Source organism: Dipteris shenzhenensis, chromosome 3, assembly GCF_047967505.1.
Source record: "Dipteris shenzhenensis isolate YYH24624 ecotype China chromosome 3, Dip_SZ_1.0, whole genome shotgun sequence".
Taxonomy (NCBI): domain Eukaryota; kingdom Viridiplantae; phylum Streptophyta; class Polypodiopsida; order Gleicheniales; family Dipteridaceae; genus Dipteris; species Dipteris shenzhenensis.
In genome coordinates, this window is record NC_141598.1 from 45351285 (window position 1) to 45423373 (window position 72089).

A 72089-nucleotide genomic window follows, 5' to 3' on the forward strand; every position below is an offset into this window, starting at 1 on the left:
TGACCAAGCAGTTACTGGAGCATCATCATCAACATGTTTGCATTGGGCCTGGATGTGTCGGTGAGAGGGGGTGTTGGAAAGGTCACCTCCCCATCTGTAAGCCCCCAATGAGGAGAGCATGGGGGAGGTAGATCAAGGCATGATTAGGCTGCTACATGGGCAGCACAAAGGAGACCTTGTCCAGGAGAGATGGTGGGGGCATGTACCCTTGGATCTGGCTTGGCGAGACGGAACTTCAGAGCAGGCGTACGGCCTGCAACAGGGCTCTGTGAAGGGTGCGATGACATCAGCAGAGTACGGCCCCACTGTACGGGGCAGTACGGAGGCTTACTGGATGGAGGACAGGGCTGTTGGTGTCCTGGCTGAAGGTGGGATCTGCAGTGGCCAAAGGCGTCTGCATGGCAGGGTCTTGTGGTCTTGTATGGAGCCTGCAACATGGCCTAACAACAGGCGGGATCAGCAGGGCCAATAGGCGCCTGCGTAGGAGACTTGGAGCGGCAGGTACAAGGCCTGCCACAGGCCGGGAACAGGGCCAGCAGGTGGGCAGAGTGCCTGGGACCATGTTGGGCTGCCATGTGGCCAGGCGGGTCTGAAGAACAGCCCCCAACCAGGTCGGTATACAGATGGGGGGGGGGGGGCAGTTGGTCGGCCCAAATCCCCCTCCTGGTCGGTCCATTTCAGGGCCCCTTGGGCCTATAAAAGAGGAGGCATTTGGCCTCATAACATATCTTCTGGAGCAGCAACAGACAAGCAGTCAGGAGCAGCAGGAGACCTACTCTTGGAGCCTATTCGCGGAGGACCAGGAGAGAAGGAAGAGCTGCAGACTGAGCTTGGAGGGCTGCCTATCTAAGGTTGAGAAGAACACTCTAGACACAGAGTCTACTTTGCTCGAGGTGGAGCACGCGGGCTCAGAGATCTAGAAGTGCTTGACATCTAGTAGGAGAACCTTTTGGTATTGTATCCTGTCCTACTTTCTGGATGGACGGAAATATAAAGTGTCGCTTCTATATTTGTCTTTGAGCTTTGTCTATTTACTGGCTTGCACATCTACGCACATAAGTTTAAGAAGTTTGTTATTCCACACCCCACACCACACTGTGTGAGCTCCTGGGCAATACTATCAGTCTTCCGCTGTGCATACCCTCTGTTGGGTAATTTCTAACACTCTTTGCTCATTGGTTTGACAAAGATTGAAGTCTATCAATTGGCAGATCGTGTTCTCACACAGGTCTATTTTAATATATATACATCATGGATTGTAGACATATTAGCCAATAGACAACTCTTGCCTTTTTTCCAACATGTCAGTTACTTTGCCTTGCAGTCCTTTTGTTGCTGGACGCTATCATAGTTTGGTGATTGATAAGGAAACATTTCCTCATGAGGAGCTTGAAGTCACTGCTTGGACAGAAGACGGTCTGATTATGGGTGTTCGACACTTGAAATACCGTCACATGCAGGTGAATTTGTTTTCTCTTCATTTCTTAAATGAAATTGTTTGTGGTATTCTGTCACTTAGATTATGCTGAGTTATATCACCTACATAGGGACATGATTGCTAATTACTATTATGTTTTTTTGCATAGCAGGGTGTGCAATTTCATCCAGAGAGTATCATAACAGAAAATGGAATGATCATAGTGGAGAATTTTTTAAAGCTCCTATCGAAAAAACCTCTGGTCAGTACAATGGCATAAAATTGCTGACCATCAGCTCAGACCACTGGTCTTGTAGAACCCATTATGGGGGGAACTAACATTTTGGTCGTTCATATCCTCATGGTCGACATGTGGCATCCCTGGTTTGCCTTTGGATGTGCTTATCCTTTCCTTTCCCTCTATACTTCTTGCCATCAGGGAAAGCATTTTGTTCAACTCCATCCTTGGGATTTGCCACATCTATTCCATTCTGAAGCACAGAAGCGTTTGGCCGAAGATTTTGAGGTGGGCCCCATTTTTTACGACCTTTTGTGCCTCCTTCATGTCTGCTTGAGAAATTTTGTACAGTTCTAATACCTCTGTTGCCATTCACAAATGCTTTCTCACTTTCTGTGTTAATGCTCCTTCTTAATATGTCAGTTTCTCCACTTGAATCTGTCGTTGCACTAGATAATGACATGTGGTTACTTGGGCGTGTTTGCAACTCGTTGCATCTTTTTTTGGAGGTTTTGTGTCGGTTTTGAAATGTATTTCGGGCCTTCTTGCCGTTCAGACTGGTTGATGTAGTGCAGGATTGTTTTCTTGGATTTGGAGCGTCGCTTTATGTCCGGAAGCTGTATTAGTGCTGCCGCATTTGAAGTCTGTCGCCTGCTGCCTGCTTTATTTTGTTAGTGGAAATAAGTCCAATTAGTTTGTGCCGTCAATGCATGTTTGCTTACAATGTCTGTCTTGTCTTCCAAAATTGTTGGAAGACACTTTCTGGAAGGCCCAACATTCAGATTATCCACCAGTATCTCGAGTTTATGGGTGTGTCACGATATTAGCCAATTGCAAGAGTGTCTATTGGCTGCAGGTATTGGTTCTGCAGGAGACACTACGAAAAACATTAGTTTGATAGGGTAGCTCATATCTAGATCGGCCAGCGTGAAGATGCGATCATATGGCCTTATGTTTTCTATTACCAAAGAGTTACAATTGTATATTATATATATTCCAAACTTGGCTTGATGATTAAATTCTTGGCCATGTCCAACTCTTTCATGTTATGCCGCTGAAATGCCGAAATTAATTTGCAAGAAGTTATGATGAATATAAAATTAGTTGTTTAATATTAATTTCAGAAGAGTTTTGAATTATGATTAATTAAAAATTAGATGTTTAATATTAATTTTAGCAGAGTTTTGATAATGATGTGGCTCTCATTCGTGCAATGTACACTTCTGGAGACTGTCTCTTTTCTAGAGGTAGGATTTTTTTAAGTTAGAGCTATTTTTGTGTATTGCAAATTCCCCTTGAAGGGTCTTTACATATGGATGTGTACACATTTCGGGGCCTCATGTGTATGCAAATTGGGGCCTTAATCGAGAGCCAATTCCCTTTGAACAGTCTTAGGTGTGCCTTTTTATGTATGGATGTGTATGTAATTCGCAGCCTCGTGTGCATCCAATTCGAGGCCTTAATTCAGAGCCTTTTTTGTGTATTACAAATTCCTCTTGAAGACTCTTACATATGGATGCGTACGCATTTCGGGGCCCCATGCATATGCAATTTGAGGCAATGGCTTTTTGTGGTTTCAGACTTATGGACAGATTAAGTAGAGCGTACGTTTTGGGAATGTCTTTTGAGAGTTGTAGGGAAAGTTGTGAGAAAATGCTTGCAATGCTGTGGATTAAGTTCCTCCTTGGAGCCATTGCTCATTTGAGAAGGGCAATTCGACACATATCTTCATGGATTTGTTTACTGGGCTGCCGTCTACACCAAGACATCATATACAGCATCTCAGGTTGCATCGCAGTTCATATATCATGTGATATTTGGATATGTTATAGGATATAGATGCATCAGATTTCTAGATAGAGATATTGCAATAAGAGAGCTTGTAATTAAAAGTCTTCTGAAAGGCAGCACCACTTTAATGAAAATTAGTTTCTCTGCTAGCATACATGCTAAACTAGCCCCTTTTATCTTGAGGTAAAGGTGGGTAGGTCAGAGCTCAAACTAGTTTGTAAAATGTGCTAATTAGTGGATATCCAGGCATCACGAGTGTAGCAGCCTGTTTGAGCAAACATAAAAAATGGTGGGATCTTACGTGCAGGAAGGCTGGAGACACTGCAATCAGATCCCTAGCCTGGCGCACTGCTTAGTGTTATGTCACTCAGGAGCATGTACAGACTGCTTTTCAATCCCAGAAGAAACCTCACCTTCAGTTCATAAAAGCATATGATAAAACAACATATAGGGAATCCAAGGGTTCCTCTTCCTGAAATGGCCAATGTTTTGTGTTGTATCTAGGCACCATGAAATATTTAAATGATGCCCAGTTTTTTGTCTTCATCCAAGGCAACATCTGACTGAGGGAGAGCTCCAGTTTTACCAATGAGTTGACTATTGTTATCTGCTAACTCCTTTCCAGTTTTGGCAGAGAGTTGTGTACTGTTATCTGGCAGTCTCTTTGCTGGATAGCTTCTACTCAGTTTCAGCTCTGTTTGATCTGCTGTTTCATGGAACAATTTATTGAGAGCTCCTACTTTCTTTCTGTATTCCATTTTCTCTTGGTAGTCAGGATTGAGATGTTCAATATGGAGATGATACAGTTTTAGCAGAGAGTTTTCTACTCTTATGTTGCAGCCCCTTTCCTGAATAGTTTGTCGTCAGTTTGTGCTGTGTTTTGCACACTGTTTAGTTCAATAATAATCTTTATGAAGACATTGCTCCATATTTGGCAGCCATCTACTGCTGCTACATCCAACCGTGTGAGAGCCATGTGTCAGGCCATTTGCTGTTAAAATGCCAGCCTTCTGCTACACTTTCTTGTGTTGAACTTCCTTGTCTTCGCTACAGTTTTTCTTTGCCCATTTTTATTCCATGCATGGCTGTTGGCAACATGTACAAACACTCGTGTTAACATTGCAGCTTGCATGCCAGCTTTGCAGGCAGGAAGGGGAAAACTAGGATAGCTTTGAACAAGACACGTTTTCTTCATTCGGGTCCTCATTTTCGAACGTAACTGTTGCTGCTTTGGAATCACCTTTCTGTTTTAGCATCATCACGCACCCTCAACCACCCTCATATGTTGTAAGCAGGTCAACTGCAACTAAATGGCAGTCCACATTTTTGTTGCCTTGCACGTTGGAAATGTGGTACTCATCGGAGAGACCCTGTTTCTGAGAACACAAGGCCTGCAAGTTGTGCAGTGCAAGCCTGCATGAAAGGGGAGACGTGTAGAAGGCATAGGGTGTAGAGGAGAAGACTGCTTGTGTGTCCTACTGGCCTCTATAAGGTCAGCAACCCATTTCAGAAGTGCCAGTGCAGATTGTCGTTGCCTTGCACATTGGGTATGTATCACCCATCGGAGAGATCCTGTTTTTGAGAAAGCCTGCGTGAGAGGGACACATGTAGTTTTTTAGAAGAAGACAACATGTGCATTGTACAGCCGTACATAGAATCCCACAAGTCCCAGTGCTGTTGTCTATTATCCATCGGAGAGACTGTTTTGAGAACCCAAGGCGGGCAAATTCTTCACTGCAAGCCTGCATGAAAGCGCAGCTTTGTAAATTTCAGAAGAGAAGCATACTTATGTGTCCTATAGGTGTATCTAGAGATGCGCTATAAGGAGAGTCCTGTAAATTTGGAGGAGGAGAAGCCAACAAGGTGCAGAGAAGGTTACTTATGCTCTCACACATACACAGATCGAACTTCTGTATGGTCGATATCAAAGATCATGTAGACTGTGAAGAGCTTGCTGAAGTAGCAACGGAGCCAAGAAAATGTTGGATACTATCCACGTTGTGTGTTTGGCTCGTATCTTGTCTTCATATGGTTTCGCAGGCCAGGATATTTCGTGGCCAAACAGCTGATCTGGCCAAGTACAGACTTTAGCTATAAATGCCAATAGCACTGCCAGTCTATACCCACATTCTGAGCCCATTTCTATTTCATCCATGCCCCTCCTTTGCACTCTGCTGGCCCTTGTAGAACACTGTAGTAAACCTAGCGTATGTCCAGCAGGTTAAGCCTTCACCGCTGCAAATTTACCGCCCTATCTTCATGAAGACATTGCTGCCTATGTGGCAGCCATCTGCTATTGCATCCAATGCTATACGAGAGTACAACTCATAGAACTCTCATTTTATATTGTCACCAATATAAAATGAGTATTGGTCATGCATACCCTCCTCAAGCAAGCAATCATAAAGGTCAACTTCTATCTTATTCTGCTGTGTAAAAGTATGAGGTACAGGTGTATTTCACGTTTTCCACAGTAGTTGCTATTATCAGTATCCATTCTACATATACAAGAACAAGTCCTTGCATTAGACAGGCTTTTTCTTTCTTGTGCGACCCTTGTGGATTAATGAAATGTAAAGGCTTAGATGCAAGTTGTTGATTTAACCCCATGAACGTATGGCCATTTACTTATAATTATCTTACAGAAATTCTATGTTAGGCTCTTACATCCTTGAAATTTTTATAGCCCAACCGTATGTGAATGTAGAGAGTGGCATTCAGAATAGAGGTATACAAAGTAGCATTCACAACTTAGATGTAAAGAGTGTCTTTCAGAATAATATAAAGGATATTTGTTCCAATTGGGTTTTCCTGTTTTTGGGGTGGCTTTAGCAGCGAGCAGCCGCTGGTGTACATGCTTGTACCCTTTTTTCTTACCTGAAGCAGTTGCAAGATGTACCGAAGATAGCAGACATAATTTATCAGCAGGTTTTTTTCCAAAGAATGTTTTTGCAGCACTAGATTATAACACAAGTGTTTTATATTTCAAATTCATCAGTTGTTGGTTCATATATTACGAATGCATACATACAGTTTTGTTCATCCCAATGTTAAATTGATTGCACGTTGCTCATCGGTACTCCTTCTAAACGGTAATTCATGCTTTCACGTTCTCAAATTTCGTATAATAAATGAAATCAGCATAGGATGGCTTCTTCGCTTGGACTACGAGGGGTATTTCACGTATGATTTAATAATATTTTGTATTGTCATGCAGTTATTTTTTTCAAGCTTTATGGTTGCGTTGAGAAACCACTGCACCGTCCATACACCATCTTAAGAACTTAGAAGCCGGAACACAAAGCGTCAAGTTTTAGCAGTCACTTCCAACAATGTCTCCAGAGACTGCATCTTCCGGTGGATCTTTGAACTTGAGATCCATCAACACTAGGAAGAAGGCACATAAGAGAAAGGTTGTCAAGTATAAGAAAACCAAGAACAAAAGTACGATGAAGCCCTGGTACTATGAAACCGCAAGGGCATTAGGTTTTTTGGAGTTTATAAGTACACACATGCACTTGTACGGTTAGCACTTTCAAGCTAAGTAGTACACTGTATACATACTTTTGTACGTATCGCTTTTAAGATAAATGGTGTAGTTCATACATATTACTTTCGAGGTAAGTGGTACACATTCACATCTTGTACATAGCACTGAAAGTAATGAAATCCAAGCTCCAAAGGATGAGAGATCTCCCAATATCTTATTCTTAGAATCATCGGATCAAGGAAGTACAGACATTGAGTATTCTCCGATTGATAGGTCTCTCTCAATTGATGAAATAGACTTGTCTATTAGAAATGGAATATTTGAAGGGAGAGTTCTTAACAAGTATGGCACATGGACTTTACAGAACGTCGGCTACCCCAAAAGCTTAAAGCTAGACCTTACTGACAGAGAGGGAAATGGCTGGATTACCCTCGCAATAGGCGAGGTCTACTATGCGGATTTCGTCAAAACCCTTATAATTGGTGATTGTATCAAGATAACCAACTATTCTGTATGCAACAGAAATACTCGGAATGACGGAGGGACGGTTGACTTCACATTGGTTTTTGATCCTTTCACCAGGATCGAACGGTGTGAGCCATTCACAGTTAATCCAATGTTCGTTTTGACAACGACTATTTGCAAGTACAAGGAAGAATGCAAGGAGTTCATCAATAAAGGCCAGGTAAATTATCTCCCCTTGGCAATAGTTGGAGTTACGGTTATCAAGCTTGGTAGTTCTGTCTAGCAGATGGATGAGCTGATTGTTGGCGACTGCGAAAATGCAGAGGACTTGATAACGGTATTTGCTTATTGCAATTACCTCTTCTTCAACCATTATGCATAATGTACATCTTAGCCTCTCTTTTATTCTTACAGAACATATTTTGATTTTTCCTTGTTTGAAGCAGCTGACATTTTGGAGCAATAGACGTTCTGACTATGTGAAGATCATTGAAAGATTTAAAGCTACCGATTTCTGTCACTTTATATTGAGAAATGTTGGCGTCAAGAAAAATAGCCATCCCATCGCACTAAACATGTTAGAGCAGACCATTCTAGTCGCAGCTCGAATTCCATCTATCTCTGCAAGGCTGGCTCGTGTGTTCCACCGGCATATTCAACAAATAGGTTACGACAATCAAATACACTCCATTGCTCCATAGCGTTTGCGGTAATAAGTGGATTTATCTGATTCTATTGATAATTTGCTTCGCAAACATTTTGTATGAAGGTGAGTGACATTCTCAGTGTCGTTGGAATCAACTCGACACTCTATGAACCCATATGTAGTATTTGTAAAGAAGGAAAAATTTCAAAAGACAACACTGTAGCACGTTGCCTGACACGCAACCGAGTTACGGTCTTGGAGAAAATTCCAAATGTGAAAGGCATTAAATGACCAATCTAGATGGTGGAACTGTAGATATCATGTTGAAAGACATCTGGGTTGATAAGGTCTTGGACTTGCCGCGCCCTTTTATTGAGATGCTGGAGGATGATACGCAAAACTTGAAGTCCGAACCGTTTGACGAGAAAATTGAGGGCAGGTTCTTAGTCAACATGCATGGTGCAGTTTTGCAGGGTTTATTCCATTGCGCAATGTTCTTGCCTAGCTCTTTCGATCATGATGCTTCTACCATAGTCCATTTTAGTGCCGTGTGGTTTTCTAGTTTGTGATTTTCCTTTCGCTTTGTACAGCGAACGTTTTCGCACTCAGTACGTACTTCTCTATTGTGCAGAGCTATTTCACCATGTTTATTTCTTTGTAAAAACCACAGAGACTTAGTGGTTCAATAGCATAGTGCTTTCCTTTGATACGATACACCTTTGTAAATATACCTTATTTTTATACAGAGGAAAAAAAATTGTACATAAAAAAGGCTTGTACATTCTTATTGTTTCATTTCTTGTTAATAAAATGTAATATAAAGTTCATTTTTGAATGATTTATCAAAGGTTTATGTTGTTTCACATTTCAAGAACGATGGTTCACTCTCATAATACTTAGTTATACACTTTTAAAAAATTTAATATGAATTTATTGCCCTATAAATTTAACACCCATGCGACTTCCTTGGTTTATCCTTTCTTTTGCTTTGAATGTAGAATGATTCATTTTTTATAAAAGAACATGATATACCCTCGTACATATGGCTTGTTTTCATTAGAATTGAAAAAAAGTTTGACGTTTCTTCTTACTTTGTGCGTTGTTAGCAATACGTAAAGTTTACTCTTAAATTGCTTCTCGAAATTTTTACTCCCGCGTGGTTTTCTAGTTTGTGATTTTACTTTTGCCTTTTACAACAAACGGTTTCACACTTAGTACACACTTCTCTGTTATACAACACAATTCCACCACGTTCATTTCTTTGTAAAAAGCAAAGAGACTTACTGCTTCAATATCAGAGTGCTTCGCCTTGAGAAGGATATGATACACCTTTGTAAATATGCCCTATTTTTATACAAAGGGGGGCAAAAAACCATATGTAGAAAAGGCTTCTACATTCTTGTTGTTTCATTTCTTATTAATAATATATAATGTAAAGTTCTTTTCTGAATGGTTTATCAAAGTTTCATGCTGCTTCACATTTCTAGTACAATGGTTTTTTCTCATAATACTTACTTATACACTTACAAGAATTTCATATAAATGTATTGCCCTACAAATTTAACACCCATGCGACTTCCTCTCTTAATAAAAGGACATGGTAAACCCTTGTATATATGGCTTATTTCCACTCAATCAGAAAAAAGTACAACGTTTCTTCTTGCTTTAAGTGTTATTACCAATATCTAAAGTTCACTCTTAAATGGCTTCTCGATATGTCGACGTATTTAAAATTTCAACTACAATACTTCATTTCAACATTACAAAATCATGTGTCCATCGAAATTTCATGCTCATAATGGTCGAATTTTAATAAGTAGAACATTCGAATAAGTACTTATTAATTTGTAAAAGTACAAGTAATTACTTTAAGCACATAAAAGTTTTTACTCATTCTTTTTCATGGATTATCAAAGTTTTATGCTTCATGATATTTTAATTATGATGGTTTATTCTCATAATTCTTACTTATGCACGTACAAAAATACCATACGTCTTCCTTATTTTTTACTTTATTTTCCTCCAAAAGAGAGTGACTTACTTTTGAAAGAAGAACATGAAACACCCTCACAAATATCACTTGTTTTTATTGTAAGCAACTATGTCATTGGCGTCCTCATTTCAGTAACAAAAACTCATATCTATTGGGAAATTTAATACTTTTTCTAGACAGATAACTCTTATCCTATGTACCTCTACTGCATACGACTTTATGTTTTGGCAATAACTTCATGTTTGCACCCAAAAAACAGTTTGCTATTTTTCTAAGACAAAAAACACAAGATTTACAATAAATACCTTCTATATTAATAATATATCTTGATTTTTTTAACGCTGCCATGTTACCTTCGAGTAGCATGTGATAATACAATTCAACACTTCATTTTACTGCTTCTAAATACTTTTTGAAAATTTCGTACACACATTCACCGAGCGATTGCTGAAGGCATCTTAGCATATCTACAACCAAGTTCAAGACAACATCATTCTATGTACGAACTTTCCTTGCATCTCTCGCTATGGAAAGTGGATACTCACAAGGAAGCAACTACATTTCCTTGAACGAAATTCACATTGACGACTCTTTCTACAACCTTTATCTACAAAACAAAAGTGTATTTACATCCATATCTTATATATTGCAATTTCACATGATGGCCATATGGCTGAAAAAAATAGTTTACTCCGAAGGATACAAAGTGGTACAAACATTTGCATCTGCGCACGAGGAATGGGGGCTACAAATTTTTAAATCAAACCTCTTTAAATAGCTTTACTTACACATCAACAAAATTGAAGAATACTTTCTAGGATTGCTACATGATCATTATTACTACTATGCTGACGACCTATTCTTGCAGCATGTTCTATTCACCACTTTTGGTTTCGAACTAAAAAAGTATCATACATTAGGGGAGAATAGGGGTCTCAAAAGGGCCCCCAATTAGTGTTCCCTAATTTCAAGGGATTAGTGAGGTATTTGAGGTGTACCAATGGGAGTGCTCCTTTTTGTGGGGCAATGCCATGTTGAGGTAGAGGGTGGGCAGACCTGCAAATAGCCCCTATTGGCTACTCCTCTTACACCGGGGACCACTCAAACCATCCCCCCCCCTCAACCCATGCCTGACCCTTCTCCCATATGCACCTCCCCCAAACAAACCTACAAGTAATTCAAGAGGCCGTGGGCCCTTCTAGGCGAATTTTCCCCCCCTCTCAGCTTGTTATAGGCCTGCCCCCTCTTCTTCTCTGGTCTAGCTCCATTCTCCCTCCATTTTTCAAATGTGGGAATGCATTTGGCATCTTCTTTGCCCCCTCCTCCTCTGGTCTATTGTGTTTCTCCCTCTCTAGCACCTCCTGTAGCAGCTGCTCATTCTCTCTCCACTCCTAGCTACATCACCTCCTACAGCAGCAGCTGCTCATCCCCCTCTGCTCTTTATTCCTCCATTCCTAGCTACGGTACCTCCTGTAGTGGCTGCTCATCCTACTCTTTCTCCCTCCATTCCTAGCTACAACACCTCCTGGAGCAGCTGCTCATCCCTGTCTACTCTTTCTCCCTCCATTCCTAGCTACAGCACCTCTTGGAGCTTCTCTCAAGCTTCAGTTGTACCCTCTATACCTTCTCCCTCTCTCTCCCTCTATTGGAGCTGCTCTCTCCCTCCAAGCTGCACTTTCTAGTCGACTATTGTTGTTGTGACCTCTGTACAAGAATGGTGAGGAGACCATACATGTACTCTGTGTCCCACAGGAGCAAAAATGCACTGGGTGAATGGGTGCCTTGCACCTACAGCTTGAATGATTAGATAGTCATGAGAGGATCTGCAAAGGGTCCACATAAGCTTCCCAAGAGCAAAAGAGGTGATCTTTTGCATGAATGGAAGGGCCGCATCATGAAGTTCAAGCTTGGGAAGAAAGGATTGCTTGCAAAGGTGCAACACATCTACATGGGGAAGGACATGTGCCTTCCTCTATCAAGCAATCAATCGACAATACCATCGCATTGTAAGTCTGCATTTTGTGTAAGATTTTGAAGTGTAATGAGTCAGCTTGAAATTGTATTTTGAAATAGAACCAATGTAACGAGTCAGTTTGAAATTGTATTTTGAAATAGCACTTGTGCATAGCAGATTGAATTTCCTTCAGACTTTGAGGAGTGGGAACTAGTTGAGTGCTTCTTAGGTAAGTTTACTGCCATTCATGAGGATTTAGGAAGGCAAGTGCATGCTGGAGAGAAGTCCTCTGCTTTGGTATAATGCCAAGTACATTACTCCAAGGACGGCATCAGGATATGGCCATCTTCAATGCATTGCAACACCACAACTTGAAGACATGGATTGCAGTATGGTGGACACAAGAACAATGCAATCATACAAGGAAAAGATTGCAAAGGATGTGGGCATGGCCATGAAGTTTACATTTGGCTCTAAATGGGTAAGGTTGTCTTGGTTTATGCCTCTGCACATTTTTGCTTCTTGTTTTCATAATATCCAGATGCACAGAACAAAAACCATGTGGTCATGCAAGTGCCTACATGAGAATGCCCTTGAGGAATTGCTTGGGGTGAATTGGGGAAGTAGGTCAGGTGAACAAAAGGGTGATCTGTTTCAATGCCATGTATGTAAGGACAATGTGGTTGTCAAGTACCACATCTCCCACCAAATGTTATATTTTGCTTTCCAATATAGGCGCTAGAAGAAAACAGGTGACAATTGGCTCCCCCCTTGACTCTAACGATGATGATAATACAAGGGTAAGTTTATGTATTGGTTCTCTTTAGGAGATGTTAAGAATGTGACTGTCACGTCACAGTGGACTCTAAGGGACGTGCGGGAACACCTATTGGTCATGGAGGATGGCATGTCTGAGTACTTTCACTTTACCTTAAATGGTGAAAAGGTAGGAAAGCGTGCAGAGAAGCTCGTGCATAGTGCCACTTTTATCCCTCGTGCAATATTGAAGATTGTCTAGAAAATGTGGGGTGGAACAATTGTGGATTTTGACATTTTCCAATTAATGGTGGTGCAATTAATTTTGATGTTTTGAATGGTTTTGTTTCATGTCAATGTCAAGTTTTTCCCAAAAATTTTATAATTCTTTTTATTTTTTATATTTAGAACATTTGGGTATATATAGGTTATTAAGTTACTTTAGTTTCAAAGTTTCACTCTCATAGCCATAGTTCTCCTAGCTACCAAACTACCATGGATTCTGTTAGGTCTGCCTTCCACGATTTCATCTCCCATACTCCATCAATTGATAGAGAGGAGGAGTTATTTTCAATCATTGATAAGAGCATAGATGTCCTAGGCACCTACTTGGGAGCCTGAGATGATTTTGAAGACCTCATCAAGTACATGCAAGACTACATCGCGAGTTTTGCATATCAACTTGATGAGTCTACAAAAAGATGGGTCCCAATTGATTATTTGAAGTACTTCTTCAACCAAGAACCCAGGCTCGTGAAGCGTTTAGATCGCTTTCGAGGCAGCTCACACCCCTAGGGTTTAGGGAGGTGGACACTGATGACCTCGTAGCATGTGGAGTCATTGGAAACACAGGAAATAGGTTCCTATCCTTAGAAATGACCTTTATTTTCCTTCTCTAGGAGGGACAAATGGAAGAGGAGGCCTCGACCTCAAGCCCTGACCCTGCCCCTGCCCTTTTCGATCCTCTTATTTTTGTAGATGAGCCCAACATCTACAATGAAGAGCCCATAGATGAAGAAGTTGAGGAGCGGGAAGCTGCATTGGCCCTGGAAGTGCTCTAGCGACCTCCTGAACCCATTCTACTTCTCAAATTCCATCCACCTTGGGCAACACCTCTGTTGACCCTGCAACAATGATATGGTTTCTTGCTCCCCTTCTTGTTGATGGAGAACAATACCTCTTTCTCCATGACATAGAAGTTATGTTTGGTCTCCGAGGGGATGAAGCTCTTGGTATCCTATGTGGATACGAGGTGGACAGGACTATGCAAGAATCTGGGTTTTTGGGAGCAGATGATTCAATAGAAGAGGTTCTTGCTTTAACACTGGCCCAAATCAAAGATGTAGAGACATCAATCTACTCTGACCTACTTGATGTTCCAGAAAAAGCCTCCACATCTCACTCCAGACAGCAGGAGGCCTCTGGATCAATCCTCTTTGACAAAGAGGAAGGATTGAGCATGATGACTCCATAGTGGTAAGAAACTATGAGCTTTGAATTTCTTCTCTCTTGGTATACTTTTGCTTTAATGGAATTCTAATGTAATGTTGGATTGTTGCAGGAGGCATTTGAGGTTGACCTATTCTCATCTCGGCAACGCCTTGTTTGCAGTAGCTTCAGCCGAGATCACTTACTGGCACATTACCTTGGCCAAGCAAAAGGGCACTTTGTGGTTATCCACAAAAAGTTTTCTCCACATGGCACTGATGACCTCCTAAAGTGCAAGGCCTTGTCAAGAGTGATTGGTCATGCTGACATCAATCGCAATGCTGACAAGGTCATTTTGGTGAACCGCATGGGTGCCCTCAATGCCTTTGGAACCAATTTTCAAGGTATGGCATTGACGGCAGTAGCCATGTCCCTGGCTAGCAACGACAATAGAAATGACTCTCTATCGACTAGGTTTAGAGCTAGGAGTGTATTTGGGAATTCAAAGCCCAATGTTCTTAGTGTTTTAGAGAAGAGAGAAAGGCTCTAAAGCCTTATTGTATAGAAAATTTATTTTATATGAATACAGCTATACTTTTTATACAGTGCCCCATGTGTTCTTTTACAAAATTTATTTTATACTGTCATTGTATTTTGTAACTTTAATTGTTGTTGGCATTGATATTTTCATTCACTATTCTGTTTAAAAGCATGTGATTAGATAAATATTTGCGCTATAATGGTCATTTCTAAGCAATCCAGTAAGAATCTCACTGCCAAGTCAAATAGGCCCCATATGCACCATAGCAGGTTTTGCCATTTTTGGGCTCCCCGCATGATGCTGAACACATTTGCCTTCTGCCGTGTGGTGAAAAAACATCATTTGACCACTCACATTCACACTGAACTTGCATAAACTGATGGAAAGCATCACGTAACATGGGAATAGTAATAGAACATAAAAATTTCTTTTATTCATTGGCCTCACAGTGCAGAGATTTACAAAATGATTCAACTTACACCAAATAAACCTAAACAACATCTAGGGCCTAAGGGAGGGATTGGAGCAAATGCGCTTGGCAAGTGCAAGGTCCTTGTCCATCACTGTTACTCTTTTGGCATGGATAGCACATAAGTTCGCGTCTTCAAAAAGACCTATTGTCATATGCTCCATTGCCTCCTGAAATGCTCCCATAGCACCTGAAGTGAAACACACATCACTCTTGTAATGCTCTGCTATTTCACGTACAACATGTTGGAAGGGTGCATAGGGAATGAGAATGTCCACATTGGTTTGGAACTTGCAGATCTCCTAAAGTGCCTTGACTCCTGATTTTTTGTGCCTCTTAATCTTTGGGGGACCCTGCACTGGCCTTTGGACATGGCTCCGTGGCCGCTTGTCCACTTTGAACTTCTTTTGCCTCTCCTCCCTTGCAACCACCTCTTCAGACTCCTCTTCCTGTGTCTGCTGGGTCATTCGAGGTGGCCTCTCACGCCTAGGGGTCTGCTTTGTCCTTGGTCTCTTTTCCTTTTCATGAGGCTGTGAGACAGCAGGCTGAGGCTCTTGCTTAGCTCGTACTAGAGGCTCCTCATATCTGATCATCTCGAGGCATAGAGGGTTGATGATGCTCTTCCATGCGGTCTGCTTAGTTGGAGGATTGTGGGGCCAAGGTTTATTATGTATGTGAGCCCGCCAAATACTTCCTCTTGTTGTGGCCCCCTGTAATCTCTCCATCTCCTCTCTTTGCCTTTCTTGCTCCCCTTGTTGGTCTAGATGCTCCACGCTAGGACCCCACGGAGGAGGGAGGGGCAGTTGATCAGGATTGACTGGACTATTTTGCCCCTCTCGGGAGACCTCTCTACTTCCAGGATTACTTGTGTGGAAGGACTGAGAGGACCCCTCATCGTGCTTGGATCCTTCATCGTGCTGGGATTCCTCATGGTGCTGAGATCCCTGGGATCTCCCATGAGAGTCAGATGGTGGGGACTCACGTTGCTTGGACTCCTGATGATGAGAACCGCCTTCAGATCCTTGGTGATCATTGCCCTCTTGGCCACTGGGGCTTGCAGTGTGTTTGGAGGTCATGGCGTTGTGAGGAGGACAACGGGTAGCATCTAAATGGCATCTAATAGGTCTAACAGTTTGTTTGACTCATGCCATAGAAATGAGGGATTTTAGGGTTTTGAAGTGCTTTATATAGTCTTTTTTAAAGCACTTTAGGGTTTTTCTTTTAAATTAGGGTTTTTTGAGTGCACCTCCTTCCCCCCAGTCTTTTGTCGCGCCAGTTTGGTAATACTTAATCTTTACCACCCTCCCTCCCAACCCACTCACCCCTCCGCCCTGCCATGTCGCACATGCAATTCTATAATTTCCAAACAAATTTGTGAATTTTGGAATCTATAATTGACTCAAAATAGTGTTAACTTTATTGATCAAACATTTTACATTTGGGGCTCTCTTAGGACCCAACGCCTCCTGTGACTCTACGTTGCAACCAAAGTGCAACCCCTTGGCTCCCTATTGAGGACTTCCAAGCAGCACATCTCCTTATCTTCTTGACATGTTGAACCGCTTTTGCGAGACTTGAGACCTCTACCTTATTGCGCTTGAGAGTCCTGGCCTCTAGACATCTATAAAACAATCGAACATTTCGTGCGATGCATTGCTTCGTGCGATACCCACCCCATGCCTTGTATTCTTGAAGTATGCTGCCTTTGCTCTGTGGTGTGATTTCTCCATTCCTTGAGTATTCTAAATAGACAGAGGGCCCCATTGCTCTACAAACCATGGTGCATGTGTGTAAAGAATATGCTGTAAAGAAAAACATTGTATTAGAAACATAAAATGACTCAAGTTTAAAGCACAAAATTTCAATCTAAGGAGGATTACCATGTAATGTGTAGTATGTGACTCCCCCCATGCTTCTACCATCAATGATACGAATTCTCCCAATGCTATCATGAATCTCTCATAATAAAGCTCATCTGTTTGACCTTGTCTAAGAAACTTTATAAATGCATCAAGCTTTGTCCACAGTTTTGCTCTCAAAGTAGCAATTCGTAGATGTGAAGCTTGATTTGTGGTGCACTCACACAAATCTTTCGAGTACTCCCAACCTAGGGTGCTTTGAGCCAATGTATGCTTTTCTTTATCAGCATTGTGGTTGGACAAGAACCTCCTTGCCTTTCCTCCACCCATGGACATTTTAGCAGGAAGATTTTATGTCTTTCTTGATTGTTTCTTGTCCTGCTTAAGATTCACATTGCCTCCGTGAAGTCCCATTAGTGAGAGTAGTTCTTCAGCTTTTGCAATGCATTGTGCAAATACTTGCTGTGGCGTAAAATTCCAAGCATAAACTAGATGGAAATAGAGTAACTTATCAAGTATACGTAGTTCAACATGCAAAGTACACTCGTGTACCCGCTCCAATGGAATTGGTAGAATGGGTTCCCACTTAGAATCCTTTTAGTGACAATCAGGGGCTGCACTTTGGTTGCAAGAAAGGATGCCATTTTCCCACTGTAGGCTTCCCTTTTGCATCTTCTGAGAGTGGCTGCAATACAAGCATGTCCATTTTGCATCTGCACCTGTATCACAACCATACAAGCACTTGAGGGTCTTCAAATCACTAGCTAGATGCCATTCAACTTGAAACGTTACATGCCCATCCACAATTAATGTTTGCCCTACCTCTTGTCTTCGAATAATCGACGGGATGTCAGTTCTCTCCAAAACCCACTTCAATGTCTTGTGGCACTCCTTTGGGGTTTCAAAGGCTGCAAACCATGATATGTCCTTCTTAGATTGGATTGAGAAACCTTGCTCAACTTCCTCATCCCCTTGAGCAAAACGCAAGGCGTCGTTCATAATATAAATGCTCACCCTCTCTAGCTTGTGCTCTTTTACCAATTGAGCTTCATCCATTTTTATAACAAATACTAGCTTGGCATCTGTACAATGAAAGAGAAATTCAATAAGGATATAGAAATCTGAAGAAATAAAGTTGAATGTGAAGAGGGAATTCCTCTTATCTTCTTCTCTCATCCCATAGAATTTGACCATGGCTCTCTGCAAATTCTCTACATCCACGTAAACATTATTGAAAGCATTCATCTCAAACATTTGGATGCCAGATTTCTTTTTACTCTTCCAAGTCATTGTGCCACTTACACAATGGTATCCTCCAAGCTTTTCTCTAGCACATTGGTTTGTTTCTTAACATGCAAGTCTTACAAACCATGGTGTTGGCAATGGCATTGCAGATATCTTATACTTTTCCTCCATAGCAGACTTCAAAATTTTAAAAACAGAGTTGTAAGCTTCACGACTTACACCAGTGGCATCACAAACTCCAAGCACCTCCTTTGCTTGGATGAGGCCCTTGAAATCCTTCATTACCTCTCTAGCAACTTGTTTACGTAGCCCTTTTTGTCTAGGGTCCTTCAACACTTCCATGACATCAGTTGGCTTTATTAAACTTCTTAGAACATATGAAGGATAACTATCATCCATTTCAATTGTTCCCATCACATCCTCCATAAAATTACTAAAGTAGAGTACAAATGCAACACCACAAATATTTTGGGGTAAGAAATTTCATTGAAAATTTGGGGAGCTAACCTTGCAGCCCGTATTCTTCTCTTTCGGGCACCACTATTGGTTGACAATGCATCCATATATTGCAATTGTCTTTTCCTCTCCTTCAGTCTTAAAGGTGTTCCCTTCAACTTTTGTACTCGTTCTATCTTCTCTTGTTCTTTCTCCACAGCACGTTGAACTTGGCCATAGATAGACCTTTTCAAATCTTGTTTGCTTTCAGCAAGCTTCTGGATTGATTTTCCAATTCATGTCACTCCAAGTCCAATGCATGTGCTTTGTCACTGAGTTCTTTGTTTTGCAATTGGAGATCCTACATACTATTATGCATTGCCCACAATAGTAATATTTCCCAAATGTGCAAGTTCTTCTGCTTGGGCTCTCTACACCTCGCTTGCTTGCATAGCCAATGTCTGAGAATGGTTCAATCGATTGCAATAACCAAGTAATCTAGCATGTCCCTTGCCAACAAACCGAACAACATCATGCACTGTATGAAAAGGAGGACTCTTTTGGGTGGCAAGGTCTAAAGGATACAAGTTTCCATCCACCCAAAGGTCAAGATGCTTCTTCCCTTGCAATGGAAGACAGTGAAGCACACTTTGAGGAGTTCCACTATATCTCAAAGAACGTGTGCTTGCATATTCTGCCTCCAGTTGTAGGTTCACATGGTACTTGTTGGATATGTCCTCGAATGGTGCCATGAGGACTTCAAGAGAGGTATCAGTGATGCAGGCTAAAATGTAGGGGAGAGCTAGCAAGGATGGAGCAGTGAGAGGGAGAGAGTAGCAAGGAAGAGGGAGGAGGAGAAGAAGATGAGGGCAAGAGGAAGAGGAGGAGAAGAGTAGGGCGATAGGTGTAGAAGGGAGGAAAGGAGCTGCTGTAGAAGGGAGGAGGAGGGGAGAGATGCTACAAGAGGGAGGAGGGGGGGAGAGATTCTGCAGGAGGGAGGAGCAGAGGAGAGGGATCTTGGGCAGATGGAGAAGGAGGGGAGAGGAAGGAGGGAGGAGGAGCCAGAAGGAGGAGGAGGGGAGAGGGATGAGGGAGGAGGAGGAGTAAGACGGAGGAGGGGAGAGGAGGAGGGAGGGGGAGGGAGGGAGAGGGAGAGGGAGAGAGAGGAGGAGTAGGGAGGGAGGTAGGGAGGGAGGGAGAGAGAGGGAGGGAGGGAGAGAGAGAGAGAGGGAGGGAGGGAGATTCAAAATTTGAAATTCAAATTTCAAAAAGTGGCCCCCTCCCCTCATTGATGGGGGGAGAGGTGGGCTCAAATGTGGGCTTAACCCACCTAGGTTGGGATGGTTAGTCCTCTTTGGGACCCTCCAAGCCCCTTGCATTAGCCCACTAAGCATTCCCTAATCCATTCCTTATGAGGCCCTTTTGAGACCCCAATTCTCCCCTAATGCTAATGACGAAATTAAATATGATAATTTAGTCCTGCGAAGCTCCCAAGACAAACAAAAGAAGTGCAAGTTATAATAAAACATCCTGAAATGTTTACATACATAGGCACGATGTGGCCAAACAAAAAGAAGAACACTCACTAGACAAAAGCCATGCTCCTTCGTTTGGAAGAGATTATTAAAACAAACAACTACAACTCAATAAATGACATATTGCACACCTTACGCAAAATGTATCTATCCTTGGCATACACATCTTCTTCTATCACATCGCTTGGTTTAAAGTTTGACATATTATATATAAGACCCCACCGATAGCTTCAGCATAAGACCCTAGTGGTAGCTCTCATACAATGTTCTCATGGGTAGACACTCTCGTTGGTACAAGGGTAAGCATTTAGGACAGAGTAGTAGACCATCTCTAGCATGGAGTTATCCACACCACACAGTTAATGATACACTATTCATGACTCCGGATGAAATCCGTGAGTGGAAAGAGAACCTACTTCAACCATTCATTGCCATATGTATCACATGCTAGCATGGATCGGCCCATAATTTTTGATCTTGCACATTTGAGTGTAAGCCCTCAACATGACGCACATTTGATAGTTTTCCCTCAGCACAAGGCAATCCCATTGACATCAACATAGTTTGATTCCTTCCTCCCTCATCCTAAGGCTGCGGATGTTCTCCTTCATCTCCCCTCTTTCGATCAGCAGATCATTCCTCAGCATGAGGATATTTGTGCTTCAATGCAGTCCTGCTCCAGTGTAGTGGACATCATCAAGTTTAGCCATAGCGCAACCTGGGGAACCTCAGTGTTTCAACTTGTACTTATGGTTGTAGTATACAATCAATACGTGATGTCGATTAGTGGTTGGATCCAGGATTACATATCTATACTGACATCATCATTCAACACCTCATATGCCTCAGGGATATCTTATGCATCTTAGTTGTATTTCAATCTTCTAGGGTGCCTTCTTACTATTGGTTTCTTCTTGATGAGCCTATGAGAAATGCACCCTCCCATGCCGATGGATGTTTAGCCATGCACATAGCAAATGACCTTCAGCTCATGATAGTTGAGCATATAGGTCTGACAGGCCACCATACCTTGTCAGTTTATGGGCCTCTTCTTCGACAGAGCAAAGTCTTATACTTGCATCTTCGTCCACAGATTTCTAAGATCCCCATCCTCATAGAGCTATTCATCTCATTTCAACATCATCAGTTTCTTATATATATCTCTACAAGTCTAGCCTGTTTAAGAATGAATAGATTAAAAGAGAAATTGAAGAGTTGATCTCATCAATTTGTATTAAGCTCCAGCTTATGTTGTGCTACTATAGCCCATTGAAATTTCTAATAGGCAAAACAAATTTTGGCACACATAGCATTTAATGAACCCGTCAATAGTTTACTATTTTCATCAATAAACTAGGGCATTGGACCATGTTTGCCCATGATAACGATATGTAACTGAAGATAATGGCAAACCATAAAAGAGAGAACATAGTCCAATGTCAAGCCAAAGGAAAAGTAAACAATCAATGGAAGGGTGTGATGAAAATGCCTTGCGAGAGAAGACCTATCACCTATCTTGCACTTTAGAATTTAACAAAGCCCCTCGAAGCCAAAAACTACAAAAGGCATATTTTTGGTCTTCAAAATCTAACCTATCATAACCCCAAAACCCTAGAGTTCTAACCCCAAAACATGGAAAATCATGATACGTGTGGAGATTGTCTTTGCATATGTATCCCATTTATCAAGTTGATCGCTTTTACTATGTATAAATTGATGGTGGAATCCAAACAAGGGGCACACGAGTGCCTACAGCATTGCCCCAAGTGGCTGAATAGAACTCGAGTTGATCCGCTTTCAAAGGGTCTTTAAAAAAAAACTTATGATAGCACCTAGAGCTCTAAGGATGCATTGCTAACAAAAAGTGGGTTTAATCTAATATGAATTGCAAAATCTCGGAGCCAATAGGTGGTGACAAGCTGTTACACAACATTTACGTGAATTTAAAAAGGGTAAAAAAAAGTTTTTCGGAAATTGCGCCCATACGACAATTTATGAAGAATCAAGAATTAGATGCCCAGTCCTTGAGGGTCAGAGTCCAGCCCAGTGCTGGCGTCAATGGGTTGTCAACAAGTCTTTTCATGAATTTGTGACTAGAAGAAGAAAGGATTTCAATTTTCAAATTCCAAGTTTCAACTCCAAAACTCGCTGATCCGTGTTAAAAAGAAGATTACACTGAGTTTGGTCGAAGCAGCTATTGTCTAGCTGGACTGAGAAGAGCGTCGGAAATCGTGCACCATCTAATATTTTTGCAACGGACAGCTAAGAAGATTAGATGGCATCATGGCAATGTCACAATGACATGCGCACCAGTCTCCTGCTTGCAGCTTTGTTAAACGTACTAGTAAGGTGGCTGCTGGGTGACGGGAACTTGAAAGCATAGCGAATCATTATAGATTTGTCAACGATCCCCGTCATTTGGAACTTCGAACTTTGGAACTTGGAAGGTGCAAACTGCACAGCCAGCGTCGCTCTCCTGCTTTGATGATGACGAATTGACGATGGAGAGTCGTCAGAGTACCCATAGGCCATACGCCATAGCCAAGGTGCTGCTTTTTTGAAAATGAAGGCAGAGTACCATCGCCCCCGTGAAGAAACCAGGACACTTCCTGCACCCTAAGCTGGCATTAACTTGCAGCATGGGCAATCGTCCATCGTGTAACGCCGTTGCAAGTCCCAGCTCTTCGCTTTATAATGCCTTGCAGCTGCAGGCCATGATCATCACCATCACTTCCACCCACCGCCACCACCACCTCCCTCCACTTCTTCACGCTCGATTTAAGCTGTGCGTGTCACTTGCTCCACGTTGTTGCTCCACTTCTCAAGCTCCGTCTGCAGCATGGCTGTTCTCACCTCAGCTCTCTGGATGCTGGCATATGCCTTCGTTCTCGGTGCTTTCATCGTCCAAGTACGTGCCCCTGCATGAACCTCTTCCTTTGCTGCATTTTGCCTCAAGAGTCAAGCCTCTTGACCCAAGCTAACACTTTTGCTTGATTATCTCAGCACCAAGCTGAAGCGGACGTGACATACTTAGACGGCACCTACGTCCCTGTAAGAGAACTTCCAAGTGCATGGTTTTTCTGAGGTGTGTCGGTTTCAATTTATTCGACACAAGGGCTAGGAATCGCACATGTTTGTCACCATGTCACCTCTTTCCAGCTTTGTATGTGTTGATGCAATGTAGCTATGGTTGTTCCAGAGCTTGGTAGGTTCCGTCCCTCTCAAGCCTATCAAAGGGCCGCCTCTCTCGCCTGCAGCACCATTAAGTACGTTTTCCGCTCATGTTTTTGAGGAGAGATGAGAAAAGCGGCAATTTCAGCAAACATCTGACTGAATGTTTCCTGCGATATCGTTGCAGATTGCACGTCAGCCTGTGCTACCAGGTGCAGCAAGTCGAAGCGAGGGTTTTACTGTCAGAGAGCATGTGGCACTTGCTGTGCTAGGTGCGCATGTGTTCCTCCTGGCACATATGGTAACAAGGAATTGTGCGGTGATTGCTACGCAAACATGACAACGCATGGAGGAAGGCCCAAGTGCCCCTAGTTCATACTGAACTGGAAAATCTCATATACATTTAATATCCTAATACGCCGTGTTTGAAGCCGTGCCTTATCAGTGCATTCTTAGCAGCCAAGATAGCTTAGTGGGTTCATTCTTGGTATCTAAGATACACACTTTTAGAGTTGATCCCATCCAATAAACATAGTGGGTTCATTCTTGGAGCTAAGATGTACAAGGTATTAGACTTTTAGAGTTAATCCCCATATGCAACTTAGGTGAGTCCTATCTATGTAAGGAGAATTGGTCCTCTCCTTTCCTTGTCATTCTTCAAAGTCTTATAGATGTCTTGAATATATATGCTGAGTGCTAGAGGTTCACTTTCCATGGTTAGCACATGTGATGCCTTTTACCATCATGTGTTTGTTTTGTTCTTGTAGTTATGCATTTGTATGTGAATATATGCCACTGTTATTGACTTACTATATCCTTGCACATTTGTTTATTGCGTTTGCTTTGCTATAGTTTGCATATGTAACATTGTTAAGGTATGGATATTGTTTATGGAATAGAGCTTGCATTATTTCATGTCTTATATGTAGACTCACAAGCAAGTATCTGCATGTGCACACTTGTTGCACATGCATGTGCATGTGTGTGAATAACATCTAGCTACATGCATTCATGTTTGTATTTTTGTGTGGTTACATAGATGCATGCATATAATTTTTTAAATATGGTTTCTCAAAGTCGTTGAAAAGTCGATGATCTTACTTAGATAAATGCAACTTGCAAAGCATTTACTCAATCATGATAGGTGTATTTGCCTAGGATCAATATGGTGCAAAATGTTTATTGCCTTAACCACCTTATGGTTTATTAAAAAAGAGATGTTTGTGAAGTGCTTGATGCTCCTTAATGCAAGCATGCAAGATGATTTGTTTATTGTTAAGAGCTGTTTTGATAGTAATTTTAAAATGAGACCTTCAAGTGAAAAGTCATATGTTTCTTATTTTGTTTGTCATTTAGTAAAAGGGTCAAAGCATGATTAGGTGGAGATTTTTGTGAAATTCAGGGAATATATTGTACAAGGGTAACTTGACTAATTTATAACCTATATGCTACGTAAGGGTATTTGATAGTCTTGATATTGAAACTAATCTACACATTCCAAACTTTGATTATGAGGCTGAAATATTCTAAAATTGTTTGCTTGAATGACACCATTAAACCATTGTAAGTGGCTTTTGTATACCATGCATGTGCCTCAAGCTATATAGGATACCACTATATATTCAAAATATTAAAAAAGCAAGTGTTTGTTGAAAGAAAAGTATTGCTCTACTTGATCTCACAAACCAAAAGAGACAAACAGACCTTTGCTATTGTTTAGGGGGTGTGTGCAATGTGTCTTGCAATTATAATCACCAACATTGAGAACCCAAGCTTTGCACGGGCAAACTTGCATGGCCATCCTCAATCACGCCCCATCTAAAGGTGGATCTTCCCTCAGCCAGCCCAATAGAATGATCAATTCTTAAATTGCTAATCCAATCACCTTGTAGACTTGGATTGGCTTTTGAAATTTTGGCTTAGTCTTAACCCATGGCTCTGGGACCTTCCATCTCCTCCTTTCATTCCATTAACCTTCCATCTCGTCCTTCCTCCCAAAGATGAACTTCCATCTCCTCCATTCCATTGACCTTTTGTCTCCTCCTTCCCCCTAAAGTTGCCTCTTGTCTTTCCAGCTCCTCCCCACTCAAATCTTGACTCTTGTCTTTCCATCTCCTCTCCTCTCCAAGCCTCCATCCAAGAGCTCCTTCTTTGTGACACGTGGTAGGCTCTTCTCCTTCAAGCTGTCATGTGTCCTCTCTTTTTTTCTCTCTTTTCTGTGGGGTTAATAGGTTAAAGATACATTTCAAGACACTCTTCATAACTTTTTCTAGTTTTGTTTAAAATGCCTTTAAAAAAAATGGACTCCAACTTATGGAGCTACTACATGTAATCTTAAAATATTGATCTTAGGTAATATTAAAAGCTTAGTTTACCTTAAAAATGGATGTACTAGAAAATATTTAATTCATAGATGTGCAATGTTTGTCTAGTATGTCAATATCAAATCTACCAATGTGTGAAGTTTTCCTTTAAACATTTTAGTATCTTTGAATTTGTTTAAGTGAAATCATGAAATTAACTTTGGTGAAGTGTATGGTTGAAGCATGCCAACAATGACCCTTACCTTTTAAAAAAGTTTTCACCTCCTAAGTAGGATTTTAAAACTTTATAGTTCACACTCTAGTAAATTTTGATTATATGACATAGTCCTATCATGTTGCGATTGTTCCTTTCTAATTTATATACACTTCTTTTCTAGAATCCTTTTCCCTCTCCACTCATGCCCCCTATCCATCTCCATGATGTTTTGCTCCTTGCTCCTTTTGCAAAATGCCCCCTATCCATCTCCATGCTTTTTCTTTTCTTCTTCTTGGTCCTTTCACTGTAGTGAACTTGCCTATGAATGATTCAACTGGTTCCACTCCTCGAGGTCTGAAGGGAAAACATCTGCCACCATGAATAAGAACTCTTAGAAACCAAACACAAAATTTCCAAATGGACTCATTACACTTACAGGTGAAAAAGGTACATAGATAGAAAGGCTCACAGTGTGATGGTATCCTAGATTGATTGAATGATGGAGAAAGCCACATATCTTTTCCCATGTAAACATGTTGCACTTTTGCGAGCCATCCTTTCTTCCCAAACTTGAACTTTAAGATGCGCCCCTTCCACTCATGCAAGATGTCATCTCTCTTGCTCTTGGGAAACTTATGTGGACCTTTGGCTGATCCTTTCATCACTATCCAGTCATTTAAGCTGTAGGTGCAAGGGATCCACTCATCCAATGCATTTCTGGTGTTGTGGAAGACACAAGAGGTCACAGCATTGTGTGATCTTGTAGCCTTTCTCCTTACCATGCTTGCACAGATTGCAATAGCAAGAATGGGACTCCTATACAAGGCAATGCAACTCCAACAGAGGCACAAAAGAGGGAGAAGGAGAGGGACCAGAGCAGCAGCAGTAGAGGCACAGGAGAGGGACAGAGCAGCAGATACAAAGGCACAGGAGAGGGATAGAGCAACAGCAATAGAGGCATAGGAGAGGGAGAAGAAGAGGGACAAAGCAGCTCCAACAGAGGCACAGGAGAGGGAGAGGGGAGAGAGAGAGAGAGAGAGGAACTGTAGCAAGCAAGCCAGAGAAGGAGGGAGCAGAGAAAGAGGGGGGAGAGGGAAAATGCATGGGATTTGGTTCAAATCTGAGTGATTTGGCAGGCTGGACCAGAACAGTGGGGGGCAGAGGTCCTAGAAAGAGGGAGGGGAGAAGAAAAATTCACCACAAGGGCCCTACCATCCCATTGAAGGCAATTTTGGGCTCATGTGGGGGAGGTGGACCTAGTAGGAGGGTCAAACATGGGTTAAGAGGGGGGGGGATGGTTTGGGTGGTCCCTAGTGTAAGGGGAGCAACCAGTAGGGTCTCTCTGTAGGCGTGCCCACCCTCCACCTCAACATACCATTGCCCCACACCTTCTAGCACTCTCATTGGTACACCTCAAATCACTCTCTAATCCCTTGAAATTAGGAAACACTAATTGGAGGCCCTTTTGGGACCCTAATTCTCCCCTAATGTATAGAGTAGATCTCAAAACTTTGGATGTGCCTCATAAGATTCTATGACATTTTCCCATAATCCCTCACATCCAACATATGTTCAAGTGCAAATCCATTGTAGAGCTCATGTCATGGCATTCCTCCCATCGATCAACTGATGGCAAGTGGAGAACTCTTGCACACACTCGTGCATGGAAACATATTGAAGACACATGGCCAAGCTTCAAGTAAGAACCTAGGAACTTGATACTTGGATTGGCCGGTATGGATGGTGTGAACCCATTTGGTCTCAAAAGCACCTCTTATAGTGTATGGCCAGTGATATTGGTGAATTATAATCTTCCACCTTCTATGGCAATTAAGAAAGGACATGTTATGTTATCCCTTCTAATTCCAAGGAAACATAAAGTTAAAAATCTTGATGTTTGTTTGGAGCCTTTGATTGATGAGCTAGAGGTACTTTGGAGAGGTATCGAGGTGCATGACGTGAGCATGCCTCCCTTGTCTCATGAGACTTCAACTGCAAAGTAGTCTTGATGTGGATGATGCATGACTTCCCAGGCTATGGCGAGTGTTCAGGTAAGCATTGAACTTTTAGTTATAAGTAGGAAATCAATGTGGCACCCTAAACCCACCTTTCTCTCTTAATTGCATCTATTGTTCAGGTCTCACTACTTCGGGTTACCATGCATGTCCTATTTGTGGTCCTTCGCTATTTGCCTCATGGGCAGATGCATTGAATAAGGCCATCTATGAGATTGGATGAGAATTTAGGATAGTTCCACGACTCCTCCACCACTTGGCATGATCCGGTAAGGGTTTGCAAAACTATTGTGTGCTATATTGAATGGAAATAAAGATTTCACACTAACACCATCTTTTGTATAGATACTCCATCTTTTATCGACTACCATATTGGTTCCACCTCAAAATCAATCACCTACTTGATCCCATGCATATCTTCAAGAATGTGGCATCTACCATTTGGAACATTTGAATGGGACACGAGATTCTGCAGGCATAAGAGAGGATCTACACACCCGAGGGAGGATGTGTGAAGCTTGACCACAAGAGAGGCCAAATGGGCATGTATTTCTACCCCGTGCACCATGGAGGTTATCAAAGCTAGAGATGGTGGCGGTGAAGCAAGCTATCACTACAATTCATACTCCCACTAGATGCATGAGGTGTTTGAAGGGGGCCTTCACAAAGAACAAGAAAAGAGGTATAGAGTAATTATATGGCTTGAAATCTCATGATTGGAACAAGATGCTCCAAGTAAGTATTTTATTAACATAATCTCTTTTTCCTTACAAATTTGTGAGTGAATTAGAAGCAACTAATCAACCATTCCTCGTGTGTTCAATTCATACTACCTACTAGCATTTCTCGTAGTGCATTAAAGGATGTGAAGGATTGTATTTATAAGATGGGCGAGCTTGTGAGGTACTTTATAGGATAAAAAATGTGAAGCATATCAATGCTCCATGCAAGGTTTTCATATTGCTAATATGGTGTTCTTTTTCCTTTCTAGGTATGTGAGCTCAATGGAAATAGATCCCACCATGCTTGCGAATACTCGAGTTATGTCACTGGAGATGGTTTGTTTAGTGGAGGAGAACTTTCCACATTCCAACTACATTTCATAGTGCATTTGGTGGATGAGATTGCTATATGCGGCACTGTACATGCACCATGGTTGTTCTTTCTCGAGTGCTTCATGAAGACCTTGAAGGGTTTCGTGTGGGAAAATGCAAGCCTCGAGGGTAGCATGCCGAGGGTTGGTTGGTACAAGAGTCACTTGTATATATTTTTGAGTTTCTTAATGATGTGGATAGCTCTGTCCCACAACTATGGAGAGATGATCAAGACCTAAGGACAACCTTTATTATGCCTGAAGGGAAAGGACGAAGCAAAGTAATAGACATGGAGTTGCTTAATAATATCAACCTCTATTGTATGCTTAATAGTGATGTGATGAAAAGATGGGTGACAAGATACAAGGATGCAAAAGCAAGAAGACAAGGAGAAAGGGGCCTTTTTCGTACACACCACAGATCTCGTGTGCCATACCCTCAGCATCTAAGAGCACTTCCAAAGGGGATATTCATGTGGATTGGCTACTTGATGAAATGGAGAGAGCAGAGAGAGACGAGGGGATGCATATCACAATGGAAGAATGGAAGTATGCTAGAGGATGCACGAGCAAGGTTAGTATATAGAATATTATGCATAAGTTAGGAGCTTTCAACAATTTAGATTGCTTATTTAATTGATTTTGTCTTGGTGTAGTGTACTATGTTCAATGCTATATGGTGTGAGGGCAAGCATTTTCGAACACAACGGATTGATGATAAGAGAAACACATAAGATTGCAGCATCATTGCTAGCTTTGAGGGAGCCAATGGAGCCATGGATGATTATTGTCGCATAATCCAAAATATTATTAAGCTTGACTTTCGATGCTTCTTTGTGTATGTTTTGGATGTCAAGTGGTTTAAGGGCGTTATGGAAAGAGGCCCTAATGCAACAATAAAATGCCATGAAGTGGCTTTGTAACTATTGGATGCACAAATTTTTGGCAAAGCAAGAAGGACACACTAGCACACTAGCACACTAGCACAAACTTTTGGCAAAGCAAGAAGGACACACTAGTACTACACAATGTGAACAAGTACTGTACACATATAAAAATACTCACTTTTAAATATTTGGTACCTTCGATGCAAGGAAAATAACATGATTGTATTTGTGTTTGAATTAGGTTGTCTATCAACCAATGGTGGGATAATAATAGGTGGTGGCATGTCATACCTATTACGCCACGTTCCAAAGTGGTGTATAGTACATTTACTAATATGGAGCATATGGAGGATCATCATGGCCATGGAGGTGATGATGATCATGATACGAGAGAGGAGGATGATCATGAGATAGGAGATATAGATATTGAGACCATTGCCCGTGATTGGATTTTGAAGTAGATAGTTTGGCAAGGGTTAATCTCATTGAGGATGAGATCGCGAACCGTAGCCCATCATTGATATTGGCAAAACTATTTTATATATTGTCTCATTCTCCTCACCTCAATTAATTTTTGTATATGTGGGTTTGCCAAAAAACATTGATTTTTTAATTAAAATTATGTGCTTTGGCAATCATGGGCAATGTTTGGAAAGCAGTGATGCACATTTATCAGCCTGCTTTGGCAATCATGGGCAATGTTTGGAAAGCAGTGATGCACATTTATCAGCCTGTAGCAAAATATCACTCTCTATATTCTCTATTCCATGTTTATAAAGGTGTATAAATCTGCATCTAAAGCACAGTGCAGATGCATTGATAACCGCACTGATAACCGTGCTATTAGATGCGCTAATAGACGCGCTTATAGACGCACTTGTATTTTCACTATTCTAGTTGCACCTATAGATGCACCCGCTATTTTGCACGTTTATCAAGCGCGTCTATAGTTGCTTTGTCTTGTTGTGCTTGTCACAAAGCACCTACCTTTACATCCAACAAACACTCAATTACATGGCTCCACATGGCTATCCAAGTAATTAGGTGAACTCTTGTGCCACCCTTTTAGAATCTTCCCCCTTCCTAAGAATCCATTGTAACAAAATCAAGGGCAAATACCATCTAAGTCCAAGAAATCCTAAACCCAAGAATCCATTGTAGCAAAATCAAGGGCAAATTCAACTAACATACGTTTAAAAGGTAAATTGAAAAAATGGATGAATCTAAAGAAAACACCTTTCAATATCCCTTGAAAAAAAGGTACATTGACAACGTGTATGATGAAGAGTGAGAAGAGAAAGGTAGAGAAGAGGAGGGAGAGGGAGAAATATGGAGGGAGGAGGCAAGGGTTTAAAACTAAACATAGGTATCCTCCTCCATTACCAAGTCTCTCCCTTGCAAGATACAAAATGCAGTCAATTTTGATGCTATATATATGCTTCTTACTTACAAAGTATAAAATGTTACAATAATTTATCAGTTTGACAAGCACCAAAATAAGCATTGATATTTTAGGCAGCATAAGCATAGGGAAAAAAATTGAAAAAAATGTCCAAATAAAGGCTAGAACAAAGATTTAATGGCTTAAAAAGACAATTTAGCCCACATAGGGGCAAGAAGTGATATAGATGCTTCATTCAAAGATAAATTATGACTCATGTGTATAACGTGGGTCACTTGGAAATGTTTGGATGTAATTCATCATTTAATTTGAAGAAGAATCTAATGATTCTCCATCATCCATACCCAAGTCCCATACATCTTCTAAATTCAAATGCACATCTTCCAAGTCGTAACATTTTAGAAACCCTCAAAAGAGCTCAAAGTACCCTCATTCTTAAAAACGCGTGTAGGAGATTCATTAGAATGACAAGCTTCAACGTGCTCCCTTGCATTGGAGTGCTCCACTTCCACATCTTTGAATAAATGGCACAAAAAGAATCACATACCACCACTTATCATTGATGCGATTGGGTTGAAAAATAAATGGAGATATGAAGGCCAATGCACACTTGGGTGTAGCTATAGTACAAAACTATTTTGGGGAATTTTTGGGCCCACATTGCGATGTGCTCATTGGTGAGATTTCAAATCCCTAGCAGGCTCACTCTCTTACTAGGATTTTCTTGATGTATTGATTACCACACTAGCATAATGTGATGAGATGTAATCTGTTAGAATTTACTGGTGTAATCAATTTGAACACCATGCAAAACTTGGCACGTGGTACTTCAAAACTTTACTCCACTGTCATATAGTCATAAAACGAATCTTCCCTATATCTTTCCATCCCCATGTCCAAACCCCATCATGGTACATATCATTGGATACGTTTGAAAAGTTTGAGCTAATTTGCAAAACCATTTCCATGCCCCCCTTTTTGAGCGAATATTCTCAATTGATAAGGCGAAAAGGCCCCAAAATGAGCTCCCTTTTTTCCTAATGAACACTATGAAGAGCTCTACATATAGTGTATGGAAGTGAGAAAACTATATTGAATACAATATCTACATATATAAAGTCTAGATGTTGTGGAACATGTGGTATACAAGCAATCTTTAACACTTATAAATCTAGTATAAAATCATAGTCTAGCTCACCATGCAATCCTTTGAAGGAGGTCACACATAAACAAGGCCACTACTAGAGCTCCACTTGTAAAGGAATACTGCCCTACCATGCATCATGTGAACATAATAGAACATGGCCACTAACAAGCAAAAGGGGCAAAACAAGTAAACTCTTGGATATAAAAATGCCAACTCCTAGCTCTATGTCTAAATGGGCTCCATGGAAAACAACTAAATAGAGGCCAACTTCATGCATCTAGGACAAGTCGACAATCTTAAGACCTCTCGAGAACCACTAGAGAACACAAAGTCTAAGCACAATACAAGGAATTATAATATGCATGTAATCCAATGTGATCACCTTGTAGGAAGAGGAAGATAGAAGAGGGATGATGTGGGTAATAATTATAGGCATATTTCTAAAAGCAAGCATGCTGGTAACAATGAGTAATAGAATGTTGTCAATAATAGGGATAGCAAATAAGAGAGCATAGGAGATATAGGCAATGAGCATTGAAGAAATAGAATTTCTATATGGTGAACAGGGGAGCCAATGAGAAGTGGGAAATACACTACAAGGCATAGGCCGTTTTTCGACAAAAATACCGACCTTTTTTACACTAAAAAGTTTTTTTTTGACAAGTGTAAAGGTCGGTATTTACGTCGCTATTAGCATCAAAATAGAAATGTTGCTATATAAACGTTGCTATATAGCGACTCTGGTAAACGTTGCTATATAGCAACACTGGTAAAGCATCGCTATATAGTGATGCTTAACAGAAACTTAAAAAAAACATTAGTGGGGGTAAACAACACCACAGCAAGCCTTGTTTTGCCCCACTAATGTTCTTTTTTTAGTAATTACAAAAGAATGTTGTTTGTTACAAAATTTCCCTTGTGAAAGGGGTGATACAAAATTGCTCAAACGAGCTGAGAGACAAGCATATACATGCCAAAGATATACAATAATTTTTGTTACAAAATTACCCTTTCGAAACGGGTGATACAAAATCGCTCAAATGAGCTGACATACAAAAGCATATACATGCCGAAGTATATACAAACTACTACTACTACTATTGCTCATCCGAATCGTCATCATCATGGTCGTGCTGGCCTGATCCCTAGCCCTCGTGAACTATGCCTGATCCCTGGCCTGCTGTGTAAGCCAAATCCCTCGTCATCACCGCTCACCTCCACTGATGGGACATTCGAGCTTGTACCCTAAGAGTGAAACCATATTAATTGGAAATTAGATTGGAACTTAAAGAATAAAACAATTTAAAAAGTGAGATTACAAGTAGGAGTAGACTTATACTATGTGAGCAGCCACCTCAGCCCAATCGACTATCGCTCCCAATGGCTCCTGCTCAATAAACCACGGCTTCGCTCCTATGCGAAACGCGCATCTCGCCTCTTTGTCTATGGAAAGGCGACCTATCGCATCTTGCTACGGGCCCAATTTATGAGAGTTAGATAAAGTGCATGCAATATGTAATAAAACAAATAGAACAATAAATTAAATGAGAAGAAGTAGACTTACCACCCATGCCTCGAATTCCAACCATCCCCCTGCACCAAAGTGCAAAGTACCTATGAATTCCAACCATCTTTTTATAGCCCTCCTCTGACTTTTGAACTTTTTGGGATGGTCCTTGTACTCCTTCTTGAAAAACTTCCACACAGCTTTGTCTGTCCAGCTAGTTTTAGCCTTCCCCTTTGCCATCGAAGTATGCAAGGTTGACCTACGATGCTTCAAGACCCGACCCATGTGCTCTTTCATGTAAGAGTTACTGAACTCCCAATTTGGGGGGTTAGGGTATTGTCTTTTCAATTCATCGATGACTGCATTCTTCTTTTCATCATCTTGGTACCGCCAGTCAGTAGCTATGCCGCTCTTGACATGGTGGCTCATCAACTGCCTCATGGTGGCTAGCACTTTTGAGCCCTTTTTATTTTCTATTATCTCTCCAACCCTAGTGATTTCATAGGACAGGTCCTCGGGCAGGAAAGGAGGAGTCATGGGAGTGGTAGATCTAGAGTGAGGGGTGTTACTGTGAGTGCTTACGGAGCAAGGAGTAGTAGAGGGAGTGGGAGAGTGCAATGGACCTGACTGGTACTAGGTCTCATGACCAATTGGAGACCTGTAGGGATGTGAGTGTGCTAACTCATCTACATCTCCCGAGTCAATATAGCAACATCGACCCTTCCTACTCTTCCTTCCCTTACGGTGGGTACGCCCAGGTGATGACCCCTCAAGCGAAGGGGCTAGAGGGGATGGCTGTCGAGTAGGTCCAGCTGTCAGTGTAGGAGAGGGAAGAGCTGAGGTCCTCTAGGATAGTAGAGAGAAGAATCTTATTGCCTCTGCATCGCTCATCTATGCGACAAACTCATCGAGACTCCCAATGAAGCCATGGGCTACTAGTAGAGGAGTTCCTTGAGGGGTGGTCCTAGTGCTAGGTCTAAGAGGAATCTAGTCGCAAGGGTAGGCCCCTGAGGAGTCACCTGAGTGGAATCAAAGTCCTCTAGAGAGCAGAGATCATGATGTCTCCTCCTACGATGGTTTTTGTACTCATCAGATTTGCAACATGATCCCATGTTTAAGTTGGGGGGATTGGACAAACATAGACACAAACACGAAGACAAAAAACAAACACGAGCAGGTAAGAAGCAGAAAGACAATTAATTACTTAAGACAATTATGAAATTCAAACTCAAGAAATTATGAAAAGACAATTAATCAATTGTAAAAATTATGAAATGACATCAATGTAGAAATGATAAATATGAAAGGACAATTATTTACTTAATACAATTATGAAAAGCCAGTTTTGAAATGACAAATATTTATGAAAGACAAGTGGAATCCAAGAAGGTTTTCATATATAAAAAATATTGCCAAAAATACTATTGTTAAACAAGAGTTCTCATGTACAAAAAGAGAGTGCAATGTCTCCAAAAGTATGCTTAAGCAAAATTTGTCTCCAAAAGAGACATTCTCCAAAAATGCCAAAATAGTGGAGGAGGTGTACTGCTCTGCATTATTGTTCGAGGTACTTTCCTCCTCTGAGCCGCTAGGCAGGTCACTAGGGACCTCATCCTCTACTTCTTCTAATATGTGGTCATCCTCTTCAAGGATTATGTACTCGCAATGAGGTTGTGTCGTGCATTCCTTAGTCATCCCTGCTCCACTACCCTTTGGCTTAGACCCCACCCATGTGCACGCACCTGGACGTTGTACTTCACACAGTGGTTATCTTGTGCAATCTTCTCTTTTACATAATCCATGCAACGTGGGGAACTGGGTTGGGGTTTAGGGAGGACACCCATGGGTGAGGGCTTGGTTGTTTCATTTAGAATTTGTTTGGAAAAAAAAAGAACCAAATATGGCTAAGGAGAAAAAGAAAAAAGAACCAAATGAGGCTAAGTAGAAGGAAATAAGCATAAGAATACGTATAAGCATAAGCATAAGAAGAGGGGAAAATAAGAAAAGAGTGGAAAAAAGAGAGAAGAAAAGAAAAAAAAGAGAGAAAGAGAGGGGAAAAGAGAAGGAAAAAGAAGACAGGGAAGCGATTAAAAGAGAGGAAGAGAGAAGAGAAGATGAAAGAATAAAAGGAAAAGAGGGGAAGACAGAAAGCATATGCTTGTGCTTATGCATCGGCATATGACTATATGCTCATGCATGGAAAGAGAAGAAAAAAGAGAGGGGAAAAGAAGAAAAGCATAAGCATATGTAAATGCAAGAGAGGGAAAAGAGGAGAAAAAAAGCAAATGCATATGCATATGAAAAGAGAGAAAAAGAGATGAAAGAGAGGGGAAAAGAGAGGGCAAAAATAGAGAAAGCATGTGCTTATGCTTACGCATGAGCATATGAGCATATGCTCATGCATCTACTTCAGCATATGAGCATAAGCATATGCTTATGAAAAGAGAGAAAAGAGGATGAAAGAGGGGAAAAGAGAGGGGAAAAGAAGAAAAGAGAGGAAAAAAGAGAGGGAAAAAGAGAAGGAAGAGGGGAAAAGAGAAGGAAAAAAAAGAGGGTAAAATAAGAATAAACATATGCAAATGCATATACTTATGAAAAGAGATGAAAGACAATGAAAGGGGAAAAGAGAGGGAAAAAGAGAGGGGAAAAGAAGAGAAGGACACGATTGAAAGAGAGGAAGAGAGAAGAGAGGATGAAAGAGTAGAAGGAAAAGAGAGGAAGAGATGAAAGAGACGGGAAAAGAGAGGGAAAAAGAAGAGAAAGCAAATGAATATGCTTTTGAAAAGAGAGAAGGAAGAGGGGAAAAGACAAGGAAAAAAGAGAGGGGAAAAGAAGAAAAGAGAGGGGAAAAAGAGAAAAAGAGAGAAAGCATATGTGTATGCTTATGCATGAGCATATGAGCATATGCTCATGTATAAGCATAAGCATATGCAAATGCATATGCTTATGAAAAGAGAGAAAAGAGAATGAAAGAGAGGAAATAAGAGAGGGGAAAAGAAGAGAAGGAAGAGGAAGGAAGAGGGGAAAAGAAGAGAAGGAAGAGGAAGGAAGAGGTGAAAAGAGAAGGAAAAAAGAGAGGGGAAAAGAAGAAAAGAGAGGAAAAGAGAGAGGGGAATAAGAGAAAAAAAGAGAAAAAGAGAGAAAGCATATGCTTATGCTTATGCATGAGCATATGAGCATATGCTCATGCATAAGCATAAGCATATGAGCATAAGCATAGGCAAATGCATATGCTTATGAAAAGAAGAGAAAAGGGGATGAAAGAGAGGAAATAAGAGAGGGGAAAAGAAGAGAAGGAAGAGAAAGAAAGAGGGGAAAAGAGAAGGAAAAGAGAAGGGAAAAGAGAAGGAAAAAAGAGAGGGGAAAAGAAGAAAAGAGAGGAAAAGAGAGAGAGGAATAAGAGAAAAGAGGGAAAGCATATGCTTATCCTTATACATGAGCATATGAGCATATGCTCATGCATAAGCATAAGCATATGAGCATAAGCATAGGCAAATGCATATGCTTATGAAAAGAAGAGAAAAGAGGATGAAAGAGAGGAAATAAGAGAGGGGAAAAGAAGAGAAGGAAGAGAAAGAAAGAGGGGAAAAGAGAAGGAAAAAAGAGGGGGGAAAAGAAAAAAAGAGAGGAAAAGAGAGAGGGGAATAAGAGAAAAAAAGAGAAAAAGAGAGGGAGAAAAGAGAAGCAAGAAAGCATAAGCATACATAAAACAGAGGAAGCATAAGCATAAGCGAGAGCATAAGCATAAGCATATAAGCATATAAGCATAAGCATATGCAAAAGAGAGGAAAAGAAAGGGGAGGAAGAAGAGGAAATAAGAGAGGGAGAGAAAGAGCGGGGAAAGAGGGAGGAAAAGAGGGGAAGAAGAGGGAATAAGAGAAGAGAGGGGAAGAGAGGGTTCCTACGCCCATCACTACAGCTAGCGCCTTAACACTAGTTGTAGGCCAATGCAAATAACAAATATAAAAATAGGAAAAAAGAGGAAGCATTTTCTTACGTAGAAAAGTCCTGCTCGGTGTTTCGTGGACTAGCCCTACAAAAGATAGGAAACATAGCATTTTGCAGATAACTAGTTAGAGGAAGGAGGAGTTTAGAGAAGCAATTTTCCAAAGGGATTGGATTGAGGGGACAAGCATAAGCCTACAAACAAGGAGAAAGCACAAAAGGAAGGGAAAGAGGAGGAAGAGAAATACCAAAAAGAGAAGAGGTGAGTCTTCTTTCTTTCACCAAATCTCATTTTTTGTCCTTAACCTTTGAAGTCAAGCATGAAAATTAGCACATAGGCTTAGCAATGCAAGGAGAAACATGCTTCAACACTCACAAAATGAAATCTCACAAAAAATGAACCTACATTGCTTAAAGAGGCACACCTTCTTGAAAAACTTCCTTTCACACGAGCAGAGAGGGAGTGTTGAGATATCGAGCTCCACTCGCGATATGCCAGGGTGACCGTTGTGTATTTATGTCACCGACTTGTTAGCTGGAGATGCGGTTGGTACACCGCCCACGAATAATAGCTGGATGACAGCTATCCTTATCTACTCTAGTTTGTGGCTCAGTTAGTAAGCCACCTTAGTTAGTTGAGTTTGGTTTGAGACCCACATATAGGGTTCTTCTATTTTCTTTGTACTAGAGTTCTTTTGGCTTTCACAACTAAGAAGAGGAAAACTGTTTTCAGCCTCCACCTTTGTGTGTATTCCCCCATTGTGCTTGTGAGAAAGCTACAAGTGAGACTCCTTCCCTCTCTCCCACTATCTTCACATGGTATCAGAGCCTTGTTCGTGGTAAGGAGCTCAAGAAAGCAAACCAAGTTCGCAGTGTCCTGGTAAGAGGACCAGTGTTGCTTTCCTTTTTCGAGTTTGGGAGCAAATCTCTGCAGGTAGCACAGCCGAAAGTGCGAGAGTGCACTGTCTCAGATTGAGACGCCCTGCACGGTGTGGCGAGAGGGCATTATATGCTGCAAGCAAGGCAAAGCCCTTGGTGACTTTATTTTTTCGATCCGAGGTCATTTCGGGCCCCATTTTGGAGGCGGAAGTTCTCCGCAGGCACTCAGAAAAAGGCCCTATTTTTGCTGTGCGACCACTATTCTGCAGGTCAGTGAAAAGTTGCCGTAGAAATTGCATCGTCTGCCTATGCGCAGAGACATTGGGAGTTGCAGATTCATGCTTGTTGCCTGTTGATGCAAAATCGTCACTAGGAAGTGACTGTGTGGTGAAATACCACTTTCGTCAGTTTTGAAGATCTGCCCGTGTGAGGCAAAAGCTGTGTTTTTTGCAGTGACAGAATATTTTGCAGGTAATGGCATCTGATTCTCTTTCACAGATTGTCACTGAAAAGCTTGACAAGAACAACTTCCAGGCATGGAAGTTTAGAATGATGAATTTCTTGATGGGAAAAGGCTATTGGGAGTTCATTACAGGAAATGAAGAAGAACCTGTTCTTCCTAATGTTCCCAATCAACAGGAAATGCAGGCATTCAAAGGATGGCGTGAGAGAGCTAGGAAAGTTATGTACTGGCTGTCTATCAGTATTTCAGACTCCATGATTGTGCATATTCAGGATGCAAGTACGCCAAAGGTGGCATGGGATATGTTGGCTAAAATGTACAGCACAAATACGCAGGCCAGGAAAATGCAGCTCAAGCAGGAGCTACACAATGTGCAGAGAGAAAATATGAGCATCAATGACTACCACATGAAAGTGAAGAAAATTGCGGATGCACTTGCTTCCATTGGGTCGCCAGTGGATGATGACGATTTAGTTTCTGTGACCTTGAATGGTCTAGGAAAGGATTATGCACAGTTCTGGACATCCATTGCCGTCCGTGAAAAATTTCCTAATTTTGAGGAGTTGATTGCTCTTCTAATTTCTGAAGAGCAGAGAAATGGTGGTGCATCTTCTTCAGCAGGAACTTCAAAAGAAGCTGTCTTCTACTCAAATGCTGGCAGAGGTAGAGGCAGAGGTAGAGGAGGCCGATCTACAGGCCATGGTAGAAATCAGAATATGCAGCAAATGCAAGAAAACCAGTCCTATGCAGGAGGACGTGGTAACTCTAGAGGCAGGGGGAGCCAAAGAGGCTGTGGTGGATGGCAGAGAGGCCAAAATGCAAACAGCAATGTTGAATGCTACTATTGTGGCAAAATGGTTCATATGGCTAAAGACTGCTACAAAAAGCAGAATGACATTATGAATGGAAAATTGCAACAAGGCAATTATGCATCCTCTAGTAGACAGGGTGATGACAGAAATGAGCATTTGTTTATGGTACAGCATATGACAAATTCTGTGACAAGTGCAGAAGAAAGCAATGATGTGTGGTATGTTGACTCAGGTGCGTCAAACCACATGACAGGTCATGCTGAATGGATGCAGGATGCAAGGAAAATGGAAAAACCAAGATTTGTGGAGGCTGGTGATGATACTGCACATCCTATTGTGCAGATTGGCGAAATTCCTTTATCTATGCAGGATGGGAAGAAGAAATACTTGTCTGATGTATTTCATGTCCCGAACATCACCAAGAACCTAGTTTCTGTTGGTCAGATGGTTGAGCAGGGCTTGCAGGTCAGATTTATTCCTCATGGATGCTTTGTTGAGGATATGAAAAAAAATGGTTGCTTGATAGCAAAAGGAAAGAAGAAGGGCAGGATGTTTACGTTGGATGCGGACATGCCTGAATTGAGTGCAGCAATGTTTGCACATGGGACCGGTGTAGTTGCAGATATTGATATCTAGCACAAACGCATTGGTCATGTTAATATACAGCGACTTAAATCAATGCAAGCCCAAAATATTGTTGTAGGATTGCCTAAATTCAAGGTTGCATAAATGCACAAGGTTTGTGAAGCCTGTCAATTTGGGAAACAGGCAAGGAAACCTTTTCCTAGGCATGTTCAAGGGAGTAAAAAGCCATTGGAATTAATCCACTCTGATGTGTGGACTACTAAAGCTGCATCTATTGGTGGCTATCACTATTTTGTCACATTTATTGATGACTTCAGCAGAAAACTTTGGGTGTATTTTATGAAAAAGAAAAGTGAAGTGTTTGGGCACTTCAAAGCTTTCAAAGCTATGGTTGAAAAAGAAACAGGCCTGCAAATAAAATGCCTAAGGTCAGATGGAGGGGGAGAGTACCTCTCAAATGAGTTTGCAAGGTTCTTGCAGGAGCATGGTATAAAGCAACAATATTCATGCAGTCATACCCCACAGCAAAATGGAATTGCAGAAAGGAAAAACAGGCATATTGGAGAGGTATCTCGGGCTATGCTAAATGAAAAAGGTCTACCAGATTATTATTGGGCTGAAGCAGTTGCTACAGCAGTTTATATAATGAACAGGACTCCCACTGCAGCAATACATGGCATGATGCCAGAGGAGATGTATACTGGTAGGAAACCAGATATTTTTCATTTGAAAATTTTTGGTTGCATTGCCTATGTCCATGTGCCAGATGAGTTGAGGTCCAAGTTGGATCCAAAAGCTGAGAAGTGCATCTTTATTGGTTATTCTCTGCAGCAGAAAGGGTATAGATGCTATAACCCTTCTATTCGTAAGTTTACAGTGAGCAGAGATGTTGTTTTTGATGAGATGAGCAGCTGGTATAAACCAGTAAATGTGATGATTGATGTAGATGAACAAAATGGTAATGCTGCACAGAATTCACAGCAGCAATCACAAAATATTAGTGGACCTGGAGTGTCCTCTAGCAGTGGTTCACATACTTCACCATGGACAGGCAGATTGAGATCAGGAGAATCTCCTCAAAGCAATGCAGAGAGTGGTATGCAAGTATCACGAAAAGGAAAAGAGAAGGTAGATCAGCCCATGTTTGATGTGAATGCAGGTCACTCTTATGTGGATGGTGAATCCAGTGGCTCAGAGCAGAGCATTGATGATGAGTTGGGTATTCCTTCTGTTGTTACACCTGGAGTAAGAAAGACCAGGGATGTTTTGAGAGCACCTGGAAGTGAGCCTATTTTGTGCAGGTCTACCAGGGTTAGGTATCCTGTGGATAGGCTGAAATATGATGGATTTACAGCCATTCACTATGCCTATATGGTCAAAGTGATACAGGAACCAGAACCCACTTCTTTTGAGCAAGCCATGGGAAATGAAAAATGGGAGAAAGCCATGGATGAAGAAATGGATGCCTTGGATGCAAATGCTACATGGGAATTGGTGCCTTTGCCTAGAGACAAGAATGCAATTGGCTGTAAGTGGGTTTATAAGATCAAGCACAATGCAGATGGTTCTGTGAATAGATACAAGGCAAGATTAGTTGTCAAGGGGTATGCACAGACATATGGCATTGATTATGAAGAAACTTTCAGCCTGGTTGCAAGGATGGCAACCGTAAGAGCAGCCATTGCTATGGCTACATCAAAGGGATGGTCTTTACATCAGATGGATGTAAAGAATGCCTTCTTGCATGGTGATTTGCAAGAAGAGGTCTTTATGGAGCGCTAGCAGGTTATGTTCATGCTATTCATCCTGAGTTTGTTTGCAAGTTGAAGAAAGCCTTGTATGGCTTGAAGCAAGCACCTAGAGCATGGTCTGACAAGATAGGACAGTATCTTGTCACTATTGGCTTTCAGATTTCCAAGGCAGATTTCTCACTCTATGTGAGAAAAACAGAGAAAGGGATTATGCTGCTTGTCAATTATGTTGATGATTTGATCATCACAGGTGATAGTGATGAAGATATCCTTCATGTGAAAATGCTATTGAGGCAGAAGTTTGAGATGAAGGATTTGGGAGAGCTACGTTATTTCTTGGGCATTGAGGTGATTAGATCACCAAGTGGGATACAACTCTTGCAGAGGCAGTATGGATTGGACATGCTGTCTAAATATGGGATGACAGGCTGTAAGCCTATTTCAGTTCCTTTGGAGCAGAATGTGAAGCTGAGCGCAGATGCAGGTGAGCTTCTGGAAGATCCTACTATGTACAGACGTATAGTAGGAAGTTTGATTTACATGACTATTACCAGGCCAGATTTGAGCTATGCTGTTGGGTTGGTAAGTCAGTTTATGCAGGCTCCAAGGAAACTGCATTTGGATGCAGCTAGACGCATACTCAGGTATGTGAAGTCCACATTGCAGTATGGACTATTTTATGAGGCTGGGGTTCAGATACAGTTGCATGGATACACTGATGCTGATTGGGCTGGTAGTATTTCTGATAGACGATCTACCAGTGGATATGTGTTCTCTTTTGGGAGTGCTGCAGTCACTTGGAGCAGCAAGAAACAGCCTACAGTTGCCTTGTCGAGCACAGAGGCTGAATACAGGGGTGCAGCAATGGCTACATGTGAGGTAGCTTGGTTGCATAAGCTACTCTATGATATGCATCAGTCTACAGATGGGCCAGTTGTCATTTATTGTGACAACATGAGCAGCATACACTTGGCAAAGAACCCAGTCTTTCATGCTAGAACAAAGCACATTGAGGTGCATTATCACTATGTGTGGGAGAAGGTTTTACTAGGTCTTATTGATCTAGTTTATGTCAGCACAGAGGATCAGGTACATATTCACGAAAGCATTGGGCGCAGAGAAGCTGTGCAAGTTCAGAGACCTGCTTGGTGTTGTGCAGGAATTGGGATTGAGCTCGAGGGGGAGTGTTGAGATATCGAGCTCCACTCGCGATATGCCAAGGTGACCGTTGTGTATTTATGTCACCGACTTGTTAGCTGGAGATGCGGTTGGTACACCGCCCATGAATAATAGCTGGATGACAGCTATCCTTATCTACTCTAGTTTGTGGCTCAGTTAGTAAGCCACCTTAGTTAGTTGAGTTTGGTTTGAGACCCACATATAGGGTTCTTCTATTTTCTTTGTACTAGAGTTCTTTTGGCTTTCACAACTAAGAAGAGGAAAACTATTTTCAGCCTCCACCTTTGTGTGTATTCCCCCATTGTGCTTGTGAGAAAGCTACAAGTGAGACTCCTTCCCTCTCTCCCACTATCTTCACAGGGAGAAGGGTGGAGAGGGAGCACAAGTGTTGGGAGAGGTGCTGGGTAGGGGTGAGGAGTGTGGGGAAAAGAGAGGAGGAAAGCAAGGTCATCGAATAAAAGGTGGGAGGAGAGATTTTTGTTTTTTCCACAATAGAATTATGAAAGACGGCATCGCACAAGGTTTCGGGTTTTAGCCCCAAGTATCGCTATATAGCAACACTGGTTAGTCACTATATAGTGACAGTTAATATGCTAAAAGCATTGCTCTATAGCGATGGAACAAGGTAAAGCATTGCTATATAGCAACAGTTCAGGGCACTTAATCTAAGGAGATAGGAAAGGAGCTCATGGGCGGCTATTTTTTGGCTCTTAATGGATTTCCTTGTAGCTCATGTTATGATTTTAGAGGTGTGCAGATGGAAGGGACGAGTGGAAGCTCATCAGATGATGCACCAATTCTTGGGAGCACAGAGTGGACAGGTTGTATTGTCATTGCACTCATTGCAAGCAAGAAGTACGATATTAATGCCATATTGTCATGTGCCACTTGCGGATGTATGGGGAGAAGCCCGAACCAATACCCACCATTGGTGGTGCACGTGGTGATGGATCATCGATAAGTCAATGCTATTTGAGTTCGTGATTAATATTGCATGCGTACATGACACGAAACCTCGAGACAAGATCTTATATTTACACAAAACCTTGAGATAGCATGAGGAGGGTGCATGTATACCTTCACACTTTGAGTAGGGCTATAGTCTCTTGGATGTGCTAGATGATGATGAGGGTATGGTGGATATGATGGATTCTATTTTTAGGGGCACTACATCACATGTACACGTGATGTCCGAGTTTGAGGTCAATATGCAAGAGTCGCAACCAACATAGTTGTATGAGGGTGCTAGGATGTCTAAACTACGGGCTTGTCTCTCAATCTTGAATTTACAAGCAAAGTATGGGTGGTTGGATACAAGTGTCTCAGCCTTAATGAGGTTAGCTCCCGCATTGATTTGTCTCATTATTTGGATATTGTTTGTTTTAAGAATCATCATGTATGTTTGAGAATTATCATTATTCAAAGCCTATGTATGTTTGAATTGTGATAGGTTGCTCCAGAAGATGTTTCTTGCACCAAATACCATGCCCATGTCAAGAGATGAAGCAAAGAATATGCTAACAACGGTGGATATGGATTATGATACCATCCATTCTTGCCGTAATGATTGTATTATCTTTCGTCATGAGCATGGAGATTTGGCTAGTTGTCCGGAGTGTGGGGAACAATGATATAGAGATGACTTGCAAGGTGAGTAGATCCTGGTAAAGGTCTTGAGACACTTTCCCATCATTGCTAGAATACAACACATGTTTTGATGCAAATCCATAGTGGAGTTGATGACTTGGCATGCATCTCATTGGTCCACTAATGACACATTGAGGATTCCCGTAGATTGTGCAACTTGGAACCACATAGACAATCAGTGGCTGAACTTTGCGAGGAAGCCATGAAACTTACATCTTGGGCTCGCCATAGCAGCCAAAGCAAAAAGAATAAATGCAAGGATGAGATTTAGAGTAATGTACAGGAGATCGCAACCATATCCACGGGATCTCGCCCTTCTCCCCACTCACATGTCACTTGATTGGCTACAACTAGATCTACGTAAAGCCGAAGGCGATGGAGAGATAATAAACGAGTGCAAGTAAGAGCTATCATCTACATGTATGATGCATGTAAGTTTCTTACCTCTTGACATAATTAAGTAATTATTTGTGGCCATATACGCTATAAAACAGATGCATCCTTCTTGTTTTAGCTCTTTTGCAGTACAAAAAGTACAGTGCATTATGGTCATATGTATGGCATTTTTGCGTGGAATGCATCGATTCAAAGAGAGTCATGTATGATTGTGGAGTCATGGCTAACTTCATGCAAGATAGTCGAGCAAGTGCTTCAGATACCAATCTTCTCTCCTCATAGTTGGATTATTGTGGAACCATACATGAAATCTATTAAATTGATTTTAGACGATTTAGTATTTTCATTCTTAATGTAAAATGGTTTAGAACTATCTACAACGGTCTCCATGCAATAGTGAGGAAAGATAGTAGTGGTTTCTTTGCAATAGACTCCACCAAACTTTGCACCGATGAAAGTGATACTTTCGTTCTTTCCAAGCATTGTGAGCAAGTGCATACTAATGATTTAATTAATCAAAGATTTCATTTTTAAAGATCTGTTGGTACATGTACTTAATCATAATTATATATATATAATTGATGGCATTTGGCACCCATCTTCAATATAGGTGGTTTTTCATCTGGATCGTTCTAATCCAAGATGGTGGTATGTGATCCAAGTTGCACCATGAAGTAAGCAAATTTTTGAAAATAGAGATGTGGATATGGAGATGCCACTACCAATGTCAGATCCAATTGATTCAGATGGATCTAGCGACAAAGAAGATGAAGATCACAATATGAGACAAGAGGAAGATGCACATAATGGCATTGTATGAGAGGAAGATGGAGATCATGATATTGAGGAAGAAGATGATGATAATCAAGAATCACCCAACTTTATTGAAGAAGATGATCAAGTCTTAGGTGAACATACAATGTCAGAGTACGATGATGATATAGGAGATCAACTCGGTATAGAGTTGCAGATAGACTTGTTTGGCATGCTAGACTTGGCTCAGGATGAAGCCATTGATGTAAATGCTCTTCATTGATTTTTTTCATCTCAAACTTGGACATGAATATATGAGCTTCAAACTTGATGTACATGCTCTTTGCTTTTATTCTTTCAAAGGATCAAACATGTATTAAAAGAAAAAAAATTAGCATTGGGAAAAACTTTCTTTAAAGGTCGATATGGGGAAAAACACTCTGCACTATAGGAAACTGTCTCAGAGTTGCTATATAATGACCTTCTACAAGTCTAGTAAGTGTCTCTATATAGCGATGTTTATATAAACATGTTTATATAAACATCACTATATAGTGACACTTGCCTAGAGTTGTTATATAGAGACACTTTTCTAAACCCGCTTTGTTTATTGACGATTAGCATCCCACGCACGCTAAATGTCAGCGCTAAAGCATTGGGATAAGGCTTGTGTTAGTAGTGATAGACAATGAGTAGTGGAGAAATAGTGATTTGCATGGAGACAAGGGTGCTCTTTTATGCCTACATTTAAGTATTACCACAATTGGTAACTTCGAGTTGAATGCATCCCAAAGGATCATCTAAGTATTACCACAACTAGTAATTCCTAGTTGAATACATGCCAAATGATCATTTGGCATGTCCAAATAATCATGAGTGGCCTTCAATCAATCACAGTCAATATGGTCAAGGGCCATATTGCCAAGCCATATATGTATCAATGGCATCATCCACCTACTAAGCCACCGTGACAAGTAATTCCATGTAACCCTTTATTGTGGTGGGTGGAATAGACTCCAATTGTTCTTTTGTGTATACATTCAAATAATCACGAGTTACCTTGAGTAGCTATTTGTCAACTATGCCATCTTCTCGAATTGTGATCGCTAGGGTTCGTTATTGCTCGTTTGCTATGCATGAATGCCTCATTTAGCTCACATTTAGGCTCAAGGGGTTCACCTCCCAAAATTTTAGTGTACCACATGCATTCAAAAGGAGGGGTATTTTAATTCAAGTTTTGGGAAAATTTTAACAGATTTACAATAATAGGACAGGGTTTTAAGTTCAACTTTTGAAAAAAAAAGCTAGTCCATAAGGAAAGAGGGATGGTTTTATTGGGAAAAAATCTCTAATTGAGGGTTTTTCTTGATACCCCTTGAACACAAGTGATACATAGGATTTCTTAGTGGTGCAACCCTCGAGCATGGAGGGGGAGGTTTGAAGTGGCTGCATACTAAACCTATCAATCTTTGTGATCAAGATGAAGGGGTGATAAGTAGTTCAAGTGGAACATTTCCCCTGCCTCAAAAGAGAAGGCATGTATTCCCTCAGCAGGTCCCAAGGTAGCTAAGAAGGAAGATTCATCCCCATCCTATGTCAAGGTCCTTTCTAAAAAGCTTTAGGGTGGGTTCTCACCTCTTTCTAATAGGTACATTCAATTCATCCTGCAAGCTGAGGTCTAGCGCAAAACCAAGGATGTTGATCATAAAGGCTGGCTCAAAGGACGTCGAGAGCTCATCGAGAGCACCTGGTTGTCTGTGAAATTTCACTCAAGGAGGTCAAGCCAGAGATCACTAGACTTGCTAAAGGCGGTTTTTATTTCTTTTTCATGGGGTGAGTCCCATCTATAGAGGAACTTACCCAGTTTATGTTGTTCAAGTACAAGCTCCTGTCTTATACCTACTCAGCAAGATTTTATGGGTAAGGGCTTTTTCTTGCTTCATTGTGTTTTTGAGGAGGTTAGGAATGAGATTGTTGGGAAATCTTTTGTGTTACTGGTTCCTTTGTATTCGCAATTCCTTGTAGCCCTACATTCTTTGTGGATGAGTTCATCTACCACAATTGTCCTGTCTACGTGGATTTCCCCAACCTACCAATTTGGTTGGTAGACTCAATGGACAAATCGGATGCTACACTTGGGAAAGTATTTCTTATCCCTCCTTCTGCTCGCTCTCCTACAAGCTGTAAACATGCATGGATACTCTAGGATCGTGGTTAGGAAGTACCTAACTTCATCCACGTGGCCCTGTCAAATGGCAAATCAGTGGCTCAGTAAGTGGTTTTCGGGCCCTTCCCCAACGCTTGCTAAATTTGCAAGAAATTGGGACATTTTTCATAGGAATTCCCCTCAAGGGTTGCTAATGTGTCACTAGCATTGGGGATTAAGCTTTCGGAAGGTCCATCTAGTGAGAAGTTGGTTGGGGATGCAGTTGAAGAGTGAAAATGCTGTGAGCCAATCCTTATGCAAACTCAGATGGCCCCGGTTGAGGAGATGATTCCTATCAAGCAGAAAGATGAGAACGTTGATTGGAAAACAATGGGCAAGAAAGGAAGAGTTTTTAGGGAACCCAAGAAGATTGGGAAAGTTATGAATCGTTCTCAGAAACAAGATGCTACCATGGTTCCGCGTGAGGGGGCTAGTTCTCATCAGGCCTCAAGAGTCAGGGATGGTAAAAATAAGGTGCCCCCCAATCCTTTTTCGTCATCTTTGTATATGGTGCCTCCTCCCTTAGTGAATAGCAGGGGCATGGAAAGCCTTCCATTGAGGATTTGTCTAGCAGTCAAGGCCCTTGGGATGAAGAGATAGTGGAAGCTAGTGGTAAGAAAGATCTCACGAGGATAAGAAGAAAGAAAAGATGCCATTGGAAGAGGGCAAGGGACTTGTTAATGTCCCCTCCATGCACAGTCTGTTGAAGAGAATCAAGGAGGCCATTAAAGGTGTAGGGAAAGGCAAGGAAAATAGATTTGACTTTTTTAGGGATGTCGTCCGATCATTTTCTCAGTAAAGTTGGGATGCATATGCAGAGTGTTTCTATCAAGAATGTTTTATTGCTGTCTTGGAATGTTCTTGGGATTTGTGACAAGCTAAAATAGAGAAGATGCCTAGATGTCTTGGGTAGAGTGTCTCCCTAAGTTGTACTCCTTCAAGAATTGAAGTATGGAGTTGGTGGTAGTTTTTGGTATGGTTGCAAGAGTTGAGGATTTATTCCTTTTGTTAATTGCCCAAACAAAGGAAGAGGGGGAACATATGATTCTTGTGAAGCAGGCGGTATCTGCAAGTGAGCTGTTTAGAAATGCCAAGGGATGTATGCTAAGAGTGTTAATTTTAGCGGAAGGTTTTGATCTTTGAGTTGCCAGTGTCTATGCCCCTAAGGTGGCTCCAGAGAGGGAGATTACTGGTGTCCTTTCATTGTTAGTTTGACAAGCTGCATTAGTTAATCTTAGGTTAATGGAACTTTATGGAGGGTGGGACTGATAGATCTCACCCAGGGATTCTCCAGATTGAGGGGGATGATTGAGAGAGACTTTGTCTTACCCGTGGCTTGATTGATTGTGTAAATCTTGCCCCGGGTGGTCTAGAGGTCTTCACATGGTCCAATAGAAGAAAATGTATAGATTTTAGAGCTAGAAGGATCGATAGGATCTATGCGTCTGAGGGATGTTGTATGAGAAGTCCATTCAGAGGGGAGTGTGTGACTTTGACATAGGGTTGTCCGACCACCTTCTAATTAAATGGTCCTTTAGTCTTCCTCTAGCACAATGCAGACCATTAGATGTACCTTTCAAATTCAACAATGAGCTTTTGAATTCAAAAAAGCTCCATTCTATAGTAAGAAAGGCTTGGTGCAAATTCAAAAGAGATCAGATAGATGCTTGTGCAAACTAGCATTAGGAAAAAGTGGAGCTCATTTTGGGGCCCTGTAAGAAATTCATGATTTTCTAATTTTCTTGGCTCAAAATTAATAATTTCTAGAGTGAGAAGCACAAGTTTATACGATCGAGCATTTAATTAGAGATATAAATCGTGAAACATAAAAAATGAAAATTTGAAATTTCCACTCGAGCATTTTTTTGTGTCATAAATGCTATGTCTAAGGACCCAAATGTCTTTCTACTATTTTCGTGTGGAATTTGGTTGTTTTGGCATCACCATTGTGTCCGGAGCAAGCAAAAAACCCAAAAACAACTTCTGAATCACTAAATTTGGCCTCTCAAAGGCATTAGAATGACCACAATAGGCGCATGACAAGAGTGTGCTTAGCAAAGCGATTTGGGCACTTGGCCTGGGGCCAAGTGCCCAAATAGCTTTCTTAAGCACATTTTTGTCAGGCGCATTTTTTGGTCATTTTGACCTCTCTAGAGAGACATTTATGACAAACTCAAAAATGCTCAAGTGGGAACTCCAAAATGTCAGTTTATCTCTTTCGGTATTAGGTATAACATTTATGACACACTAGAAAACAAGAGCATGAACTTCAAAATGCCAATGTGTTGAGCATCTCTGAGAGATAAAGTCTATTTTATTGATAAAAAAAAGCATTTCCAACGTAACGTTGGCTTCTCTCTCATTGGAGGATCTCTAATTTTTGTCTAACCTAAAAGGCCCCAAAATGAGCTCCATTTTTTCCTAATGGGCTGTATTATTCATCAGATGCATTCAAAATCTAAAGAGCTTGACCGTGATTATAAAAGGGAAAGGAAGAATCTAGAGACTTCTCTATCCTCCTACTTGCAATGGCTTCGGTTAGCTTTGATGACATCCCCTATTGATTAGTGCCTTGCAACAATTAGGTTTGGTTGAAACGAAATTGGCAATGCAAGTCTGGGAATTAGAGGAAGCTAAAAAGGCACGCATCAAGAGCATGAAACTTTGGTTAGAGGTCGGGGATTGCCCATCAAAGGTATTCTTCCATTTAGTTAAAAGGAAGCATCAACATGAGATGATTGACCGTGTATAGAATTCACAAGGGGACTTGACCATTCAGTTTTAAAAGGTCGTGGAGACCTTTAGGAAAGAGCTAAGCTCCATTGTGGGTGCAGTGGAAACATTTGATGATCAAAGGTCCGATTGTCTCAAAGAAGTGTTGTCTGGGTTGAATCCCAAGGTATCTGAGGTCCAGCAAGCTATGTTGGCCAAGAAGTTTACTTTAGAGAAGCTTGAGGATGCCCTCAAGCAAATGAAGAGTGACTGCTCCACTGGACGAGATGGGTTATCAGTGGAATTTTTACAAGGGTTCTGAAATTTATGGGATGTGACCTTGTGCCAATGGCCGACGAGGCAGTTTCTAGAGGCTCGCTTACAATAGATGCTAATGCTGGACTAGTTAACCTCAGCAATATATTATGCTTGTTGTAAGTCAGGTCCTCCTCACATCAAAAGGTAGTATTTTTTGGGTTTGATCTCGATAAGGCATATGATCGAGTTCGTTTGGATTTTTTGCTAGAGGTCTTGAGCAAAATCAAGTTTGGCTCTAGATTTGTCAGATGGTGTCATGCACGGTTTTGAAATGCTTCTTGCCATCCTATGTATCAATTGGGGTGTGGTGGGGGGGAGATATGACTTGAGAATGTCTATCAAGAAGGGGTGTCCACAAGCTGCCCTCCTCTTTGCAGTTGAAACCATCCCATTCATTAACATACTTTAGTTAGAAGTTGCAAACGGATCATTGTGCACATTAACTCTGCCATCTGGAGAGCAATTCCACTCACAAGTGTTTGTGGCGGATGATATCTTGGCTGCCTCCATGGAAGAGTCAGGTAGTGTAGATACTTTGACCAATATTCTTGAAACATTCTGCTATGCCTCAAGATCTTTATGCAACTGGAGTAAAACTTTTGTGGTGCAATCCTGGTCCTCCACCAGAATGGTTAAGCAATATGAAGTTAGTATTCATTAGAGGGGGTGAGATCTAAGTGTGCCACCTTAGTGCACCGTTTGGTTTGGGGCTGTCAATCCATTAGTGCTTTGTTTGGGTAATGGAAAAACTCAAGTCCAAGCTTCATTATTGGCATGGTCTACCCTTGGGGTGGTATGCAAGAGCTATAATTTTACAGCATGTGTTGGGAGCTTGAACTACGTACATACCTACTCTCTGGCATTTTAAGAGATCACATTAGATGGAGGTAGAAAGGCTTTTCCACTCCTTTCTCTGGGATGAGGAGGGTGTTGTAAGAAGATGCACTCAATCCCATGGGAACCGCTTAAGCTGCCCAAATTAGAGGGTGGTTTGGGGATCCCCAACATTTGTACATAGAAAGTGGCTCTTATCTGCAAGTGGCTGCCTAAGACATTCACTAGTGCTGGACCGTGGCGTATCATTGGGAAGCATTTCTTGGAAAAGGCCAAGGGTATTCTCTTAAATTAGTATAGTGCAAATGATAGAGACGTTGTACTCAAACTGGAAGATAGATTGATTCAAAAGATACAAGTTTCATAAGAGAGCTCAACAAGCACTTGCAGCTCCCACGACTACGACCTTCAACCAGACAGAGCCTCTCCTTCATGAGCGACGCCATTGGATTGACGGACGGAGCCATCTCTTCTCCAAAGTCTCAGAAAAGACACATGGAAGATAGAAACTAACCACAGTTAGGTGTATTTGACCTTGGATCAACCAATGGATAAGGTTGGTCAAGCTACCCCGATTAGGTCAACACAATATGCCATGGTTAAGTTAGGGTTAGGGTTAGTTAGCCACATCAGCATGCACAGTCAGTAGTGCCTTCTAAGCACACAGCCTCTTGTTAAGCACAGTATGGAATTCAGCATGTGAATCCCTGTGCCACATCATCAAAGGCCCTCTTCTTCACAAAAACTTCGACAAGGTGTAACTTGCAATCCAGGAGGAATTTGGACATGCTCCAAAAAGGAAAAGTGATTGTCTTTTCAAGCTCTACGTGCCTGTCAAGTCAAATTCACTGTTAGCAATTAGACACTACCAATATTGAAAGAAATCAATTGGTAAGACCTTTGCAACAAATGGAAAAGCGATGCATGAATGCAAAAAGCATGCCAAAAGCACAAGTGCATGAGATGACCATTGCAGAAAGCATGGCATCCACACACAAAGCATTAAGGCACATGGAAGAACAAAGCATCATGCATGAAGCTACACCAAGCAAAGAAGACAAAGACATCATCATCAAGCCATGAGCCAAAAGGCAACATCAATGGAATGTATTGAGAAACAAAAACCTTGCCAACCTTGCCTATATTTTGTAGATCAAAACTTGACCACCTGAGAGTAGCCATGTAGGCACCTAGGGGAGGATTTCCTCAACTCCGACATGATCGGCAAGGGATCCTGCTAGAGAAGAAAAAGCATATGATACCATTGCTCTTGCTTTAGGACATGATTATATTCACCACATCTCTGACTTAGAGTCTCCTTCAGAAGCTTGGCAGAAGCTTGACATGATTTTTGGTGCTAGCTCTCACATCTCTAAATTATCACTTAAAATCTCTTTCTTTGAATTGAAGATGGTTAGTGGCACTACTTTGGCAGCTCATGTCAACTACATGCAGAGTCTTATGACTCAATTAGCTTCTATCAACTCTCCTATTACTCCAGATGATGCTATGGCAGTGTTACTTAAGAGTATGCCTGAAGATTATGATCACATAGTTAGCACTTTGAAAAATCTTCCTAATCCTAATCTTGAAGGTATTATCTCTGCTCTCCAAGAAGAACAAAGGCATATGGAGCTCAGGAAAGGCAATGACACTGTTTATGCTGTAAAAGTCCAGAAGGGCAAGTATACTCCTTGCAATCACTGTGGAAAGACAAATCACCTTTCAAAGGATTGCTTCAAAATTAATCCATGCAAGCACTGTGGTAAGAACAACCATAATGAGAAGTTTTGCAGAGCCAAATCAAAGACAAAAAATGCAAATCTACTTTCAGTTGATGAGCCTCCACAAGATGAGCATCCTTTGAAGAGTATGCATTTTAAATCATCTCTATGTATGCTCTAGATCTCTCTTTTTATGTCAAGGTACTCAACCTGGATAGTCCTCCAAAATGAATGAAATAAACTATTGTGTTTTTAATGTGTTTTGTAAACACCTCTCATCACCTTATGATGTAGGCCATGTGTATGTTTTGCTCCATGGTACCTCCTGCAGACATTGTGTGCATGTACATGCAGGGGAGATAACCATTGGAAGGTCTTTTTGTATCCCTTTTGTTTACCTGACACCCATGGGAACACTTGCTAGCATGAGAACCTAGCCATAGATTTATCCTTGACCACCATGAGATGGCATGAGAAACTATGAGACTAGATGTATCCTTGACATAGCCTGAGGCATTCCCTTCAGGGGGGGTTTGATGGGATATCTCAAGGTGTATGCCTCAGGCACACCTTGGTTTCTATGTGTGAGTGCTAGAGGCACAGTTAGGTGCCCACAAGCACAGTTAGGTGGTGGAGAGCCACATAGGATGATTGAGAGAATCTAGGAGCAGATTGAGGAGATGATTGTGGAGCTCTGAAGTCATCAGTGATGTCAGTGAGCATGTATGAGGTGCCTACTTAAGGACCTCACTCTTCTTCATTCCATAATGCAAATAATGCAAGTATTCTGAGTTTGTGTCCACTCTTTGCTTTCCTTTCAGCTTTCCAACAATGTGGGCAAGCAAATGGATGTAAGTACCCTCACCTATAAAAGGGAGGTTCATTTGAAGTAATATAAAATCAAGCACTTTGCACTATCTCAAGATTCTCTTTATGAGTCCAAGCTACACCTCCAACCCCCCTTTACCCCCTCCCACCCCCCCTTCACTCTCCTCCTTCTCTCTCTCTCTCTTCTTCCCCCCCTCTCTCTCTCTCTCTCTTTCTCTCTCTCTCTCTCTCTCTCTCTCTCTCTCTCCTGGCTGACCCCTCCCTAAAACTACTCCTAAGGGGCTTTAGCCCTTAGTAAGGGCCTAACAAGCCCTTGCTTATTGCAAGGCAAGGCCCATCACGCAAGGCTTGGCCTATGCACATAGTGCCCACCTGCGCGGTGGCACCACTTGCCCGTGGCGGTGCATCCACCGATGGCAACGGCGGCAATGACGGTAGCGCGCCCGCCTATGCGACGACACCATTCGGCCAACGCTCGCCAGCCCAACCAAGGGGCCTTAGCCTTAAGGCTTTAGGCCTTAAGACCCTCTATAATTCATCCCCCCCGCCCCCCTCCAAAAAAACCTAAGCCACTGCCTACCGATGCCCCCCCCCTCAGGAAAAAAAAAGAGGGCCAAACTAACCCTAAAAACTAACCGTAGTTAGGTTGGATTGAGATTAGGTTAGGTTAATTGACCACTGGTCAGGTTAGTTGTCCATAGGTTAGGTAAATTGACCATCGGGTTAGACTGATTTAACTATGGATCAATTAGTTATTAACTTTAGTTAGTTGGACTAACTACAGTCATATTAATTATTATAGTTAGATAAACTAGGTTAGGCTAAGGACCAATTATAGTAATTGAGTCCAAACTAACTAGTAGTTAGTGCACAACCCTAGTTAGCTCAAAGGTCTAGGACCATTCACACTTGGCCTTAAAGACAAAAGGGCCCCTAAAATCCCCTAACTTTGAGGGTCCATATCTTGCCCGTTTGGGACCCAAATTGGACCCAAATTGAACCACAACTTGACACACGGAACCATTGAGTTATGGGAACTTTTTCCAGCCAATCCCACACCATTTAGGCATCCATAAAACACGTTAATTTGCATCCCCATGTGGGTGCCTTTTTTGCACTAATTCACTCATAAGATTTCGTCGAGACCTCCAATTGACAATCTGTCTGCACTAGCACATTTTCCCACTCATGTGGAACCATCCTAGGCACATTTTTAACTTGATGGTCCCTACAACTTTAACGCATCTCTAACCCCCCTAACAATTTTGACTCCTTTTTTGGGAACCCGTATCACGGCCATTTAAAGATCAAATTGCACCTGGATTGAACCCAAATTTCACACATGTAAAGATCTATTGTAAATGACGTGTTTCAAAGTTTTTAACCATCAATTTTGAGCTCTAGTAGTCACCTCATGTAGGCACTAATTTTGACCCGTCGCTTGCTAATTTTTAACCATTTTCGAGTCCACAAAGGTCGAAATCATAATCAGACTTCGCAGCCATATGCATCCACCTCAAAATCACAAATAGGACTTGTTTATGCACTCCAGATGTGGACAAAGATGTAAGAAAATAATACAATGTCTATGCTCAATAGATAACAGGATCTCGTACGCAAGAGAGAAAACAAGATAGTATGGAGAATCAAAAATTTGATTACTGTAAAACTGATACAATAGATGGTGCTGCCTCCCAACCATGCGCTCCTGTGAAAGAAGCTTCAATGGCATGCTGGAAATAGTAGAAGATGGAGGCTAGATGCTAAGGAATCAGGGTTGCTATAGCCAGTGATGAAATGGGCTTCACGGGCTTGCTCTTATATAGCCACCAGTCGTAGTCGGTTAGGCTCAATTAGGTAACCGACCCAATCCACCCAAAACAATCGACTGGGGGTCGGTCCTGAAATAGGTCACCGACCATACGATAGAACCGGTGCACAAAACAGAGCAACCAACCTACGGTTACCATTCGGCCCAGAGCCATCCGAGATCATCTGAGGCTCCAAACGGGCCCCGCAACCGGAGAGTGGGCTACCCCGAGAAATCCTCCATCTACCTCCATGCGTTCAGTCAAGGGATGCCTTCCCACACTTGCATGTAGCCTAGTTGGCGGTGTGCCAAGTCTATCTGAAGCCGTCCAGCCATTAGGCCACACATGGCCCCCATTTGGTGTCCAAGGACCTATCGGATAACCGAGCTACTCAAATGCCTTCTCCTCATATGGGGAGCTTACAAGTAGAGTTAGCTAGTTCCCATGTAGTTACACGAGAGTGGAGCATTGATATCTAACACCCCCCCTCAATGTCCACTTACAAGTGAACTTACTTTTTCGGCCCAATGCCAAGTCGATGAAGATGCCTCTCTAGCAAGTCTCTTCCAAGAGCCTTCGTGAAGATGTCTGCAGCATTCTCTGTAGTCGAACGGTACACCAAGTCGACCTCTCCATCCATGATGAGCTCGCATACAAAGTGATATTGAATCTCAATGTGTTTTGTGTGCGAGCGTGGAACACCGGGTTCTTTACAATTGCCATGCAACTCTGATTGTCACATGATAACTACGTAGGCTTGTTCTGCACTACACCCATGTCCCCCAAAATCCTCCTCAACCATGGAAGAAGCAAAGCATGTAGATTTGTGCTCGGCCTCGGTAGAAGAAAGAGCAACTACGGGTTGCTTCTTGCTGACCCATGACACAACTCTAGATCCAAGTGAGAAACAGTACCCTATCACTGATCTCCTGCTGTCCATGTCTCCTGCCCAATCCGAGTCACAGAATCTAGTCAAGATGTTGCCCTTGGTATAGGTGATGCCATAATCAAGTGTGCCTTTTGATGTATTTCAGCACCTGCATCCCTGCCCTCCAATGGTTCTCCCGAGGCTTATTGGAAAACCTGCTTAGTACACCAATCGCAAAACTGATGTTCGGCCGTGTGTTGCATAGGTAAATCAAGCTACCCACAAGCCTTCTGTACTTCACTTCGTCCACCAGTGGTGATGAATCCTCGTTTGAGAGCTTCACGTCAACCTCCATAGGGGTACCAACTGTCTTGCACTCAGCCATGCCAAATGCCTTCAGTATCTCTCCAGCATACTTCAGTTGTGAAATAAAGATCTATTTCGGCTCCTGCCAAACTTCAATCCCCAAACAGAAATGCATCAGTCCGAGGTCTGTCATTTCAAACTCTCTTCCTGGCAAATACTTCGTTTGTGAGATCTTCTCTTCATGGTTCCCTATTATGACAAGGTCATCCACATAAAGGACCACGATCATACACCTGCCTCCTTCTCTGAAGATATACAAATTTGCATCAGATGGGCTCCTCCTGAACCCGTTTTGTAGAAAGTAGGCGTCAATTCACTAATACCACACTCGTGGGGCCTGTTTCAGCTCGTAAAGTGCCTTCTTCACTTTGCAGACTTTACCTTCTAAACCAGGGATCTCAAAACCTGGTGGTTGTTCCACGTATACCTCCTCCTTGAGATCTCCATTTAGAAAGGTGGATTTCACATCCATCTGAAACACGGGCCAACTTCCCTAGGCAACTAAAACCAAAACACTGCAAATTGTGGTTAGTTGAGCTGTGGGAGCAAAAGTATATTGATAATCAAAACCATGTACTTGTGCAAATCCTTTTGCCATGAGCCGAGCCTTGTACTTATCCAACGTGCCGTCGAACAACACAAGGTCCCAAGTGTTGTTCTTCATTATGGAGCCATACTCTGACTACATAGCCTCCATCCACCTATCATTGCCCTGTGCCTCTTCAAGACACTTAGGTTCATCAGCACGGATCACTTTTATCATCAAAGCATAGTTGACCAAGTGTTCCTGTGCCCTTCTTTGCTCCTCTAATCTCTTGGACCAACGGTGTTCGGATGGTTCCTCCTCAATGGTTGGAGGTCCTCTGCCATCCAAAAGCTACTTTACCCACTTCGGGAATGGCCGTTGCCATTGTAGTTCTACAGGCTCTTCTTCATCTTCTTTGTCTTGAATCCTCCCAAGCACCGTTGGGGGAGTTCGGTCTGCTATTGGTGGCAGTACTAGATGGATATCTTAGTCCTAGTTGTCTGGGAAGGAAGCATCCTCCTCCAATTGATGCGGCTGTTCTGAGAAGACCACATCACGACTTACAATTACCTTCTTGGTAACAGGGTTATAGAGATGGTAGCCCTAGCCCAAGAAAATACACTTTCGGCTCTTCGGTTCCCATTTGGTCCTAGTAGCATCAGGGACATGCACAAAATAGTCACATCCAAAAACTCTGAAATGTGCAGCTGAAGGTTTCTTACCAGAAAAGGCTTGCAGTGGAGTCATCCTGTTCACAGCCTTCGTGTAGCTATGATTCAGGATGTAAACTGCAGTGTTACATGCTTCAGCCTAGAAAGTCTTTGGCAAATCTCCAGCCCATTTCGTAGATGACATGCATCTTACATTTTGCTACTCCATTTTCTGTGATGTATGTGGCGGGGGTTTCTGCCTCTTGATTCCATGACTTTTGCAGTAACTCTCGAATTCAGTTGATGTGAACTCTCCACCTCTGTTTGATCTCAATTTCTTCACCTTCTTCCCCATTTCTTTCTCGACCATTACATGCCATTCCTTGAACCTACTAAAAGCCTCGTCTTTAGACTTTAGGATATCCTTCTACTGTAGTCGTCGATCAGCATCATGAAGTAGTAGGAACCACCCAAAGCTTTTGTCTCCATCTTTTCACAGAGGTCCATGTGAATGAGCTCTAGAGGATCCTTTGCCTTGCTAGCCTCTTTAGGAAAGGGATGCCGATGCTGCTTGCCCATCATGCAAGCTTCACATACATCAGGCAGATCTAAAATTTCTGGTAGGTCTGCAATCATTCCACTTTTATGCATCTCCTTCAAAGGACTAAGGTTTAGATGACCAAACATCTCATGCCACAGCTTAGTGATCTTCACATCCGCTCAAGCACTAAAAGCTGAGAGTTCATAAATGTTGTTGCACCGTGTACCTTTACCAATGACCTTCCCTTGAAGATCCAGAATCTATGTACCATTCTTATCGAATTGAACTTTGAGGTCCCGATCCATGATCGCGGAAACAGACAAGTTCCTCTTGATATCTGGCACATAAAGAACATTGGACAACTGTTTTACAACTCCATCTGACTTGAAATCAATCGTACCTTTTCCTTTTGCTGGACATTTTGCATCATTGCCGACTACTACCAGGATGTCACTCCCTACCGGCTGTAGAGAGGTATACCAATCCTTCCGACTGGTCATGTGGCACGATGCACCACTGTGAATGATCCACAGTTCATCCGTAGGTACATGAACTACCTCCGTGCAAATCTCCTCAATTGCGATGAGTAGCTCTATTGATAGTGCCTGTGTGCTGTTACTGGACTCTTTCTTTACTCCGTTCTTCTCATCTGCAATCTTCTTTCAGCACTCATTCTACTTGTGCCCTGTCTTATTGCAATAGAAGCACTTGATCTTCTTCTTTCTCTTTTTATCATTAGAAGAAGATGGGTTACCAGAGTCCTTACCCTTACCTTTCTTTCCGGTCTAGAAAGCCGAATCTTCTCTAGTCCTCATCTTTTGATGCATCTCCTCCTTCAGCAGCATCATGCTGAAATCCTCAAAGTTGAGGGGCAGATTTTTGTTCTGCGTATTCAACGCCATAACAAGACCATCGTACTTTGGTGGGAGAATCCATATGCACCTTCGTGCTAGATTCTCGCTGGTGATGATGATGCCAATCGCAGTCATCTGATCACACAGATTCTTCACCCTGGTGATGAACTTCTCTGCCGCTTTAGACTCAGACAACTTCTCGTTTGTGAGTTGAGTCTCCAGATTTTGAATCCGCGTCTGATTCGTGGGCTCGTATTGATTTTTCAAGACCATCCATGCTTCCTTCATTGTGGTGACATGTTGAATTAACGCCATGACAGAATCACTAATACTGCAGACAATAGAACATAGCGCATCTGCATTTCTTCTTGTCCATGCGAGAATCTCATCCGTAGTTGGTACTATCTGTTGTCTTGCATTGGCTGGATCCAGTCTTGCAACTGGCCTCACGTCCACCCCAATAGTAGTTTCCCAAAGCTCGTATGCACTTAGGATGGTCTTCATCTTGAACTTCTAGAGTGGATAGTCAGAGCCGTCCAACTTTTCGCTTTCACCAAACGGTGGGATTCACAGTCTTGTGGGCTGGGCCATCTCTCACAATCTACTCGCAAATAGAAACACACTACCAAATCTTCTTGCTAGAGTCCAAGCTCTAATACCATGCAAGAAAATAATACGTCTGTGCTCAACAGATAATAGGATCTCGTATGGAAGAGAGAAAACAAGATAGTATGGAGAATCAAAAATTTGATTACTGTAGAACTGATACAATAGATGGCGCTACCTCCCAACCGTGCACTCCTGTGAAAGAAGCTTCGATGGTGTGCTGGAAATAGTAGAAGATGGAGGCTGGATGCTAAGGAATCAGGGTTGCTATAGCCAGTGATGAAATGGGCTTCACGGGCTTGCTCTTATATAGCCACCAGTCATAGTCAGTTAGGCTCGATTGGGTGACCAACCCAGTTCGCCCAAAACTATCGACTGGGGGTTGGTCCCAAAATAGGCCACCGACCATATGATAGAATCAGTGCACAGAATAGAGCAACTGCCCTACGGTCCTCGTTCAGCCCAGAGCGTGATCTGGGATCATTTGAGGCTCTAAACGGGCCCTACAACCTGAGAGTGGCAACCTGAGAGTGGGCTGTCCCAAGAAATGCTCCGTCTACCCTCAGTATGGTCAATCAAGGGATGCCTTCCCACACTTGCATGTAGCCTAGTTGGCAGTGTGCCAACTCTATCTAAAGCCTTCCAGCCACCAGGCCAGGCCACACATGGCCCCCATCTAGTGTCCAAACGAGGACCTACTAGATAACCGAGCTACTCAAATGCCTTCTCCTCATATGGGGAGCTTACAAGTAGAGTTAGCTAGTTCCCGTGTAGTTACACGAGAGTGGAGCATTGATATCTAACAAAAGACTAGCCCCTGCATACTTTTGCAAGCTTTCTTCAGCCCTTAATGCTCTTCAAGAATTCAACCTCTCACCATCAACAAGTGGCATGGAGGAAATTACAATTGAAGAAGCAATAAGTAGCGATGATCAAAGTCCTTCAGAACACCTTAAAGAATGACACAACCACAACAACAATAAAAATGGTAGACAACACTTTGGTAAATTGGAAATGCCAAAGTACAACGGATGAGGGGACCCCGCTAGATTCCTTCAACTCTTCGACACAGCGTGTTGTGCTAGAGGCGACTAGTCAAATGAAACCAAAGCCGCTTGGTTCCTGATGGCCCTAACCGATGAGGCTTTGAAATGGTACCTCAACCTTCTCATAGAGGAGAGAGCCACATGGGCACTGCTATCTGACACGTTCAGAAGAAGATTCCAAACAGAAAGGCTACAAGATGACCCTGCATTACAAAGGCTACAAGATGGCCCCACATTACAACTCGGCAATTTAGATATGTGCAAGAAAGAAAAGGTCAGAACATACCTAGGAAGAATGAAAAGATTAATAGAAAAGTGTGATCCCCGTTCGGATGACAAGTACCTCATAGCATGATTCATCTCTGGCCTGAAAAAATCCATTCACAAGGATATGAAAAAAGTCAGCAGCTATGCACATTTTAGTGATGCTCATGAAGCTGCAATTGACAATGAGGATGGCATGACTAATTCTGATAGCGATAGTGATGGCTATAAATCAAGTCATCATGACAAGAGTAAAAGAAGAAATGATGCATGCCATTGAGAAAAAGTTGCATGTTTCTTAGCCACCACAGTATCCATGGAGAGAAAATATTTGGTGCCCACATTGTATGGCCAACCATACAGCCAATGAATGCTTGATCTTGAGGAACATACTCAACCCACTAGAAGTGGCTCAGCCCCCATGCTTATGGTACCCCATTTGCAATGCTATAGGGCATGATGTAAATCCTTGCTTCTATAATAGAGGGTAGCACAACCCCGGCCCCAACAATACCAACAGCCGCCACTAATCCCAGTATATAGATAGCCGGGACTATCACCTAATGCACAAGGGCCATGTCTCAACCCATTCGTAGAATTGTACTTGACTAAGCCCACAAAAGCACTTGAGTCCCCAAATTTTAAATGGGATACTGAAGGGCTTGAAGGTCTTTGTATGGCCAAAGAACCACTCCTTGGGAGTGCAACTCCTATTGAAAATCCATCACTAGTCTCACAAAGCAAAAAGCTTAGAAAGTTCAAACCCAATGTGAGAATGATAGCCAAGCAAGCACCTCAAAATGCCATGAAGGCCTAAGGGAAGTTCCTGATTACTTTAAAAACTACATTAGAGGAGAAGCAACAATAGCAATGCCTAGGCTAGTCAAGGAATCAGAGCTCAGAGCTCAAAGAAACAAAGAATATTGAGGACACTCCAATTTATGAAGGACCAACCAAGACAAGGAAACTGAATCTTGCCTTGGACGGTGAAGAAGAAAGCCTGTGTACATCGGTGAACAGCTCACTCTAGAAGAAGAAAATGAATTGAAAGCATTGCTAATGGAATATAGAGATTGCATGGCTTGTCCTACAAAGAAATGAAAGGGATTTCCCTAGAAGTTGTAGTACATACCATACCAATAAGGGAAGGATCCAAACCAAAGGTATGTGGACTTACAGGACAAATCCCAAGTATGGCACCCATGTCTATGAAGAACTAGAAAAACTACTAGAGGCTGGTTTCATTTATGAGATCGAGCATACCGATTGGGTGTCACCAATTGTGATTGCTCCTAAGAAAAACAAGAAGCTCAAAATATGTGTGAATCTCAAGAACGTAAATGCAGCAACAATCAGAGATCATTATCCCCTAACATTGACTGAAATAGTTTTAGAAAGGGTAGCATGATTTGAAGTGTATAGCTTCTTGGATGGGTTCAGTGGGTACAATTAAGTATAAATTGCACCTCAAGATCAGGCAAAGACAGTGTTTGCCATTTTTGCATACAGAGTCATGCCATTTGGCTTATGCAATGCCCCATCTACTTTTTAAAGGGTAATGTACACCACCTTCAAGGAATTTCTCAGCAAGTTCCTACAAGTCTTCCTCGACGACTTGTGCATACACTTAGGAAAAAAGGATCACTTGAAATGCCTTGGAGAAGTGCTTTAAAAATGCAGGGAGTATGGAATCTCTTTGAATACTCTAGAATGCCAATTCTTGGTCACACACGAAGTAGTCTTGGGACACATAGTCTCTCAACATGGGATTGCAAACTGACATGGACAAAATAAAGATCATCATGGAACTTCCCCCCCCTGGCTAAATGCCAAGGAAGTCTTCATGAGACATGCTGGATACTATAGAAGATTCATACTAAGATATGCCATGATTGCAAGGCCCCTTTTCATGCTCCTAGTTAGCTTCATTTGGATAGACGAATGCAAACAAGTATTCAAAACCCTCAAGTGGAGATTGATCACAGCCCCTGGAGGATGGGAGTTTCTATGGCTCTCTAAATGTGAAAGTGAGAATGTGATGTAAAAAGGGCTCTTACCCCTTAATATATATCAAAACCCTAAAAATTAAAATTAATCATAAATTCCCCAAATTTTTTGAAAAACATTTATCACCATGAATTGAAAGGAGGGAAAGGCTCATGCTCTTGGGGCTGGGGAGTGGACTCACGGGACTTGGGAGGAGAAGAAGGCTCAAGAGACTGGGGAGTGGGCTCACGAGACTTGGGGGAGTTGGGGGAGGGCTCACGAGAGTCAGGGGAGGTGCCATTGGGACTCGGATAGGTTTGTGTGTGCAGAAGCCATGGAGGTGGTTGAGCTAGAGGAGGAAGGGTGGAGGCATCGTCCAGTGGGTCTAGCAGTGTTCTTCACTCTTGCCATTGAATAATGAGAGTTAGGGTTTTTTTAACTTTTTATAAGGGCCCATCATGTTTTGACATCCCTTTTAATTACATTTAGGGTTTCATCGTGCCCCGTACCCCTGCCCTAACCCCTCCAACCCCCCCACCCTCGTCGCCCTCCCTCCCCCTTGCCCTCCCCCTACTTGCCCCGCCCACACCCATTGCCCTCCCCCATACCCCCTCCCCTCACCCTTGCTACCACTCCACCTCTCCCCTTGCCCTACCCATGCCCCTCCCTTCTCTCCCCCCTCCTTCACCATGTCCCCACTTTCCACAACGTTGTGTGAGTACAAAAATTGTGGTCAAAATAAGAAAGATATTAAAGAGAGTACACAAATTGTGGTCAAAATAAGCAATATATTTATTTCATATTTGTATACAATTACACCATAGCTTCTATTGGTGGTTGGACCCATCTGTTCCCTTCTCTCACTCTATCTTGCAACCAACGTGTGACTCCTTGACTCCTTAGGGATGCTTTCCAAGCACTATGCCTTCTATTCTTTGATACAATTTGAACTGATTTTGCAAGTTCTGATGCCTTTGCCTTTTCAGACTTCAAAGTCATTCCTAGTAAACATCTAAAAAACCAGTTGAACATCTCATGCAATGCATTGTTGCAAGTCACACCACCATGATGCCTTGAGTTCTTGAAGTAGGCTACCTTGGCTCTATAGTGCAACTTCTCCATGCCTTGTGTATTCCAAATTAACAAAGGACCCCAATTTTGTACAAACCATGGTCCCTGTGCATAGAGAATATGCTACAAATAGGATGAGAATCGAATCAGCAACAAAAACTGTTTATAGAGCAAGTGCTAAATATTACGATGGTGCCAAGATTACCATGTAATGTGTAATGTGCGCCTCCCCCCATGCTTTCACCATTAATTGCATAAACTCTTTCATAGCCATCCTAAAGCTTTCATAATACATCTCATCGATTTGAACTTGGCGAAGCAATTTTATCAATGCATCTACCTTTGTCCATACTTTAGCTCTCAAAGTTGCTACTTGAGGATGAGAAGCCTTATTGGTTATGCATTCACACAATGCTTTCCAGTATTCCCAACCCAAATTACTTTGAGATAATGTATGTTTGTCTTTGTCGAGATTGTGGTTTGATAGGAATCTCCTTGCCTTCCCTCCACCCATGGACACTTTTGCAGGAAGATTCTGTGTTGCCCCAGACATTTTCTTATACTCCTTAAGTTTGACATGTCCATGGAATCCCATCTCTGACAACAACTTCTCAGCTTCTGCAATGCACCATGCAGATACTTCTTGTGGAATTAAATTCCAAACATAAATAAGATGCAAATACAACAACTTATCAAGTACACGCAGTTCTGTGTGTAAAGTACATATGTGTATGCTCTCAAGTGGGATGGGCAAGATGGGATGCCACTTTGGATCCTTCTTGTCACAATTTGGAGCTTGCGTTTGGCTGCAAGATAGAATGCCATTCTCCCATTGTAAGCCAACCTTTTGCTTACATTGTGAACACATGCAATAAAGGCATGTGTTCATTGCATTCGCCCCTGTATCATAACCATGCAAGCACTTGAGGGTTTTCAAATCACCAGCAAGATGCCATTCAACTTGAAATGTTCATGGCCATCAACTATCAATGTTTGCCCTTCCTCTTTTCTTCGGATGGTTGATGGGATTCATGTTCTATCTAGAACCCACTTCAATGTCTCATGGCACTCTTTCGGAGTCTCAAATGCTGCAAGCCACCATATATCTTTCTCTGATTGCATTGAAAAATCTTGCTCTACTTCTTCATCCCCTTGAAGGTGCTAGAAAGAGGAGAGTCCGGGCTACAAGGTTGGTTATCAAATGTTCCAATGAGATTACACTCTTTTGTGCTACATTGTTTGTGACTAAGTTTTTATCGTGTTCTTATTTAGGAACTTCATGGAAGATGTGATGGGAAGAATGGACGGGGATGATATTGACTGTTCATATGCTCTAGCTAATTTATTGAAGTCAAGCGATGTCATTGGCATACTAAGGGACCCAAGACACAAGCACCTATGTGTGCAAGTTGTTGAGGAGGTGATGAAGGACTTCAAGGATATTGTGGATGCAAAGGAGATGCTTGCAGATTGTGATACTACCGGTGTAAGTCGTGAAGCTTACACATCTGTTTTCAAAATTTTCAAGTCTGCTATTTTGGGAAAGTATAAGAAGTCTACAGTGCCCCTTCCCACACCTTGGTCTGTGAGATGTGCAAGGCGAGAAACAAACCAATGTGCAAGAGAAATGCTTGGAGGGTACCATTGCATAAGGGGCACAATGACTTGGAAGAGTAAAAAGAAATCTAACTTGCAAACCTTTGAGATGAATGCTTTCAACAATGTCTATGTAGATGTTGAGAAACTGCAACAAGCAATGGTCAAATTCTATGGCATGACTCAAAGAAGATGGTAAGAGAAAATCCATTATAGCCTTGCACTTTACTTAGTTCATTTCCTATATCATGTTTATCATAACGATTTTTCTCTTTTGTTGTATAGATTGCAATGGAAAGCTCATATTTGTCATCAAAATGGATGAAGCTCAATTAGTGAAAGAACACAAGTTAGAGATAGTCAGCATCTACATTATGAATAAAGCCTTAGCTTACAGAGTGACTCTTCTAATTTATGTCGCTCCAAGTCCAATGCATTTTGCTCCAAGTCCAATGCTTTGGCTTTATCATAAAGATCCTAGTTCTCCCAATGAAGATCTTGCATAGAGTTATGCATTGCAACAAAGGTGCTATTTCCTAAATGTGCTAGCATCTCTGCTTGGGCTCTGTGCATCTCGCTTGCTTGCATAGCCATTGACTGAGCATTGCTTAACCGATTGCAATAACCAAGCAACCCCGCATGTCCATTTCCAACAAAACAAACTAGCTCATGCATTGTATGGAAAGGAGGGCTCTTTTGGTTGGTAGGATCTAAAAAATACAAGGATCCTTCTACCCAAAGGTCAAGATGCTTCTTTCCTTGCGAACGAAGACTGTGGATTTTGGAAGCTCCCCACAATCCTAGACTATGTGCGCTTGCATATTCAGCCTCCAACTCTAAGTGAACCTGGTACTTGTTGGAGACGTCCTCGAATGGTGCCATGACTAAAGGAGTCTAGAGAAGGAGAAGATGTGGAGATGTAGCCTTGAAGGAGCAGCATGCAAGAATAGCGAGGGCGAGGAGGAGGAGGGAGGGAGGACAAGTAGTTGAAGAGGAGGAAAGGGGAGCAGACCAGCAGGTGTGGAGGGTGAGGAGAAGTAGGCATGGAGGAGGAAGGAGGGAGGAGGGAGGAGCAATAGGGAGGGGGGAGGAGGAACAGCAGTGGAGGAGGAGGGAGGGGGAGGGCAGGAGGAGCAAGCATGGGGGAGGGAGGGAGGGGGAGGGTAGAAGGAGCAGGTGTGGAGGAGGGAGGGAGGGAGGGGGAGGAGGAGGAAGGGGGAGGAGGGAGTGAGGAGGGGGAGGGGAGGAGAGGGGAGAGGGAGGAGGGAGGGAGGGAGGGGGAGGAGGAGGGAGGGGGAGGAGGGAGTGAGGAGGGGGAGGGAGGGAGGGGGAGGGAGGAGGGGGAGGGAGGGAGGGAGGAGAGAGGAGGGAGGGAATTCAAAATTTGAATTTTTTAATTTTGAAATTTTGGTTCCCACCGACGAGTAAGAGTTGTGTAAGAGGTGTAAGAGGTGGGGTCACTTGTGGGCTTAACCCACCTAGGTGAGGGGGGGTTATGACTTTTTGGGACCTACCTTGGCCCTTTCATTAGGACTAATCCATTTCTTATGAGGCCGTTTCGAGACCCCAATTCTCCCCTAATGTCTTGCCTCTCCACAAGTAGGACACTCTCTTGCGTCTTTATGTGGTCCACGAAACAGATCGCAATCGTTGATGCACGCATGGATGTGCTTGTAATCCAATCTTCCAATAGAGGTCACATGTTGCCTTGCCATATCTCTTGAGGTTTGTAATTTATTCTCCCTTGGAAGCATTTTACACAACAGCTTGCACATGAAGACCATAAATGTGAAAAAGTATTTGAGTAATTGACCCACTAGCATAATTCACCATGTTTCCAAAATAGGCTTTAAAGCTTACTTGACTAATGCATTCAAACTTGCATTCCTCCATCCATAGATGGTCTGCAAGTTTAGTAACTCAAGGGAGGCACGTAGAACAGAGAATGTGTACCCTCAAACAGTGGAGTCGATGCTGCAATAAAAAGATCGTCTTGCTCCATGCTATCATCCCTACTTGAGGATTGATGGACATATAAATCCCATACCATATCATCAAACACATCCTCCTCCACAGCCTCATGAGGTAATGGCAGAGGGCTACTATCACCATCACTCCATGCATCCATACCAGTCCCTCCTCCCACTTCATATCGTTGATGCTTCGCCTCCTCATGACGACAAGCATAGGGCAACATATGCGGTGTGACACTGCATCCTGTATCAAATTAAAAAAGGATCATATATCAAACACATGAACTCCCATAGGTATCTCAATCAACCTCAATGCTTTAACACTTACCTGAGATACAGTTGCATCCCATTCTCCATACTTTGAGACGTGATTGAGTGTAATTCTAGGTGCACGATACATGTTTCCTTGACATCGATCACACACACATTTGATTTTTTGCTCTAACTACATTTTGCGATGGTGGATATAGAGGGATTCATCCTCACTGAAGCTACTTGTTGAAGCTGAAGACATCCTACATATAAACAACCAAAAAAATGTATTCTTGCATGAGTTGTAAATGTCAAAACTCTGTATAGCATCTAAAAGCGCGTCTAATAGCACATATGTACTATGAAACACGTCTATAGGCACGTCTAAAACACAGTGTAGTGTATTGATAGACACACTTTTAGATGCAATTTTAGACGCACAGACTGCGAATTAATTTTTGAACCTACTTTTAGCGTGCTTGCTTTCCTTATGATACTTTTAGCATCACACGGCTTGCTTTCCTATTAACACACATAGCTCTAGACATCCACACTCATCTCCAAGTACCCACACTCATCTCCAAGCTTACACACTCATCCCCAAGCATACAAGAGAAGAGGGTGAACGAGGAAGAGAAGGAGAAGCAACTTTGAAGAAAGACAAGAAGCTTCCATACCTCTATCCAAGGTAAGTCTCTTGGTGGTTGGTCTTCTCTGGAAGTTGTTCTCTTTGGATTCGTCCTTTGTCGTATGCAGGGAAAGGACGTTTTTGGTACTAGTGTTGTTATTTTTGTGGCCGAGCACATCCTTTTCACCTTTTTTTTTTAAGTATCTGTCAAAGTGTCTATAGACGCATCTAACAACGCGTCTAATTTTTAGAAAAATAGGTAGCCACGCCTACAAATGTGCTATTAGACGCGTCTATAGATGTGCTCCGATAGTTTTCTTATGTTGCATTCCCCTTTCTTCCCTTCCCCTTCCCCTTCCCCTTCTCCTTTCCCCTTCCCCTTCCCCTTCCCCTTCTCTTTTCTTTCTCCTTTGCATGCATGTTTAAGTCAAATTTTCAATCCCTTAAGCATTAGTGAGGAAATAAGTGATTGCATGAGGGTGGGATAAAGAAAGAGGGCATGCATGATGGAAATCCAATTTCCTCTCTTTTCCCCTCTCTTTTCCTCTCTTTTATCCTCTCTTTCCTTCTCTTTTTTCCTCTCTTTTTCTCTCTTATCTCCTCTCTTTTTCTCTCTTTTTTCCCCTCTCTTTTCTCCTCTCTTTTCCTCTCTTTTCCCCCTCTCTTTTCTCCTCTCTTTCCTTCTCTCTTTTTCTCTCTTTTCTCCTCTCTTTCTCTCTCTTTTTTCTCCTCTCTTTCCTTCTCTCTTTTCCTCTCTTTCCCCCTCTCTTTTTCTCTCTTTTCTCCTCTCTTTTCATCTCTCTTTTCTCTCTTTTCTCCTCTCTTTTTCTCTTTTTTTTCCTCTCTTTTCCCCTCTCTTTTCCTATCTTTTTTCCTCTTTTTTCTCTCTTTTTCTCTCTTTCTTTCTCTCTTTTCCACCCACATGAAGCTTCAATAGCCTAACATTGAGCAAGCATATATAGACTTCTGTCACTCTAATTCAAAGAATGTAGGAGTCTGTAAATGCTTGCTCAATGTCAGGCTGTCACACTATTTTTTCTTTTGCCCCAATGATTGCATGCATGATGGTAATCTTCTTCTCCTCTTTTTTACAGTTCATCATGTGGGCAGGAAGCTCTTCATCCTCGCCTAATCTTCGGGATGCCATCTTTCGGGAGTTATATAACATTTTGGGGCATACTCCCACTCCTGAGGAGTTATACACATACATGAGAGGTACTCTAAACACCCCCCAAGAGTCGGCAATACAGACACTAAACCACCTCAATCCACACCAGCTGAGATTACTCGTGGAGTCGAGATAGCCCAGCAAGCTACAGAGCCGCGTCCTTTCTGCCCAATCATTAGGAGTCCCTATTCTCCCCTACAATCTAGTGTCCCTTCTCCCTGATCATCAGCACTCCCTTCTCCCCTACGATGGTCTAGAGCCCCTTCTCCCCCCCTGCAGCTAGGAGGCCCTTCTACCTTGCAGAGCCACCAGCGTACTCCCGTGCAGTCGAGAGTCCCTTCTCTAGATACGAGTGGCCAGCATACTATCTCATCTCACGACAGGGCAGCAGGAGTAGTAGCATGGAGAGCGGTGGGGGATGCATGGCACAATGCTTTGGGGGGGGTAATGGTGGGGGCTGGGATGATTCAGATGATGGAGATGTGCCAGTGGGTGATGGTACGATCTTCTATGATATCACTTAGACAGGAGTCATCTTGATGGATGCACAAGGGAAGGACATCATGGCCTTCATATGCTCTGTAGATGCTAACAAGTATAGAGATTGCTTTATTCCATACAAAGAGTAGCAAAAAAGGTTGGCTGATGAGACCATCACTGCTGTATGCTCTAGGTATCCCAATCCCCCCAATGTCGAGCTCACAGATAAATGGGCAAATTCAAAGATTGTTATTACACTTGCCAATAAAAGATCTTCGCTTGAGAGGCAGGCACTAGCCAAGATTGCCAGGAGAGAGGGAGGTCAACCACCAAGGGGCCAGCTCCACACCGCTCATAAGCATAAGTG

At 42.1% G+C, this 72089-nt stretch overlaps 2 protein-coding genes across 3 annotated transcripts in view; both read left to right on the forward strand.

Annotated features, from left to right (window-relative positions):
- Window positions 1-2714, forward strand: part of LOC147903876 (anthranilate synthase beta subunit 1, chloroplastic-like) — a 9830-nt gene extending 7116 nt beyond the window's left edge. Inside the window, exons 7-9 of one of the 2 annotated variants that reach the window (XR_015543964.1) lie at window positions 1325-1460; window positions 1590-1943; window positions 2512-2714. Coding sequence is in view for 1 of the 2 variants with exons in the window: in XM_087401809.1 (XP_087257935.1) it covers window positions 1325-1460; window positions 1590-1697 (244 nt within the window). In the remaining variant the exon portion in view is untranslated. Of the gene's footprint in view, window positions 1-1324; window positions 1461-1589 lie in introns of both variants that reach the window. The other variant, XM_087401809.1, reaches the window with a different exon arrangement.
- A 20212-nt stretch (window positions 2715-22926) lies between these two features.
- Window positions 22927-24242, forward strand: LOC147903877 (cypmaclein-like). Its single transcript, XM_087372698.1, has 4 exons — window positions 22927-23170; window positions 23266-23313; window positions 23462-23528; window positions 23621-24242. Exons 1-4 carry the CDS (start codon window positions 23102-23104, stop codon window positions 23803-23805), a joined length of 369 nt encoding a protein of 122 aa, XP_087228824.1. The 5' UTR covers window positions 22927-23101; the 3' UTR covers window positions 23806-24242.
- The last annotated feature ends 47847 nt before the right edge of the window (window positions 24243-72089 follow it).

What these genes read in the sequence shown, in the direction of transcription:
- LOC147903877 (XM_087372698.1), top strand. Translation starts at nt 23,102, where the DNA reads ATGGCTGTTCTCACCTCAGCTCTCTGGATGCTGGCATATGCCTTCGTT. An exon ending in TCGGTGCTTTCATCGTCCAA is followed by an intron (nt 23,171 to 23,265) that starts GTACGTGCCCCT and finishes TGATTATCTCAG; the next exon opens with CACCAAGCTGAAGCGGACGT. An exon ending in CTCGCCTGCAGCACCATTAA is followed by an intron (nt 23,529 to 23,620) that starts GTACGTTTTCCG and finishes ATATCGTTGCAG; the next exon opens with ATTGCACGTCAGCCTGTGCT.